Source organism: Danio aesculapii, chromosome 7 (genome assembly GCF_903798145.1).
Source record: "Danio aesculapii chromosome 7, fDanAes4.1, whole genome shotgun sequence".
NCBI lineage: Eukaryota > Metazoa > Chordata > Actinopteri > Cypriniformes > Danionidae > Danio > Danio aesculapii.
The window spans coordinates 3,813,438-3,879,350 of record NC_079441.1 but is presented as its reverse complement, the minus strand read 5'-3'; the positions used below and the strand labels follow the sequence as shown (position 1 = coordinate 3,879,350).

Here is a 65,913-nt window from a genome sequence, read left to right as displayed (position 1 = left end):
AAAGCTCCGCGCTCCCTGAAACATCAGCCCCATCTCAACAACACCCAGCTCAGCCTGGAAGTCTGCCCGAGACTGAGGCTCCAGTAAGAGGCCAAAGGCCTAGCTACTCCAGACAGAGCACAATGTTTTATACAATCCTCATCTCCCGCTACTTCAAACCGCCACGTACCTTCTCCAGCGTCATCCTACGTCTCTCGTATCCAACAAACGACAGTCACAGAACTCCTCCAAATTCCTAGACGCCGGAACCACAAATTCCATACTGCTGCAATAAACCCGAAAAGACCTTACGAATCCACGTCTTCACTGACTCCGCCCCCCTAGGACATTACAACCACACGCTCCTGCTACGCCCCCTAAACACTACGTACTACAGCCTACAACACTGCGCCACCCCAGGCCACCAAAGAAAGCCCTAAAGCAATCTCGGAATCTCCCGGACAATAACGCAACTCTTCTAGCCTGCAGCTCCCCAATCCAGTGCAAACTCCAGCCCTCCTCTTCCAGCAATCCTTACCACTCTAAACCCTCTTCAACATTCTCTGCCAAATCTCCTACATTAACCAGCTAATAAGAATTTTCCACCCCAAGATCCACCGGCATCTTCCCTGCTAAAGACACCATCCCAGCTCTCCCTCTTCTCACTTCTACACACTTGCTACTACTGCGGCGACACGCACGCCGTCAGCCAAGTCTAAAGAAACAAATTACTTGTCAACATTTAAATCTTTATACTGATTTACGTTTGCACCCTGACCTAATTTTTCTGAATTTCTCATTCCAGGTCTGTATAATGGATCCAAGCCCGGTATCTTGGCGCTCCCTTCCCAGCCCTCCACCAACGCTGAACCAGAAATCACAGAGCTATTATAGATAAAGAGATCGACAATAAATTCATGTTCGATCCCCTCATTCTTGCTGCTTCAAGCACATTCACATTAGCCCTACTGAAATGGGCATTAGAACGTTTCTAAAAACGTCTAATAACGGATCTTTCATCTTCTCATAATTCCGCCTTTTTCAGCACTATTCACCACGCCGAACGAAGATGCCTTAATTACCACGCCATAAACCAAGAAATCTCTTTAATTAATCTAGTCTGCTGCAAGCTTGGCTCGCAGTCGACATCACCCCCGCCTTTTAAGTCATTCCTGATATCTGGTATCTCCGATTTCTGGCATTAATCAGACAATACAATTCTACTTCGCAGTCTGTCTAACATTCGGACGCAGAAGTAACCACATTTATACTTCAGAAACTATTTGCGGGATTCTCGCCAATAACTACGGCGTTCGCATGTAGTTCATCTACTAGATGTTTACACGTATCTCTTAGTGACAGAGATATAAGTTCTTAAGATATAATATATCTGAAGATATAAGAAAATGTTGTGACAAGTCTTTCTAATATTGGCATTTCCATCGTGGAAGAACCTCCGGCTCAAGCACTTCTATAAAATTCCTAAGCATCAATTTGGATTCGCAGAATTGCATACATGCATGCATACCTAAATAAATCGACTGAAATTTAGTTCTCTTATATAATCTTGAAGAGAAAAGATTGCGCTAAGCACAAACTGTCTATCTTAGGACATCAAAACTCACATGCGCATTATCCTGCAGAGACGCCTTTTCGTCACTCACCTCCTTCAACTCGCAGCATCAGTCCCCGGATTAGATGAGAATATATCTCTATCCGATCTCGGCCATAACACTCGGCCCGAAGGGCGTCGCGCACCGGAGGCACCGCTCAGAGCGGCGACGGGGTGCGCACATGACAAGGGAAAAGAGTCCTGAATTGTGACTAGGCGCTGCGGACAGCCCCCGACGCGCACCCTGATAGAACATATGTTCAGAATCCTAAATGCATGGCGCAACACAGCACGTCACCGAACAGCGCTTAGGCGTGCGACCGGCTTATGCTTTCCTTCCTAAGCGCTGGAATTGCTGCCCACTCATTCATAAACGATCCAATTTCATCCTCAGTTCATATCTTTAATACACAGACGCCGCCCCCGCCGTAGGCTTAGAGGGATGTTATCAGGACTGCCGACGCGATACCAACGGACCATATCGCGGAGAAATTAAGTCCGCCTCCAAAATTCTCAATTACTGTTACAATGAAGCCGCTGTCCACTGCACTAACAAAGGCGTTATCATTATCATTATCACAACTGTTGTACATGTTCCTAATTATATAAGGAAATTGCTGATTCCCTTTCTTGCTTTTGTTTCTAGAAACTGGTACCAGAAGCAGAGCACCTGACCTCATCCCTCCTTTGAAGATGACATTCCCACATACATGATTTGCATCAACACCCATAAATACATTTTAGGAAGTAACCCCAGAAAGGATACCTATCCTTGCATACAGATCACACTCTAGATGCAATGTTTATTCTTGTTTTTTTGAGTTTCTCAGATGTTGTGAAATTACAGTAACATCTAATTTGATCCCAACATCCACCCCACCATCACAGATCTAACTTTGATTGATGAGGAAACTATCAATCAAGATAAACAGATTAATCCAGAAAGGATAATGCATCTACATATTCTATATTCCCTCCCCCACAAGCCATTCCAAATACTCCTAGCATACATACATTATAAGAAATGCTAAGCTTAAGTCCCCCTGCCTCCCTTTTTCATAGATGGCGCACACCACCCAGTGACACGCTTTTGGTTCCAAAAACACCTCAAAGCAGTCCTCCACCATTCAGGCTTCCCACCAGGATCATACTCCAGTCACTCATTCAGAATAGGTGCCGCCACCACAGCTGCACACAAAGGGCTATCTCAACAACAAATACAAACACTAGGAAGGTGGTCTTCCGACTCCTTCAAATCCTACATTCGACTCAGCCACAGCCATCTAAAGGAAGCCCAAAGGACCCTCACCAGCAGACATCCTAAATCCAGCGGCCAAGGGCACGAGCCCAATCCAGGGATAAGCCTAGACACAGCCATCCCAGCTTCCAAAGGGCGGAGGAGCTCCTCAGCCACCCAAGGGCGCGGGCACGACCCAGCCACCTAACCCTCCTTTCTTCCTTCTGGCTCTGAGTCGCATTCAGCTTTCTCTCCCTATTCACGCACCTAACTCCAGCAGGAGTTTTTCCCGCCCAGGCACCCCCTGTGCCACCATTTTAACAATGACATATAATATTGCCTTTTATTTTTCTCTCTGTTTGATTTTATTTATATAAATTCATATCTATATGCACCCACGCATATAAATATTAATTTATATATAGCGCTGCCACCATCACGCTCTGTTCCCGCAGGAACACCCCCAGAGCACCAATTCTGCCCATCACCCTCCAGCAGGAGTCTTCACCTCCCCCTCATCTCTCCCGACTCCTACTGGAGCTGGCCAAAATAGCTCAACCAACCCCGAGCTGTGACACGAGCACGAGTCACGTCACCGACCCTCCCCGGCCCTAGCTTATTTTATTTTCTTATACATTTATTTTACACATTTACCTTTCATTTATTTTATTTCATTTATATATATGTATATATATATGCACCCACGCATATAAATATACATTTATATATAGTGCCGTCACCCTCAAGCTCTAACTCCCGCAGGAGTGGTCCCGAGCATCGACCCCCGCAGGGGTCATCGCCCAACTGCCATTCACCCTTCAGCTGGGGCTTTCACCTGCCCTTCCTCTTCCCGACTCCAGCTGGAGATGGCAAATACAGCTCTATCTCCCGCAGGAGTGGCCAGGAGCTTCGACTCCCGCAGGAGTCCAAAAAAAATCGCCCCCCCCAAGGCACTAGATTACCCCATTATATATTTATATATCTATATATTTTCATATATACATATATATTTATATATAGCGCTGCCACCTCCCAGCTATATCTCCGCAAGGAGTGTTCCTTGAGCAATCCACTCCTTTGGAGTCCCTGCCCCACCCCAGCCCCCTTCACCCCACTCTTATCCAGCTGAAGTCCTCAATTCCCCTTCCCCATTTTTAACTACCCCAGCTGGATTCCTGTCTATCCCATGGCTCTAACCCCCGCAGGGGTCTCCCCGAATCTACTCCCGCAGGAGTATTCATAGCCATGCCAACCCTGCTCGGGCTCCCGCAGGAGTCCGTATCATCCTTTGCTCCCACAGGAGCCCCCTTTTCCTTTCCTTCTGAAAAACCAATATATCCAGCAGCCGGATATAACCTTCCAAGCCTTTTGGGGAGTTTCTTCGAATACACGGCTGCTGTCCCGAGTCTCCTGCATTTGGGGAGCTCTCGAGAACCACCTGATCTTGTACTCCCCACATATGCTCTATGGACCAGGCGGGAGCCCTGGGCTCACCTATCTCCGAGCTCAGGGTTCTCTCCCGGGACAGCATGCCAAACCTGCTAACAGTTGTCAAACAATATCTAAGTGTGAACTCTTGAAGAAGTTTTTAAACTAATTTCGAGAGAAGCACGTGATATGATTGACTGCAGCTGGCCACTCATCTACATTCACTAGTTAGCCAATCAGATTAACCCCAACTCACTATAAGTAGCCTAGCTAGAACTACTCTCTTATCTTCGTTTTCCGAAGAAACCCCCCATCCACCCCACCTCCTCCTCCTTTCTACCTCTTACCACGGGGAGCTCTCGAGAACCACCTGATCTCGTACTCCCCGCATATGCTCTATGGACCAGGCGGGAGCCCTGGGCTCAACTATCTCCGAGCTCAGGGTTCTCTCCCGGGACAGCATGCCAAACCTGCTAACAGTTGTCAAACAATATCTAAGTGTGAACTCTCGAAAGTGGCTTTCACACCAGATGCAGAACATTCCTGTGAGCCGCCAGTTAGCAACAAAGCACAACTACACTGCAAAAAATGCCAAATATCGAAAAATTCTTAAATCAAGAAGCATTTTCTTGACAAGTGTAACGGATCTGCTTTCTACGTAATAACCCTGCTGAAAAATCCAGCTTAAACCAGCCTAGGCCACTTGGCCATTTTCAGGCTGGTTTCCAGCCATTTCCAGCCTGGTCTTAGCTGGTCAGGCTGGAAAATGACCAGCCAAATCCAGCTAAAACCAGCTTGACCAGCCTGGTTTAAGCTGGACATAGCTGGTTTTGGCTGGGCTCCTAGCCTGGCTAGGCTGGTCAAGCTGGTTTTAGCTGGTCATTTTCCAGCCCGACCAGCTAAGACCAGGCTGGAAATAACTGGAAACCACCCTGGAAATGGCCAAAACCCCTCTAAAACCAGGCTGGTCGACCAGCTAAAACCAGCCAACCAGCCTAGGCTAGTTTAAGCTGTTTTTTTCAGTAGGGAACACCGAGACGACACCAAGAGCTGCTTTCCTTGATTTTATTTAGTCCTGCAGAAGACAATTAAACACAAATAAGTTGTCTTCTGGCTGTAGTGCACATCCGACCCCCTCATCAATACACAGCAGCATTGTGTGGTCATATTTATTATTTTCTCAATAATATATGTAATGACATTTGATAAATTTTACAATTTATACAAAATTACTCACATAATCTCTTATAATTTGACACTTTTTTTTTTTGAAAGGATAGATTAAAATTCACAGGGAAAAAAAAAATTCTTTACAATTACAACAAAATGAACCTTTTTCTTTATCATTAGAAACCAAACTTTACATACAAAATTGTATGTGTAAAAAAATAACGTACAACAGAGCCACCTTTGGTCAACTAAAAATGTGCGTTTAGTTAAATAAAATGCAAACAAAAAGGACTGTAAAACGTACCTGCAAAAGACAATTAAACACAAATAAGTTGTCTTCTGGCTGTAGTGCACATCCGACCCCTATATATATATATATATATATATATATATATATATATATATATATATATATATATATATATATATATATATATACACAAAATAACAATTTTCGCACTGAGAAATAGAGTACAATGAAGACAAAATGGCGATTTGCCAATGTGCGGTTAGCACTTATGTTAATCATTAGAAAACTGCCACAAACTTAATTCAGCGATAAAACCAAACAGAAATAACATAATAAAGAAATATAGTTTGCATGAAATGACAACCACTTGCTTTAGAACGATAGAAATATGAAATACACTCAGGAGCAAAGCTCTGCACAACCTACCCTCATCAATACACAGCAGCATTATGAGGGGGGGAGGAGAAAAGACAAACTACGGCAACACAAGAGGTACAAAAAGGGGCGATGTGCAGGTTTATCATTGCCATGGAAAATAAATAAAAATGACTGCAAAATGTGTTCTCAAAATGATAAAATTCACAAACATGAAATAAAATCTTCAAATAAATAAAAAGCGCAATAGTAACTCTGTTACACAAGCAAAACATCTTGTATTGTTTTCAGAAATACTATGCCAATATTAAGTAAGTGGTCGACACGGTGGCATAGTAGGTAGTGCTGTGGCCTTACAGCAAGAAGGTCGCTGGTTTGAGCCTCAGCTGGGTCAGTTGGCATTTCTGTGTGGAGTTTGCATGTTCTCTCCGCGTTCGCTTGGGTTTCCTCCGAGGGCTCCGGTTTCCCCCACAGTCCAAACACATGCGCTCTAAGGGATTTGGGTAAGCTAAATTGACCGTAGTGTAAGTGTGTGATTGAGAGTGTATGGGTGTTTCCCAGGTGGAAGAGCATCCACTGTGTAAAACATATGCTGGATAAGTTGGCGGTTCATTTTGCTGTGGTGACCCCTGATTAATAAAGGGACTAAGCTGAGAAGAAAATGAATGAACTTCAGATCAGTTAAAACAGATCAGTTTAGAATAAATGTCACTGCTGAAGTTCAGTTTAGTTTAGCTCAGGGCTGCACTTCCAGGTAATCTTGTGTCTGAGTACACTATACCCAAATCCCTTATAGCGCATGGGTTTGGACTGTGGGGGAAACTGGCGCACCCGGAGGAAACCCAAGAGAACATGCAAACTCCACACAGAAATGTCAACTGACACAGCCGAGGCTTGAACTAGCGACCTTCTTGCTGTGAGGCGATTGTGCTACCCACTGTGCCACCCTGCTCTTCCACAGCTATGCTTTGTCGCAATTTACACTGTAATAGAAATAGAAAGATGAATATAGAAACAATAGAAATAAAGATGAATATTTCAAATCATTGTAATAGAAATAAAGTCCATTTGCTTTCTAAAAATGCATTAAAGTGTGCATGCATTCCCTTGGGGCTCATTTTTAGTGTCAGTGAAGCTTCTGGACTTTTTTTTTGCCTCATTAAAAAAAAGAAAAGAAACATGTAAACGCAGAGTCCTCTAAAAAAAATCACATGCATACAAAACTACTGAAACCAACTGCAAATGATGTAGTATCCATGCCAGACCAGTGTGTGGTGCTGTTATTCTTCCACAGAGATACACAAAAGTGACCTGAAGAGCATGAAGGTGGCCTTTCTTATCTATAATCATGTGTTACTCATCGTAGTAGCAAATGAGCAGAAGATTTTGCTTTAGTAAAGCTGTTAAGCTGAGCAGCCTCTGCCCCATGAACACATGCGTGTAGTCCACCATTGTTGGTTACATGATGTAGCGCAGTGGTTCCCAAAGTGAGGGCCGAGAGACAATAAGAGGTGGTCGCTTGGTGATTTCCAAAAATCTAATTTATTGTATTAAATTATTAGAATTGCCACATTTTACCATAGCATACAGAAAATAAAAATAGTATTTTATAGTTATTAATAAATAAATAACAATATGCAAATAAAAAGCCATCCCCCTTTAATTTTTTCCATTGGATTGCAACCCCTGGGGTAATTACGTTATATTAAAGACGCAGCAATAGCATCAGGTGCAGCAGATTGATTTGATGGTACCAAGTTAAACTTTCTGACACCTTTCAGCACTTGACATTTATACATTAAAAAGAGACCCCCACCCCCTCATGGTTGTGAAGCACTTTGCCATACACGATAAATATGATATATTATAAGTGTCCATCTATTAGTCCAATGTCAGAACTAACAGGATGGGTGAAGGTTAAATAAATGATTGTAAGACTTTTTAGTACGTGAAAAAAATATTTTTATTTGTTAAAATTTGTAACATTTGTTTCCAGCTCTGAATTTAATCTGACTCAACTTTATAATCATTAAAATTTACTTTCATCCAATTCAAGCTGATTACCTTATATATTATGATTTGGTCTAATTTAGATTGATTAACCTAATGAATCCTTATTTTCAGTTGATGGTTCATCGTTTACCTCTAAAGCCTGTTTCACACCGCAAGCGTTTTTGCCGCGCTGCTCTCGCTCAATTAAAGTGACAGTGCATTAATAATTACCAAAACACATTGAATGACAGTAAAACGTAGCAATTTTACCCAATAAATGCGGTAATAATATCCACTGATTTACATATATTGAATTAAATGAACTTAAACGATTAAAAGCGGCAACAAACATTTATTTAGGCCCCAAATATTTATTCACGGGAGTTGTAGTCCATAGCGAAGTGTATTGAGGGTAGTGTAGTTCGACACGCATGCTGGATGATGTGAGCTCGCCGTGTGCTGTGCTGCTGAAGCAGAGGTAGAAAGACTTATTCGGCTTTGTTTTATGTTCACTCAAGTTATTCCACCCGGGAGCTGTTTGCACTGTGAATCTGACAACACGAAAATAAGTAAAAGAAGGGCATGCATTGATTACTTTTGTCTGTCTCATCCTTTGCAGGAGCTGTTACTCTGCCGCTGGACATTACTGAAGCGGAGAAAGTAACACTAGTTTGATCATGTATAAATATCATTATAACTATATTGTATAAATATTATAACTAGGCCTAAAACAACCTGACAATCACAAACCAAATGACAGGATATCACAGGCGATTGTCTTCTGAGTGCACCAGACATGAATGACACTCCTCATAGAGCTTGAGAAGCACACAGTACTGTATAATCTATATCATTTGTAAAATAAAGACGTGCAGGTTAAAGAAACAACATAGGAAAAGGTTGCCACGAGCCTTGGTGCAGCTGAAAAGTTGTTTTTAAAGTGTATTTGTATGTAGAGAGAGATATGTAACTAGATAAAATAGACAGAGATAGATTGATCTCTGCAGCAGCTGCCGAAGAGCTGCGCGCTGCAGACGCAGCTGGTGTGAAAGGCAAACGCCTGCGTGCTGCTTCTGCTCTCCATACGTGCTGCTCACGTACTGCTTTCGCTTGCGGTGTGGAAACAGGCGTAAGTCTCTTAGAGTCAGTATGCTAGCCAGTTACATCTGCTCACGGACACATCCTCGCCAGTTCTGGTTCTTAGCTAGAGGATATAACTGTAAACTAATTTCCTTTAAGTAATAATAGGCTGCCCCATGCTTGCTTATACTTAAAGAAAGTTTGATTTAGCCACTAGATTATATCATACTAAGTCACTATGTGTGTGTGTGTGTGTGTGTGTGTGTGTGTGTGTGTGTGTGTGTGTGTGTGTTGGGACGACATTGTGTAAAACACATGCTTTCCACAGCACCAGGAATTTCTGTCCTTCATGGTAGAGAGGAAACGGAAGGGTCTTGAAAACAAAATTGTTATAGAGTGATATATAAAATCCGTTGCCTAGATACAGGGGGTGTCTCACATTACCCAATGTCTCACATTACCCCGTTCTTCCCTAAGAAATTTCCCAATGAGTATTTGATGCATTTGTTGTGGAGTTACATGCACACGCACACACCTGTTATGTTAATGTACAAAATAAACCTGGTTTAACATCCACAAACCGGGATTGAAACGTCTTCGGACTGCACTCCTACGTCACGTTGCGGTCTGCCTCAAAATGGGAGAGATTTGGATCCTATTTTAGTCTTTGTAAGGATGGCTAAGTCTTCATAATGTCAAACCCTGTTGTGAAAATTCTACGAGATGAGACCACGAGAATCGTCAGGCGCTAAAACAATAAACTTTCTGATCTGAAAAGATCAGGAAACCAGCTGTTTAAATCATCTTGAGCCTACCTTCCTGACTGTATGTCTCTTAGAATACCAGGGGGGAATGCGGGAATGCGAGAAAGCTCACTCTCCTTCTTTCACCCTGAACCCTCCATACCCCCCCCCCCCCCCCCCTTCCTTCCTGACCTTACTCCATCAGAGCAGATGACTCATATTTCTCATTTAATTAAATTCAATTCACCTTTATTTGTATAGTGCTTTTACAATGTAGATTGTGTCAAAGCAGCTTCATATAGTAATTGAAACAGTGTCAGTCCAGTTTTCAGAGTTGAAGTTTAGTTTAGTTCAGTGCGGTTTAATTTTCCCTGCTGAGAGTTCAGACACTGCAGATCAAATCCATTGATGCGCAGCTTCATGGGTCCTGAACTATGCAAGCCAGTGGCGACAGCAACAAGAAAAAAAACTTCACCAATTGGCGAAAGTGAAGAATTAAAAAACCTTGAGAGAAACTAAGCTCATTTGGGCATGACCATTTTTCCTATGGCCAAACGTCTTGTGCAGAGCTGCAGTCTAGGTGCCGGAGGCTGGAGAAGACATCCATCTTGGAGAAGCTGGAGGTGGGAGAGGTCACCGGCTGGTGTACAGGCTGGCCCTTCAGGATCAATGTGAGGACTCGTCTGTCAGTGGGGTCTTACAGGAATCAGTCTCATACTCTCCACTGCTCCATATCCACCACAGCAGCTGCTTAGGAAATGGCCTGGGCCAGGATACTGGAAACCTTCGGAATAATAAAAAAAAAGACTACGTGCAGATGCCATTCAAATTATAATGTCTTTAAGGAAGTGTTCCTGGCTCCGGTTGCCCTAAATAATGCAGACTAACAATCCTTTAGAGGATTTCAACAACATTTGTGTTTTATGTGTATGCTAATGCTAAGAGATGTGTCTTTAATCTAGGTTTAAACTGACAGAGTGTGCCTGCTTCCCGAACTGTGCTAGGAAGGCTGTTCCAGAGTTTAGGTGCCAGATATGAGAAAGATTTACCACCTACAGTTGATTTTGATATTCTGGGAATAATCAATTCTCCAGAATTAATTGAGCGGAGTGGACGTGAGGGGCTATAATGCACCAGGAGCTCCCTCAAATACTGGGGAGCTAAGGCTCAGGCACGGTTCAGTTGGGCGGCCCTGGCCCGGTTGGAAGAGGTGTGCCAGAGCGCAGTTCACTTGGGCTTTGACGTGGTACGCTTGTAGTGTGAGTGCAAAGCGCCCGAAACTGAAGACGAGACATGACTTTTACGGGACTGTTTCATATGTGTTTATTAATCATTCTTACTGTTCAATAAACACAAACTGCTGTAGGTTATTAATGATGCAACTGCATATCAAACGACTAAGACGATATAACTCAAGAAACACGTGCTGGTCGTGGATGGACAGCATGACTATGGTAGCGTATATGGCCTGCATTAGGGGTATGTGCGTCCGCCACATGCCTCAGCTTGCGCTCACCATCGGGTCCTTTGAAGTCACGTGGCTGAAATCGCTGCACGAACTTCATCTCTCAGGCGAACTCAACCCTGTAGCTGATACACTCTCACACCAGCTTTTGCTACCGGGAGAATGGAGACTCAACCTGGGCATGGTCTGTCTGATATGGGATCGCTTCGGGGAAGCCCAGGTCAGCCTGTTTGCTTTCCACAAAAATGCCCATTTACAGTTGTTTTATTCCCTGACATGGGATATGTGCCTGCGCAAATGTGTGTTTGCCCCAGTGAGCCTACTTGCTCAGACACTGTGGCCCCTCCCTGGCAAATTCCCCTAGGGAAGCACCTCCTGTCTCAGGAACTGGGCACCCTCTGGCACCTGCCTCTAGACCTCTGGAACCTTTACGTGTGGCGCTTAGATGGAGCGCGGAAGACCCTCTACGATGTATGCCTATGTCCGGAAGTGGAGTCTATTCACTGAGTGGTGTGCTTCTCGTTAATTCCAAACACTGAAGAGCAAGGAAAAAAAAAAAACTTCACTAACTGATGAAGAGAATGGAAAAAAACCTTGAGAGAAACCAGGCTCTGTTGGGCACGACCATTTTTGCATAAACCTACCAACATCCGTTGTCAATGACCTAATGCAAGAGAAATAAGTAGCAGCAAAACATTTAGTCTGAGATAGGAGATTTTAGCAGACTTGGTTTTATTCCTTTGTAGAAGTCCATCTAATAGCTCAAGAGACAAAACTAACAGCATGGTCAAAGGTTAAATGCATGTAAGCCTTTTCTAGTGCTTCTGAAAAGAATTGTGGTATTAATTAGAATTTTTTTATATTTGTTTTTCAGCTCCGAATTTAATCTGACTCCAATTTTAAGTGACCGTCAAATTTAGACTGTATTTATAATTCTAAGAACGGATCACATTCATCATTTATGACTTAATTTAAAATTTTAATTTATATCTGATCCCATACTCTTCAGTTATACATTCATTAGGGACCAAGCGCCGCACAGAGTTTCACACCCCGGGTTTTCGTGTCTTCTCACGGACAATATGTTGACACTCTGAAGTTAGTCAGAGGATGTAGGATTAGCTGATAAATAATTAGTCTAGTTGCCAATTGCTCACTCATCCTAAAAAGTAGTAAATTTAGCCACTTCCATACAACTTGCTAATTTCAGCGATTAGATGATTCAAGATTTCCATACTTTCGTGTCAAAATGGCTCCGTACAGTCAAATGTGTCTTAAGAATCGAAAATCTAATCATGTAAAATCATAAAGGTAGCACAGGCTCCACTTAATCTACTGGATATAAAAAGATTTCAGTATGAATTAAAACTTAACATTTTATTGGTCAGGTAAAATTGTATTCTGCCAATTACATAACAAAACAATCAGAAAGCCAATTCAGAGATGATACTGTAAAAATACAACATCCATTACTGAAGGATCAATCAAAGAGTTAGAGATGCATACCTGACCCGAGAAGTAGCTACGTTGCTGCATAGAAATCTCAGAGACTCACGTGCTGCAATGGAGTGTCTTGGCTACAAGATCCCAATGACCCATCTCACACCTTTTCCTTATATACTCAACTCAACTCAGAACTAACAGCTATAAATTCAAGACAATAAAAGCATCTTTTTAATTTTAATAAAAGCATTAAAATGAAACCAAACACGAATATTAGGCTACAAAATACACTATATTAAAAACCTGGACATTTCATGTAATATGTGAGTCATCTGCTCTGATGGAGAAAGGTAACATAAAGGTCAAGGGGGTTGGGGGGGCTTGGAGTGACAGAAGAAGGGTGAACTTTCTTGCATTCCCACCTGGGAAGGTGTAGCTTTGTGTTTTCAGCCTATGCTGGTATTGTCAACAGTGACTTGAATAGAACAGTTGAACAGCCAGTTTCCTGACCTTCTTTTCAGATCAGAAAGTTGGATTTATTGCATAGCAATTCTTGTGGCCTTGTCTCCTGAAATTCCATTCCAAACAGTTCTCAGGGTCTGATATTATGGAGAGTTTTAGCCATCCTTACACCTTGTAGATGTTAGGCCTGGGTGATATTGCAAAAAAATAAATAAATAAAATAACCATATAAATAATTATTGAATATTTTTTTTAACAATCCATTTATGTTTATTTTAACCAATTTATTTTAATTTACCAACATTATTAAGGCAAATTGTTTTAATAATCAAAAACAGAAATATTCATAATAAATAAACATAAGTGTTAAAGAGACTTTTAAACTTGATAAATAAAATGATGGTTTCCTTCACCATTCTAGGTCCTTGACCAGCTAGTTCATGTTTTTATGACTTCTAGGCTGGACTACTGTAATGCACTGTTTGCTGACTGCCCAGCATCCTCTATTAATAAACTTCAATTAGTACAAAATGCAGCTGCCAGAATTCTTACCAGGTCTAGAAAATATGATCACCTCACTTCAATTTTATCCTGCATGGTTCAGGACTTGTAGAGCTGCGCATCGATGGATTTGAAGTTCAGTGTTTCGACTCTCAGCAGTGAATATTAAACTACACTGAACTAAACTGAACTTAAACACTGAAAACTGAACTGACACTGTTTCAATACACTATAATCTTCTATGTGAAGCTGCTTTGACACAATCTACGTTGTAAAGGCGCTATAGAAATAAAGATGGATTGAATTGAACTGAATTTAGTCAAGGAGCAAAGATAATTTCTTTAATAGCGAAGACATTGCAATTGTGTACAGTCTGAGCACACACTCAGATGATGAAATGACTTGCAGTTCATTTGAAAAAGCTTGTTTAAGAGCTAGCATATTTGTTTTTGCAATTAACGTTCATGACTCCGCTCTCATGTTAAAATAAAGCCCTCGCAACATTTGCAGAAATGAGTAATTGCGCAATACCTGCATTCCTGAACCGTCATTCAGACTGTATTTAGAAGAGTGACAGAACAAAGGCGAATAAACTCGTTGTCGGAGAGAAGCGAGTGAAACGTGTGTGTAGATCGTTGAAATGGCAGCGCATGTCCGCGGTTTTATTACTCTTGCTAATAACATAGACATGTCTATAGTGAAAACATGCGAAAAGCATTATTTCAATAAAACATTTGTTTTTCAGTTGTTATTTTCTGTCACTCCAACACAGAAAGGCCTTTGTCCTGCCCTTATATTTCATGTAAAACTAGACACAGTCGACTGTGATTGGCCACTTTTCATATGAGTCAAATAACCACTTTGACGTCTGACAGATCGCACTATTATGTTTTCCTCTTCTTTTTCATTCATTTATAACAGATTTTATGCTTATTTATTTCATTTTTAAATTTTTTATTACTTGTTTTTTATTTCTCTTATACTTGTTTCTTTTATTCCTGTTTATGTAAAGCACTTTGAATTGCCACTGTGTATGAAATGTGCTGTATAAATAATCTTGCCTTGCCTTGAAATCAATTTGAAACCGATTTTTAGCAGCATATGACACAATGCAATAAAGAAAACACTAAGCACAGCACTGTGAACATATGTTTCAGGGAACAGCCAATGCTGATCCACATCTGTGTTATCGCACACGTTAAAGGATTAAAAATTTGTTCTTTTTTTTTTTCCTTTTTTCAGCGATTCCTCCACGTACCACTAGAAGGAAGCCCGTGTACCACTAGTGGTACGTGTACCACAGTTTGAGAACCACTGGATTATAACATATTGTTTCTTACCTTTTAAACTTTAAATAATCTAGCTCCTGTTTATTTAGCCAACCTTCTGTCTCACTACAATCCAATCTGCTCTTTAAGATCTCAAAACTCTGGTATTACCCAGAATAGCAAAGTCCACTAAAGGAGGTCAAGTGTTTTCATATGTGGCTCCTAAATTCTTGAATAGTATCCCTGATAATGTCAGAGTGTCAGACACACTTTCTCAATTTAGCTAGTTTAAAAACGTATCTTTTTTAGTGAAGCATACACACAATGTACAACACAACTGTAAGAAAGTAAATTAATCTCTTGCGTTTTGTTAATATCTCTTGTGGAAATAAATGATGAGCAGCTGCTACGCTAATTCTTTTCGCTGTCTCTATTTCTAGCTCAGGGAGAGCCACTAGATCAGATCAAAAGACCTGTGAAAAGATCACGCCAACCCTACAAGTGAAGCAGTGCGTTACATTTCTCTCGTAATACGTTTTCAATAACAAACTGTATTTAAAGCAGTTTAAGTATATGAGTGAATGGTTTTATTAAGTGAGTCTTAAGTATCAATTTTAGCGTCTAAACATTTACAAATAAAATTGAAAGCACAGTTTTTTTTTCACATACACAAATCTTGCACACACCTATTCCTGTTTAACCTGTTCTGGAAAAGGACAAAGAACAGGAGGAATGAGGAAGAGTAATAGAGTGAAGCTATGAAAGTGACCTGTCGGCTTGTTTTGAATGAGTTACACTTCATATTTTTTGATTATTATTATTTTGAGATCTGCAAATGGTTTAAATCTGAATGGAATGGCGTTTCTCTTCAGTTTAATTGAGTATTGCATCAAAACTGCAAAAAGTAGTTTATCTGTTTAGTGCATGGATTAAACGTTATGGGGAGCTTCGACACTACATCAAGACCCTCGATCAAGACTACAAGGTGGGTCCATGTTAATATGATACTAATGTATATTCGTAGTTTGCTTATCAGATTAAGTAGAATTGAAATCAGCATCACTTGAAAAACAAACATTTATACATTTACTACTATTCAAAACATTCTATTTATTCTAGTGCATGTTGCTTAATGCTGAACACTGATCTGTTTGTAATGTTTTACTAAAGAAGTATAGAAAACAAAGGAAAACAGGAATATGGATGTTCAAAAAGCATAATAGTTATTATAAGACTTAGTTTCTTTTGGCACTCACTGTCACTGATGGCAAATGTTAGAGCCTCTTATTGCTTCAGATATTATTGACGCGTCTCATCCAAGCTGTTTGATTGGTCTGCAGAGGTGGCAACCCGAGAATCTCATTTTCATAAAAGCAAAATTATTTTTACTTAAAACGTCGGTGTATTATTTTTGCATTATTGCACATTGAATATATACAGAAATGGAATTTAAAAAAAAAAAAAAAAAAAAGCTTATTTTATTATTATAGTTATATTTTGTTCATGGGTTAATTTGAGATTGGAATATTTTAGTTGTGTTAAATTATGAGAGAGGGAAGTATTCACACTGAGAAAATAAAGGATAAAGACCTGACAGAAAACTGACAGTATTTTATAACATGAATTTTATTTAAACTTTTTATTTATTAATTGATTTAGATTTTTTTTTACAATTGCCTGGGTTTATGTTTTATTTATTATTGCTTTTAATTATTTGAAAGACCAAATTTATCTGTGTATAGCATTTATTTATTTAGCAGGTACTTTATCATTAACATCAAATGAGCAACATGTGCTGAGAAAGTGTAGTGTTATGAAGTGTAGTGTATAATTTCTTATTATTTAAGGAACATAAGTATAGACCTAGAATATGAGCTGTAATACAAAAGTTTATATGTAGTCATTCGCCAAAGATTGTTTTGTAGCTCAGTGACAGTGTCTTGAATTTGAGGTGAGCAGAAATTAGAGCTCAGTGTAGGGTTGGGTATCGTTTGGGGTTATTTCGATATTGGTGCTAAATCGATACTTTTAAAATGATACCAGTGGCAAAACGGTGCCTGAACCGATACTTTTGAGCCACAAAATTATGGTGGATGACTCTAGAAAAGTCTCTTATTTGACAAAATCTTTTAAAAAATAATTTTAATGGAACAATATAATTAAAGTTTAAAGTAAACTTCAATTCATATTTTATATATTTGAGATACATTAATATATTTCCTTTGATCATTTGTTGGTTAGCGTGAATTTAAGATTTGCATTATTAAAAAATTGCAATAGCTTACTATTAACCTGTGGAAAGGCTGTCATCAAAATACTGAACTCCTTTTTTTCTAGGGTTTGGGGCTTGTGACTATGTTTACATGGATATCAGTAATCTAATGATTTGCCTTAATCTGAATAAGACAATAATATGATCAAGGTGTTTACATGAGTTGCTTTTTTGCCCGTCCAATCATTTAAAATAATGTTTCTGATCATTTTCAGTGTTTCCTAAAAAGATATTTATTCTAGAGTCATTATAAGTCATATTTCTTAAAGTTTATTTCGTGAATAAAAGCTGTTTTTTCTTTAAAAAAATTAAGATCAGTATTATTAGCCTCCTTTATATTTACTGTATATTTTTGATATGCACAACAAATCAGTTCCAAATAATTTGACTAATTATTTCAACTTTCCTAGTTAACTGATTAAGTCTTTAAATTACACTTTAATCTGAATAAAAGACTATAAAACACTTAAAGGGACTTTGTCTGAATACAACTGTCTTGCAAAATAACTAGTTAAATGTTATGCACTGACTGTCAGCATGGGGAAGATAAAGTAGATATTAGAAATGAGTTAGTTAAACTATTATGTTTAAAAATGTGCTGTAAATAAATCATGTGACGGAAGTAAAAAAAAAGGCGGAAATAAAAAAATGAATGAAGGCAAAACTAAACGAGTTGAATATGACTTACATGAGCGTGACTGAAAACTACATTTGATCAATGTTACATCTGTTCTTTGGTACTTGCCGACTGTTTGTAAATTCAAGGCTGCATTTCCTAACGTAAAACTATATACACTCGATTTCTGATTAATAATGGTATCTGCATAGCTGAGCACTTCCTATATTAAAAGTGTTAAAATCGCTATTACCTGTGTTAATTTGGGCATCAACCTCTGACGAATGCGGGGAACTAGGCTAATGCACACAGCACCGTAATGACAGAGAGAGCGAGTGCAAGTGTCACCTAGAGCGCACAGAGAGAGGCCTCAGTTGTATCTCCGCAGTTTGCCACCGATGGCTGATCTCGCTACTCTGTGGCGTTTTGACACAAAAATACGTGTCCAAGTTTATGGGGGCCAGAGGAGGGCTAAGCTTGTTGACACGGGGACTGGTGAAAGAGTGCTCTTTTAATGGAATTTGATACCGCACGTTAAATGGAAAGAAAAAAACCTCTGCATTTCGCGACGCAGGTGTCTGTGGTCCTTTAAAGGTTATCAAAAATCACTGTTTACATGGTAGTCTAGACTCTAAACCAGAGTATTGTCTTAATCATATTAAAATCGGAGCATTGGTGTCCATGTACGTACTCAAAGTGCCATATGTCCAAGACATTGCATTCCTCTGCCTTTGAGAAGCACTTTGACTCTGTGCATAATCAACTGATTGCAAGAGGAGGCTAGAATGAGCCAGTCATCAAGATAGTTGAGTGTGTGGATGCCTGCAAGCCGCAGTGGCGCTAGAGCACCCTCCGCGAGCTTGGTGAAAACCCGCGGAAACAGAGAGAGCCCAAAGGGGAGGACTTTGTACTGCCACACTCGTCCTTCGAACGCAACCGGAGAAAGGGGCGGTGGCGTGGAAGAATAGAGATGAAAATACGTGTCCTTCAGGTTTATGGACACCCTCGGCGAGGAGCAGCCGCAGCGGAAGGGGCAGCGGGAGGAGCAGTTTTCCGAGCCCGCTGATAGATGACCTCACCCATCGCCTTGGACTGCTCTTTCACCGCGGAGAATTCCTGGGTGAACTCCCCCACGTTGTCGCCGAACAGGCCAGCCTGAAATATGGGAGCGTTAAGAAAGCAAGCTTTGTCAACGTCTCTTATATCGGCCAAGCTCAGCCAGAGGTGGCGTTCCTGGACCACTAATGTGGCCATCGTCTTCCCCAGGGCATGAGCAGCCGATTTGGTAGTCATGAGAGTATAATTGGTTGCTGTGCGGAGCTCATGCAGCAAGCCCGGGGGAAAACCACCCTCCTGCATCTCGGCCAGCTTCTCGGCTTGGGAGCGTTGTGTAGTGCCTGGACCATCTAATATGTCCGGTACTCTAAGAATTAGCTCATTAATTCAAATTAATTCTCGGGGATTCGAATCAGAAGATTCAAATGACTGACTCACAGTCAGAAACAGGTTAACGCGTACACTTACGTCATCTATTGGTCCCTCTTTTTCCTTGTTGTCTCCGACAGGGAGGGGGAGACCCGTGACATAAAACTTCACTTACTGCTATCAAAACTCAATAAAGCTCTGTAATTAACTACTATTTGCAGATACAGTTTTATCATTTAAACCAATGTTCTCTTAAGCCTTATAGCTTTAGTTTGACATCAAACATCACGGCCTTTATCAAATACAGTTACGACGTTTCATTTACATGCACCCTATAGTGAACATACTTGCTTACATACGTAGTAAAACATACACAACTATTAGCAATAAAACATTAGAGCAAACACACTTTTAAACGTGAAATGTCCAAAAATCGTGCTGGCTTTTTGTACCGAAACAATACGAGTGTTATCTCCCTTTTACAGCAAGAGGGGAGGGGGAGGATCACGCGCCCAAAGAGACAAACGTGTGTCTTTCTTCTTTTGGGTGCAAGTTAATTAACATAGTCATGTAAGGGGCCAAATGGCCGGATTTTCCAGATGGGCCATCACTTATTAACCCATGGTTACAACCCGTCCTTTGTCTTATAAAGGTGGAAGGAGAGTATGTATTGGAATTAAGCTCTGGGTGATACTTAATTAAGAAGGAGACAAAGGGGGCGCAATGAGGCTTCCATGACTGCTGGTTTTAACCCCGCTTAGAATATGGCTGGGTTCCTACAGTTGATAGGTGGCCATAGCGTGCAGAGCGGAGGTGGCCTGGCCCGCAGCAGTGTAGGCTCTGGCCGTGAGAGACTCAGATAACCTGCACGCTTTTGAAGGGAATTTGGGCGAATCTCTCCGAGTGGAGTGGCTCTGTGGACAGAAATTGTCCGCGATAGCACGGGCACTGACGAGGAGCGAGGGCTCCGCGGGCCTGAAGGCAACGGAATAGCCCCCACTGTAACCCTCAGGCCTGCCCGAGTGCTAACCGCTTGGCGAGGAGCAGCAGGGGTGACTTGCCCTAAGAAAAGAGTTTGCCGCGACCTCAGATGCGCAACAGTCAAGCCATCGCAATGCGGGCAAGAACTGTCCGCGAGCACCGCATCAACGTGTTGATCCCCCAAGCATGTGAAGTAGTACTCATGCCTGTCATCCGGGGTGAGGAAACCACCGCATCCAGAAACGCACGGTCGAAATGACATCTTTAAAAAGACGTGCTACACAACCGTGTGCTCTCTTATGGAATTCTGCTCTTTGTAGAAATTCAATTCAATTCAATTCATCTTTATTTGTATAGCGCTTATACAATGTAGATTGTGTCAATACAGCTTCACATAAAAGGTCACAGTAAATAGGAACAGTGTAGTTCAGTTTGTAGTGTTTAAGTTCAGTTGAGCTCAGTTCAGTGTGGTTTAATAATCACTACTGAGAGTCCAAATACTGAAGAGCAAATCCAACGATGCGCAGCTCTACAGATCCCGAAACATGCAAGCCAGTGGCGACAGCGGAGAGGGAAAAAAAACTTCACTAAAGGTGGAAGTGAAGAAAAAAAACCTTGAGAGAAACCAGGCTCAGTTGGGCACGACCATTTTAATTTCTCCGCTGGCCAAAAGTCTTGTGCAGAGCTGTAATCTCAGTGGCGGAGGCTGGAAGCTGGCCTCAGCGAAGACTCGTCTGTCTCTGGACCGTCACAGGAATCAGTCTCATGTTCTCCACTCCTCCATGACCATCACAGTAGCTGCTCAGGATTCGGCCAGGTCCAGGATATAAAAACCTTGGGATCATCTCGTCGTTGGTCTTGGATCGAATCAGTGGCTCTGCATAGTCTGAGGGCCTCGGGAAGAGTATCCCCAGGTGGAAATGGAGAATAAAGAAAATAATTAGCGTAGCTGATGTTCACAGTGTATACCAACAAGATGCATAACCTGTGTGGAAGCCCCCAAGTGGTGCACTAAGTGTATGCTTTACTGAACAGATAGGTCTTTAATCTAGTTTTGAATTGGGAGAGTGTGTCTGAGCCTCGGACGTTATCAGGAAGGCTATTCCAGAGTTTAGGAGCTATAAATGAGAAGGCTCGACCTCCTTTACTCGACTTTGCTATTCTAGGTACTACCAGAAGCCCTGAGTTTTGAGACCTTAAAGAGCGAGTTGGATTGTAGCGAGACAGAAGATTGGTTAGATAAACAGGAGCTAAATTATTTAAAGCTTTATATGTAAGAAGCAATATTTTAAAATCAATACGAAACTTTACAGGCAGCCAGTGTAAGGAGGATAAAATTGGGGTGATGTGATCAAATTTTCTAGACGTGGTAAGAACTCTGGCAGCTGCATTTTGTACTAATTGAAGTTTGTTAATAGAGGATGCTGGGCAGCCAGCAAATAGAGCATTACAGTAGTCCAGCCTAGAAGTCATAAAAGCATGGACTAGCTTTTCTGCATCTGAGATGGATAGCATACTTCGTAACTTAGCGATATTTCTCAGATGAAAGAAAGCAGTTTTTGTGACATGGAATATATAATTTTTAAAAGTTAAATTACTGTCTAATATGACACCCAGATCTTTTATAGTAGAGCTAACGCTAACTTTGTATCCCTCTAATTGTAGGTCGAGTTGTGAGATCTGCTGTGTACAGGATTTTGGCCCAATAAGTAATAATTCTGTTTTGTCTGAGTTTAAGAGAAGATAATTGTTGGTCATCCAGTCTTTAACATCTTTAATACACTCAGTTAGCTTGGACAGTTTAGACGTCTCGTCAGGTTTAGTTGAAATATATAATTGAGTATCATCTGCATGGCAGTGAAAGCTGATCCCATGTCTTCTAATAATGTCTCCCAGGGGTAGCATGTATATTGTAAACAGCAAAGGGCCTAAAACTGATCCTTGAGGCACCCCGTATTTTACTGGGCTGATTTGTGAAGGCTGTCCATTAATATTCACAAACTGGTAACGGTCAGATAAGTATGACTTAAACCATTGTAGAGCCTGTCCCTGGACACCTGTAGACTTTAAGCGATTAATAAGGATACCATGGTCAATGGTGTCAAATGCCGCACTAAGATCGAGTAGAACTAATAGCGAGATGCACCCTTGGTCAGCAGCTAAGAGTAGATCGTTGGTTATTTTCACTAATGCAGTTTCTGTACTGTGATGAGCTCTGAAACCTGACTGAAACACTTCAAAAATATTGTTGGTCTGCAGAAAGGAGCATAATTGAGCAGAAACAACTTTTTCTAGTATTTTAGATATAAATGGAAGGTTTGAAATAGGCCTATAATTAGCTAAGTTGCTGGGTTCCAGTTGTGGTTTCTTAATAATAGGTTTAATAACAGCTAACTTGTAAGGATTTGGAACGTGGCCTAAAGATAAAGAAGAGTTGATAATGTTAAGAAGAGGTTCTCCTATAACAGGTAGCAATTCTTTCAGTAACTTTGTTGGAATTGGGTCCAATATACACGTAGCTGATTTAGAGCTATTTATATTTTTGTCTAGCTCTTCCTGTTTTATGATTTTAAAGCACTGTAGGTTATTTAGATTCAGTGGCGTGTTTACTGGATCTGAAGTATAAGGCGGTGCAGAAAGTTTAATGTCTCCTATTTTCTGTCTAAAGCCTTCTATTTTATCACTGAAAAAATTCATGAAGTCATCACTACTAATTTGCGGTGGAACGTTTTGTTCCAAAGATGACCGATTATTTGTTAATTTAGCAAAGGTGTTAAATAAGAATCTAGGATTGTTATGATTATTTTCTATCAGTTTGCGGAGGTGCTCAGCCCTGGCAGATTTTAAAGCCCTCCTATAGCTGGACATACTGTCTTTGTATGCAATTCTAAATACTTCTAAATTAGTTTTTTCCATTTACGTTCCAGGGCACGGGTTGCTGTTTTGAGAGCGCGGGTTTGACTATTATACCACGGTGTAGTTTTATTCTCTCTAGCCTTTTTTAGTTTGATGGGTGCCACAGTATTTAAAGTGCTAGTAAAGATGGCATCCATACTGCTGGTTACTACATCAAGGTCATTTGCGTTTGCGGGTGCATTTCGAAGTAGAGAAAGATCAGGTAAGTTATTTATAAATTCATCTTTAGTGGATGGAACAATAGTTCTACTAGGGCGATATATCGGAGCGGATCTGCTAATTTCAGGTAAACACAGCTTATATAGTAAGAGGTAGTGGTCTGTAATATTATCACTTTGTGGTATAATGTCTACATCAGTGACCTCAATTACATAAGACAGAATTAGATCTAGTGTATGCTTTAGGCAATGAGTTGGACCAATAACATTTTGCTTTATTCCTAGTGAGACCAGCAAGTCCATAAACGCGAGCCCTAATGTGTCGTTAGCGTCATCTATGTGGATGTTAAAGTCTCCTACAATTAGTATTTTATCAGTTTTAACTAGTAAGTCAGAGATAAAATCAGAAAACTCTTTTAGAAAATTGACATAGGGTCCTGGGGGTCTATATATGGTGATTAGAGCGAGAGATAACATAGGTTTTTGCATAGTGTTTGGAAGGACAACATTAAGCGCTAATACTTCAAAGAAGTTAAACATAAGTCCGTTTCTCTGATTAACATTAAGAATATCACTAAAGATTGACGCGACTCCACCACCACGACCAGTTTGACGAGCCTCATGTTTATATAAGAATCCTGGAGGAGTTGCCTCATTTAAACTAATATAGTCATTTTGTTTCAGCCAGGTTTCAGTGAGACAGAGTGCATTAAGAAACTGCTCTTTTAGATCACCAGCGAAACGCCAAGGGGACGAGAAACCCAGCTCGACCACCACTAAAACGTCTTCCCCCGCACTGGTGAAGGGAATGCTTCCTTCAGCGTTGGAAGTTAGCTCAGCAGAAGGGTTCTTCAGTCTCAGATCGGGTCTGAAGCAACAATTCTGATGAGCTGGCTCCAGCAGCCGACTGATAAAGCCCTAATTGGCTCATCAGTTTCAGCTGTGGAGCTAAGCTCCGCCAATTCAATTGGCATTTCATTGACCTGCTTTCTTATCTTCAGAAGTGATTGGTCATCTAAAGCACTCCCAAAGTCTGTTTATACAGACACACGTAGAAGTTCCCATATGAAGAGGAACAGGGAATGTTCCCATAACTTTCCCCAACGTTCCTTAAATCTTGTTGAGAAAAAACCTTTTAAAAATTATGCTGATGGAATGTCCTCATAATGTTATTACTATATAGTAAAAGTTTTTCTAATGTTGATTGTAAACATTACTAGTAAAACGTTTTTTCAGGTAGAATCAGGAGGAAAGAACATTCCGGGAACATTTTGCCAACCTTGCAAAAACGTTCAGGCAATGGCAAACAAACTGCAAATTTTCTGAAGACTTTACATTTACATTTAGTCATTTAGCAGACGCTTTTATCCAAAGCGACTTACAAATGAGGACAAGGAAGCAATTTACACAACTATAAGAGCAGCAGTGAATAAGTGCTATAGACAAGTTTCAGGTGTGTAAAGTCTAATAATGTCTTTAAATGTTTCTAATACCAAAAGAGAAAGTTAGGAAAACCTGATTGGATCATACATTGCTAGCTGGGACCTCTGTGCAATAGAAATTATTCATAAAAGGCAATGCAATCTGAATACACAATGTACTGTATAATGCGTAATCACAAGAGCTTTATATTTGCGCCTTAGTGACCAGTGTTGACAAAATGTATATTTCCTACAAAGTCCAGCAGCTTGATCAGTAATTTGATATTGCTTATGTTGTAAATTATTAACCAACTACTTGTCACATACAAAGTGAGTTCAACTAATAATCTTAGAGTTAGAGAGAGAGTTGAGACAAACAGGTATATGAAAAAAGAAAGATATGCACTAATATGAAAAATAAATAAGTAAATAAATACATGATCTAACATTAACTAATGAACCATTATATTAAAGTGTTTCTGAAGTAACGAAAGGAAAAATAAAACACCTAAATATGTAATTATCATTATGCCTAAACAGTCCAAAAACAGGGTATAATATTTTAGTATTAATATAAAGAAATAATAAAATGTAAATAATTCATTCAAAGTGACTGCGATCACAAATTGTTCACAAAAGTTAAAAAGAAAAAAACGTATCATGGGTCCAACATGAAAAAAACATTACCACGGTCATTATTATTTCATCTCATTACATTTTATGCTAACATTGTGGGTTACAAAAAATGCAGAAATTTTCTCCATTTATTAAAATACATTTCAATCCTTCCATGTAAGCTGTAGGAATGTTTTTCCAAAGCTGCCATGTGTCCTAACTTGGATCAAAGGTCTTCGGAGATTTCCTGTGTTTTACAATCATTCGTCTGCCTAACATGATACTGCTTTGTATTCACTGTAATTTAACTTTATTAAAGTGACTTTAGGGACAGGGACAGAAGTGTCGCTAGCCCCCATTTACTGGGACATGTGCCTAAGTAAATATGAGCTGTGCCCCAGTAAAATCTTTGAGTTACAATTAACTTTATTCTGGAATTACCACAATTAATTAATATACTTCCATACAAAGACGCTCATTTCCATGTAAAACTGAATCAATGCTTGAAATCAATGTAGTTTAATCAAAAACAAACTGATGCATGCACATAGAAAACATTCCCGTCCCACATGCTACACTCCTGCTCCTAGTCTGAATGCCAGTCGTTAACATGCATGTCAAAGAAATGTGTTGAGAAACCGGCATAATAGCCTTTAATGCAGTGAGTTTTGAAAGTCCACGCCAAACAAAACTAAAGTCAAAATAATATACAGTAATGATCTTATTTTGCCTAAATACAGTAAGTACATAAGTACAGTCTAACTAATTGGTTACTGCTTTAAAGTAAAATGTATACTTAGCTGAGTGACTGTGTGTCCAATTATGGCAGTAAGGAAAATCTGGTTTCAATGAAACATGAGTCAGTGTAATATTCAGTTTTTTTTTTTTTTTTTGAGGAATCTCTTTTGATCTTGGCATGATGGAATCTGTTCTGTGCAGTGTGTAAGGCAGATGCTAATCCATTTGTGCATACATCTGAACACTCCATGCATGCTCAAAGAACATAAAAAAAAAAACGCAAACCATAACATATGTATATTTCTAAATATTACATGGAATAATGTCTATTATAAGTATTTTGTATATTTTTGAACCTTTTAAATGAACAATGGATAAAAACATTTATCCACACAATGTATTTAAACATGAAATATGTCACTGCTAATAATAGTTCTGCTTATTAAATGTTTAAAAAATATTAGTAAAAATACTACATCTATTTGCATACACTTTTCTTTTCTTGATCATTTCATAAATGTCTTATTATTTAGAAAATTGTTATTGATAAAATTATAGAAATTATATAAATTTAAAGTTAGAATTATTAGCCCCCCTGTTTATTTTTTCCCCAATTTCTGTTTAACAGAGAGCAGATTTCTTCAACACATTTCTAATCATAATAGTTAATAACTCATCTCTAATAACTAATTTATTTTCTCTTTGTCATGATGACAGTAAATAATATCTGAATTTGAATCAATAAAGTTGAACACTAAAAACAAAATGCATATATTGTTTTAATGAATGAATTAATGTCTGTGTATTTGTTGTTTTGCAGATAAAGAATAATTTCTGAAGTCCTAGGTGGAAACATGGAAAAAGTCAAGGTAAGTTAAATATTTGACTTTGTAAATTAAATTACATTAAATCTGTTATTAACACTGTTTAACAGCGAGGATTTAATCAAAATTATTAACATTTTTAAAACCATGACTATTAATATTTTTATAACAACATAGGCTCATTCTGAAAATCGCAGTTATGTAGCCAGAGTTACGTATGGCTGCGCTTCGACTTTAAAACAAACACTACAGGCAGTATGACGCCGTTCCTTTTCACGCTTATCAGCTGACCGATTACCGCTAGTTAGATAAAAACAAAAGACAAAAAATTAAATATACAAGTAAACAGGGTGAGGATGTGGTAAAATCTGAAAACGTGTTAAAAATCAGGCAAAGGCTTTTCTTTTTCTGGATTGCTTTTCAAAACACTAAGGTTGGGTTTAAGGACATGGGTGGGCGGTGGTCAATTGGTGCTTTTGAAAACAATATTGGTTAGGTGTAGGGAAGGAGGAGGGTGGGTCAGTCACTCAATCAGTCGACAGCAGCTCTGGGATGCCTTTCTGAAAACCATCTTTAGCCAACTAAGGTCACAAGTTGTGTTGTTACAAACATAGCATTTCCCAAATCCATCGTTCCAACGAACATTCACAAACTGCATCGCAAACTTCTGACCTGCATCACAAACACCTCTGGAGATGTAGTTAGAAACACAGTTCCTGGCTGTGTTCTATTCCCCGTTATCCCCCTATGTGCCCTATTCATTTAGAACATTCTAACATTTAAACTTGGAATGATTTAAAAAAAACATTAAAGTGATCAAGTAGACTTTAAAAAATTTAAAATAAACAATATCCAACTTAATAATAAAAAATTATAAACATCATTACTACTATTAATATTATTATTAAAGTATTTTTAGTTAATTTCATTTCCTAATAAATAATAAATATTAAATTTCATGTCTCAATAAATCGCCTCATTATTTATTTATTTCTATGACTTATATATGATATTAGAATAGTGTTAGCTTTTGTAAGTGGTTTTATGTTTTAGAATAGGATATGTAATATTCTCAATAATATTTGTAAAGCAAACACAGGCTCTATATGTGCCGTTTACATATATTTCAGTTAATATGGAAAGCGAGTGCATGTTTTTTACTAAAACTAATATTGGATTTTATTTTAAATGCGTGTTAGTTTAAAAAATATAATTTGCACAAAGAAATGATGGGGTTCTTTTCTAAAGTAGTTCCTAAACCCTGTTTAGAGCATCATTATGGGCGTTTTACGTTACAACTAACGTGGTTCAAATGATGGATCTGTGACAGAGAAACTACAGGTTTTCGTCACTACATCGATCTTTTCCCAAACGATGCATCATACTATGATAGTTCAGCCGCGAGTTGCATCGTTGTTTGGGAAACGCACCCCTGGTGGATTTACGTGAGAACAGCAGGTGTGAATGGCACTCGGGAGAGAAATTTGAGATCTGAAAAAAATGTACACAGCGGCTTCTGGTGGATTCACAAAAACTGCAAAAAAACGGAGCTGCTGAGATGTATTTGGAGCTCTCCAGAAATGTATATAGAGGTACGTTTTCAGAATGAGCCTGGGTTGTTTTATAAAGTAGTCTGAGCAGCTAGTTTTTCAAACATTCAGTTAAAGAGTCTGTGTACTGTAAAACCAAATTGTATTTTGTGTTCAGCAAAAAAAAGTTTTTATAAAAATAATAATTTGATGGACATTGTGGGCATAATAAACAACATATGAATTTCCCAATATATAATGGATATGTAAAAGCAATAAAATGTTTTTCACAGATCGATCACCATCAAAGAAACTCCAGTGATGACAGCACTGCTTCACAGCGCAGTATTAATCCTCCTCCTTATTTAGACAGTGAGAATCTAAAATGTATTATTACACCACTATTTCTTATTATAACAAAACAAAATTTTATGTGATATTGCATTAAAATAATATTTTATTAATAGTTATAATTGTTGCTTACTGTGAAATACAGATGCTGTGAATCAAGATGTGGTGAAGCGGTAAGATTTTCATTCTTGATTTGTCTTAGTTAGCAAAACAATAATTGTCATGTGAACTTTACTGTCATTTTGCCGTATCTAGAGATATAAAAAGAATGAAGTGTCTCATTGAACCACTGTTTTACACTAAATAAAGATGGCCGTGGACACAAGATGTTTATTATGTATATTAGGGCTGTCAATTGATTAATAAAAATTAACTAATTAATCACACTTTTTTGTAATTAATCATGATTAATCACGAAAAGCCATATTTATTACAGAAATGAAAACACAGGCATGTAAGTGCCATTTGAATTTCAAAACAGTCAATGGAAATAACAAACAAAAATGATTTCCATGTTGAATTCTAAGGCTACGTTCACACTGCATGCAAATGTGGCTCGAATCTGATTTTCCCTAGCTCATGTGACTCAGGTGATAACAGTGTGAACAGCCTAAACCGCATGGAATCTGATCTTTTCAGGTCAGATCTGTGCCACTTTCATATGTAGTCTTAAATCAGACACAGATCTGATGATTTGCAATGTGACCGCAGTGAGAACGGTTATGTCGGATTTCATGTGACTTTTACAAAATCTTCGAGCGACATGCGTCATCATTCTGTGCTGCAGACATCCTCTACTCCTCAGCATCACAGTAGAATGGCACACATGGTGATTACCACAGAAAGTTGGTTGTTCATGTTGAAAAAGATTTTGGAGGCAAAACTGGTGCTTGTTAACGATTGGGGCACGGGTTGATTGCGAAGGTGAAGAGCGTCGTGGGTGTTGCGGATAGAAGATCCATGTGCAAAGGAGGGAGTACTGTCTCTCCGAGAGAGAAAAAAGGCAGGTGCTCGAGCACCCAAACCCCCCTTCTGTACGTGTCTGCTGTTTATAACGAAGTAAAATTAAATGCAAACAGAAATAAAATAACTCCGCCTTCACCATTCAGTCTGCGACCGCTCATTAACCCTTGATGAGTTCACTACACCGGTGGTCAAACAAATGAGCACCGGGGTTATCATAAATCATAAATAATCAGTGTTTTCAATCACAAGTGACTTATTTTAGATTTCAAATGGCAAAATACACATTAGTAGTAGCACAACAATTTACAGTTCATGAAATACACCACGGTTGTCTGTGAAAATGGCAATAATCATATAAGCATGATCTGACAACGTGCTTACTTCATACAGTATCCCGTGTGCATAATTAAACATTTTGTGCTGTCCGTAACTGTACTTTTGCACATGCGGATCAGTTAAGGAACAGGATTTGTTGAACGGCCATGCAAAAACATCAGATCTGAGAAAAAAATCTGATTTGAGCATTACGCCTGGCAATGTGAACATAGCCTAAGTGGACTACAAAAAAAAAAAAATCCAAAATACAAGCATTGCAAATACGGAAAATTGAAAATTATAATAATAATAAAGCATTGAATACAAACAATTGTACTCATTATAAAGTTGGTTTGCGAGTTGAGAACATTAATTATAAAGTAGAAACTATTTTGCTTAGTCCTCCTTTACATTTCACCAGTTGCTAAGACAGTCCAGTCTGTTGACATTATCAGGGGACAATGTGGCCAAGGGGTACATCAAAGACACGTGGTACAAGACTATAGACTTCTTACAGGGACTTTGGTCACACCATCTCTAAACATTTTATTCTAAACAGTTTTGAGGGAGACAGACACCGCAAAGACTATAGAACACATATAGAACGCCTTAAAGACACTTTGGACACCGTCAGCGATGTCAGGTGTTTGCTTTTGTTGCTAGAAAACGCACACATACACATACACACACGACGTGCGCAGTACAGCGCACCCGGTGAGCGACTCCCTTCATTTTCATCAACACGCACGATCGCGTCATCAAATTTGCTTAAACTAAGCGTTCTAAAGTATGGCTGTATTTTACAAGCAAGGATTCAGATACAGCAACGTGAAACTTTACAAAAGTTGCGTGTAGGGGGAAAACACGTCAAACTTTGAGGGCAGAAGAAATGGGCTGTCTTTGACAGCCTGCAACTTGATCTGGCACTTTCACGGAGTACATTTACATGGACACCAATACTCTTGATTTTAATATGATCAAGATAATACTCTGAAAATACTCTGATCAAGAGTCTAGAGATTTTTGATTACCTTAAAGGACCACCCAAGTCCCAAAATGCAGAGGTTTTTCTTTCCGTTCGCCATGCGGTCTCAAATCCCATTAAAACAACACTCTTCCAGCAGTCCTTACTTCATATTCTCATTCAATAATTGTCCCGGGGCATGATCATTATGTTGCTGAATGATTATGTTAACGCACTAATTTTGACAGCCCTAATATATTTTACATATAAGCTAAGCTTCCCAGTGCTGGGTTGCACCTGGAAGGGCATCCGCTGTGTAAAACATATGCTTTGTTGGTGGTTCATTCCGCTGTGGCGACCCCTACTGAATAAAGTTACTAAACCAAAAGAAAATAAATGACTATAAGTTAATCTAAGCAATTAAAACATATACATAGCTAATACACATATTTAAAATAAAACTTAGACAATATTGTTGACACATTGACAACATTTGCATCAACACGGTACATTAAATATGTCTACAGGCACTGCAGACTGATAAACTGATATGATGCTCACGAAAAGTCTAATCTGTTTTGCAGATCAGGTCATGATGCCAGACTTATTAATCTAGGTCCTCCAGCAGTTTACAAGCTGAACACTGAAAGAAAATACATTGATGGGACTGATAAAAAGGTCAGACAGTGGACATATGGACGAAGAGACAGAAACAAGCAGAATAAAGTCATACTGATGGTGGGAGAAACCGGCACCGGGAAAACAACAATCATCAACACCATGGTCAACCACTTACTGGGGGTGAAGTTTGAGGATCAAGAGTTTTATCAAATCACAGAGGAAGAAGAACAACAGGCAGATCAAACCCAATCCCAGACCTCTGAGATCACAGTTTATGAGGTGTTTGTTGAAGAAAACCCAATATCTCTGACCATCATCGACACTCCAGGTTATGGAGATACTCGAGGACACGAGAAAGATGCAGAGATTGCAGAATATCTGAGCAGATTATTTTCAGATGAGGATGGGGTTCATGATATTGATGCAGTGTGTTTTGTGATGAAGGCGTCTCAGAATCGACTCTCTGGAAAAGAGCTTTACATCTTTCACGCAGTTCTGTCTCTGTTTGGTAAAGATATCGAGAACAACATAGTGTTTCTGCTCAGTTATTCAGATGGAGGACCACCAGCAGATGCTCTCAATGCCATTGATAAAGCAGAGATACCGTGCAGAAGAGACAGCAGAGGAAAACCTGTTCACTTCTTATTCAACAACCGACAGAAAGAGAAAAGGGAAGAGGAGTATGAGCATATGATCAGATCAGCCTGGGAAATGGGGGAGAGAAGCATCAACAAGTTCTTCACAATCATGGAAGAGAAGAACAGAAAAAGTGTTCAGATGACGTTAGATGTGATGAAGGAGCGAACAAGACTTGATGCTTGTGTCTGTAATCTGAAGGATCGAATCATTGAGAAGGAGCAAAAAAATGATGAACTGACTCAGATTCAGAAAGCTCTTAAAGAGAACAGAGACAAGATTGTAAAAAATGAAAACTTTCAGTTTAAAGTCAATAAAGTTGTCAAAGAAAAAGTCCCCATTGTGAATGAATGGTGGTGGAACAGCAACGCAACCTGCTGCTCCGTCTGTAAGGAAAACTGCCATGAATGGAACTGCTCTTGGGTCTCTTCTAATAATCTCTCATGGTGTCATGTTATGAGTAACAACCACTGCACTGTGTGTTCAGGAAAGTGTCATTACACCAAACACGTCAAAGAGAACAAAAAGTATGTGACTAAGACAGAGGAGGTCATTATGACATTTAATGAGCTTCAACAGCAATATGAAGACCGAGAACAACAGCCTGAAATCAGCTTTGACAAGAAAAAATATGAAAATACTAAAAAGAAACACGAAGAAATCATGAAAGGAACAGAGATAGAAGATGAATTGATCAAGGATCTGAAGAAAAATAAATCTGAAAAGTCTAAACTGCTGCAGGAAGCTTATATGAGCATCATGAGACTTTCTTACATTGCTCTAAAAGCAGACAGCGCTTTCACTCTTCAGCATCTGGATTTCCTGATTCCCAGACTGAAGGAGGAAGAGGGAAAAGAGGAATGGGTGAAGAAGCTGGAGGAGCTGAAGAAAGCTGAAGAAAAGCAGAACAACAAAGGAGCTTTACGTCATTTGGTGGATTACAGCAAGCAAACATGGAACCAGTTTTTCAGTCGTTTTACTGGTAAAAATGAATAAATGAGCAACAAATATGAAAGTACAAGATGAAAAAGCAGAGCAGATGCTGATCTATAAGAGAAATATCAAATAATAAATTCATAATAACTATTTCAAGAGTAAAATAGAACAATAATACTTGTTTAATAACAGCATTCTGTAAAAACCGACAAGTGATTTTAACAAAGTACTTAATTTTGCATATTGCTATATTTTATTTTATTGTATAAGTTTAATAAGAAACTTCTAAGTTGGGGTTTACTAACAGATTTACTTTAAAAATGTATATAAATGAAGATATTTTATCCTCCTTTATTTTGGCTCAAAATCTGAAGAGTAAATTGTCATAGTTTTTTTTTTTTTTTCTGGAGCTGAAATGCAAATGTCAGTGATAACAGAAAAAGTAAACTAATTACTATAAAATATACATTAAAAGTCAAATGTAAGGATTGGACATTTAAATCACAATAAGTATTTGTAGAAATTAAAGGTGCTGTGTGTAAGTGTTTGACTCTTCTAAAGCATAAAAAATACCATAATACCAAACCCGGGTTGCCTTGATGGAAAACCGTGTATTTCATTCATTCAGGAAGGCTCTGAAAGCATGCGTCTGTGACCGAAATGCGACCTCCAGTGAACAGTAGCAGACTCCAACGTGATACGCAGATTCAGTTCCACATGAAGTTATTAATTAGTAAATGCTATAAATATTACGAGCGTAAACATTAGGTGAGCAGGTTACATTGTAACCGCGTGTCCTTACAACACGCTTCGTGACGAGATACACAGTGATGAGCAATTGGGCTGTTTGCACCAGACGAAACACGACAGAACATTAAATAGAGCCATTCAGAAGCAAAGAAAATGCACTCAGTCATGAAATGGTATTGTTTATAACATATTTAATCCATATTAACCCTCTTTAACATCATTAACTGTACATGCTGAATCACTGATATGTGTTTAGTTCTGAAGTTTAATTTCAAATGGTTTATTTTATTTTCCAGACCTGCTGCTGCTTTCAGTATACGTCAATACATGCAATGTGAAATAGCATGCAAACTCACATTGTTAGCAGAATATTAGAAATAGAATCCATCTCTAATATATAAATTTAAGGTGTTGTTAGGACAAAAATCCTTTTAATATGGAGATTATTCCTTCTATTGCATGTCGTTGATTTTATTTATAACACGGTTTAAATCACTAAATCATCCTGTCCTCAAAGCAATTTGCATGCAATTTATCATGTGTTGAACTGACACACTACAGGTAAATTATATTATATTTTGCAGGTTCCTTTTGTACTGGTAATTTAAAGGCCAAATCAACCATTGTATCAGATATTAACTTTAAATCCTTTTAAACTTAACTTTGTTGTGAAAAGTGTTCAGTTTGGCAAGGTGCTGCATCTTTGTTTTGTGGAAGAAAAGACTATTAACTAATAAGAAAGAGAAAAATATGATTGACCAACCAAATGATTAATTTAAAAGATAATTCAAGTTCACTGATAAAGATTGAGTCTCTTCATGATAATGATGATTTCAGATCCTGATCCCACTCGCTCCTGTCCTCAATCTGGAAACCTGCGCTTGCGTTTGTTTTGATCCAGGAGTGCAATACCTAATTCAACCACTGGATGTCAAACTTACATACTGCACCTTTAAAAGAGCAAATCAATAATGTTTTCATTATCTTATTCTCGAGTGTCTAGCAAAGTCTACTCTAGTTATAATACTCCTATTAAAAGGTTTTCGTTTTACCATTACCAATATAGGCTAAATCAGGGGTGTCCTCACTCGGTCCTGGAGGGGCGGAGTCCTGGAGAGTTTAGCTCCAACCCTAATCAAACACACCTAAACAAGCTAAACAAGCTCTTACTAGGTATACTAGAAACTTCCAGGCAGGTGTTAAAGCAAATTGAAGCTAAGATCAGCAGGATACCGGCCCTTCAGGACCGACTTTGGACATTCCTGCACTAAATGCTTTGTTTGTTATTGATTGATATTTTTTGTGTTATTTTCTCTTTACACACAATCTGAAATTTAGCTACGCTATTTTGCGATAATGAATATGCATGGTATTGTTATCATGTGCACTTCAAAATACAGTAATCCATTGTTTAGTTACACTCAGGGGCGTCGCTAGACCCAATTCACTGGGGCACGTGCCCCAGTAAAAATCTCCAGTGCCCCAGTAAATGCATTGAGATATGATTTACTTCATATGCAAGTGTATTTATTAAGAGTGGTAATTTCGAAATAAAGACGTTATTCTCTATGTACAACCGAACCAACGCTGGTGAAAGCAATGTGTTTAATCAAAAAGCAAACTGACGCATCTCTGCGTGTGCGCAGAGAACCCACGCGCCTCTGGCACGCTGCTCTTGCACACACTGCTCCTCTGCCGGTGCGAGTCCCGGTAGTTAACATGCGCGCCAAAAAAGAAGGCTACCTGCTTGTTACGCGCCGCTCATGCGTTGTAAAACCAGCGTAACAGCCTTTTTTATTTTGCAAATCGACATAACTAAAGTTTAAACAATATGATGGTGATCTTATAAGCGTGCCTCCTGATAGATGTATTTGTATGAAGCAAAAAGGAGGGATGACAAGTCAGGGAGGTAAGACTTTATAAACTAATTAGCTGCCATGTGTCAAGTCTGCAACAGATAATCCTATAACACATCTTTTTTGTATTTTATTGAATTGTCTATAGAATTTGATTCAAATAAAATTAATATTTACGCAAAAGTAATTTCTTAAATGATCTTAGCATCACTCCAGTTGTCTTAACACTGTGTTCCAGTTACATTTAAGATTATTTAGAAGAATAATTGTATAATAATAAGAATACTTTTATTTATAATAAATATTATATATATATATATATATATATATATATATATATATATATATATATATATATATATATATATATATATATATATATATATATATTTATATACATATATATATATATATGTTTATTATTATTATTATGTTTATTATTATTATTATTATTTTGAGGGGGAAGGAGGTATGTGCCCCAGTAGAGCTTTATGTCTAGCAACGCCCCTGGTTACACTTATAGGATATATATTAAATAATTATATTAACACTCTACATAAGGCTTTGTTAAAATTTTTACTAAATTTTACTAAACTGACTATGACAACTATTGCAAAGCATTTATCAATCTTAGCTAATGTTTAACGACTCTGTGAAATCAAAAGCTGTTTAATGGACCTGATAACGTTCAGTTGATTTATTATCATATGACACACTTAATGAGTAAACATAAACAGACAAATTGTTATAAATTGTACTTTATAATTAATTAGCAATTGTATTAGTTTGAAACACATATTTACTCTGGATGTTTATTTACTATTAAACAATACTCAAATGTGTAGTTGTGCTTGTGATTATACTTGTAATAATTTATTCAGCTTATGCCAATATTGTGATAATACCATATATCATGTTAAAAGTTTCAGCAATTACACTGAAAACTTCATATGTCTACTTTCCATTAAGCTGTTGCTGATTACAGTAATGAGCATGTAATGTGTAATCAGAGTTCATGCATGTGGACGTAGATGCAAACTGAATGTCTTTTTGCTTTAATCAATAAACAATGCTTGTGTCATTCAACAGTGCTTGAATTCACTTATACACTGAAAACCATGAAACTACTATGTCTTTTATTCAAAGTACTTTTTTAAGTCAAGTTAAATGAAAAATTATTTAAAATTATATATTATACATACATATACATATATATATGTATCTTTTTTTGGGGGGTTATTTTGATACATCAGCACATACAAATACAGTCTCTGTCATACTGTGGGGAAGTAAAAAAAAATAATAATAAAAGGGGGAAATATACAAACAAGTAAACATGGTAATACAGTCAAGCTAGAAGCAAAACATATATACCATAGAGTAGTAAAATCAGGAGAAATTATTGATGTAATGCCAAAAAGGTATCCATAGCTGCCAGAAGTCATCTGACTTTTGATGTATATCATAGGTGAGTTTCTCAATTGGAAATAACGCACACACTTGAAACAACCACATTTTAAAGGAGGGTACCTCAGGAGACGGCCACAATAAAAGTATACATTTCTCTGGCAGATAGACCAAAATTAAAAACAAATGTTTGGTGTGGGAGTCCAACACATTCTCTACTCCGCTATACAACAAATACAATTCAAGAGAGAAACTGAACTTCATCTTAAAGAGTCCTTGTAGAAAATGATGTCTTTTCTTCCAAAACCAGATAAAGAGAAACAGTGAAGAAATGTTTCTTTGCCTTTTTTGCAGTTAAAACAAAGATCAGAGGAGTTTCTATAAATCTTTTTCAGATGCAAGGGTGTAAGATAAACTCTGTCAATGAATTTAGAATTGAGCTCATGAACACCCAATGAAGTACATTAAGAATACAAATTGTTACCTATTTCAGACCAATCTGTATCTTCAATTCATTGACCTAAATCTTTTTCCCACACACACTTCAAACTCTCAAAGGAAGAAGTACACGAGTTAGACAGAGCTTTATATATATTTGGATATTAGTCCCTTGGAAAAACAGTTTGTTACAATTGGTTCTATGGCTACAAGTTCAAATCTCAGTTTAGCCTTATCGGACAAAGATTTAATGAAATGAAATTGTGGTATACCATATTGATTTGAAATTTCTTGGGAATATTTAAGCGTACGGTCTGTGAAGAGGCACAATAGTTTTTGAATCCCTGATTTGGACCAATTTGAAAAATGTATATTTTGGAAAGATATTGGGAAATCAGGGTTAAAAGCAATAGGCGAGAATATATTAGCTGGAACTTTAAAATGCTTTTAATGTCTCCCCATGTTAGAAGAGTATTTGAGACAATGAAATTTGTTCAAACACATACAAGTTTTTTAACACTTATAATAAAAGGCAGGGACTTTATTGGGAGACGAGCACAGGCTGTTACCTCCATGTTAAGCCATCTAGAGTCAGTTCTTTCATTGTACCAGCTGACCATATGCTTCACTTGTGCCAACTAAAAGTAAAGACGTAAGTTTGGAAAAGCGACTCCTTCCCTATCTTTTGGTTTCATTCATTTGTTAAGGCTAATTCTGGGCATTTTGTGATTCCAGATAAATTTAGAAAGGTGCTTATTAATGTCTTTAAAATGTATTGGGTAAGTGACAGGGAAGGGATTGAAATAAATATAAAAATTTAGGAAGAATGTTCATTCTGATTACATTAATCCTACCCAAAAAAGAAACACCTCGACAGACCAGGGAATTATGCAAGGATCTTGTTTGTGGACTTCAGTTCTACCTTTAACACCATCATGCCTGACCTTCTCTCTGACAAACTAACCCTGCTCTCTGTACCCTCCTCCACCTGTTTCTGACAGACAGACAGACAGACAGACAGACAGACAGACAGACAGACAGACAGACAGACAGACAGACAGACAGACAGCAGCTACACTGTCAAATCCAGTTAGTAAACCTTACTTTAAAAAAATTATGCAAACCAATTACCTTGGAAACAAAACAAGTAAGGTAAAATAGGACGTAGAATGTAGTACTTACATGTGCCTGTCTATTGTTGCACATTTACTAGAGAGTTCCAGTACCTTAAAACAAATTTGTATGTTTGAGCATTTACTTCAGATGTACTTGTCTTAGTGTAGGCTGCTCTGCATGAGTATTTTGAACCACGAAACTGTTTTGAGTTAAATACACCTTGCGATTATTCCTCACTACTCATATATGAAAGTTGTGTTTAGGTGACGTTTTCTTAATTCAACTTAGAATCCTGGATAAAAACCTTCTCTAGAGTGTTTAGGACCTCAGACTTGGCCAAAGATTTACCTTCCAACAAAACAATTACCCTAAGTACACAGCTAAAATAATAAAGGAGTGGCTTCACAAAAACTCTGTGACTGTTCTTGAATGGCCCAGCCAGAGCCCTGACTTAAACCCAGTTTACTTTACTTCAAAAAGTAATCCAGTTTACTTGTTTAAACCATGCTAATCGATTCCCCTAAAAAGAGTGGGACACTTACATTGACTCTGTTGTGAAAAAGACCCAGCAGAGTATTTCCTCCACCGGCCACAGGAGCTGCTGAAACACTTCTACTCTGCTGTCATTGAGTCTGTCCTGTGCTCTTCTAGAACTGTTTGGTTTGTTTCAGGCACCAAACTATCAGTAGACTACAGCAGACAGTCAGGACTGCAGAGAGGATTATTGGTATCCCCTGCCCACCTTCCAAGATTTCTACATCTCCAGCGTGTGGGCTCAGAAACTCACTGTGGACTGCTCACACCCAGGGGTCCGTTCTTCGTACCTCACTTAAATGATCTAAGATGATTTGGCAGATCCTGGATCTGTTAATCTTGATAACTGATCTCCGGCTAATTTGGTTTTTAAACAAGTTTGTGAATCAGATTAAATGTCTGGATGAACTGATCTGAGATCGCTGTGTGTGTTGTGAAGGACAGATCTATCAATCCTCGAAATCATGATCAGCAATGCAGCGATTGGCTGAGGGCACAGCAGCGTAATGACATCATCTGATTAATATTCAATTATCCATGTGAGCAAAATTACATCAAATTAGCAGTAAACAGTTTGTTAAATATGAAACGCAATAACTTTCCACATTTGTTGTTGCTGCAGGCTTTACACTTTCATGTGTTGAGAGTATTCATCATGTATTTCAGTGCATATCAATGTATTTAGTTCTACATTTAGAGAAGATTTTCTTTATTATAGTAGCCTATAGCCCTACTCAAGTTTTTTTTTTAAATCGACGTAAGGAATAACTGCATGAATTAATTTTGCATTAAAAAAGCATTTTGATATCAGTAAAGGTGTCTGCAACTTTTGCGAAGCATCAAATGACTGGTATATTAGCGATAAAAACATGTGCATAACAGCAGAAATTATTATCCTTTTTAAAAAAGTTGAATATAGTGCATGTATGCGTTTGTATCTAAAAATTTCATATCAATACATTTTCTCTTTGAATCACCAGGTGGCAGTCTTTATACTTTTATTTCAGAGTGCAGATTGCATTAGTTATATATATATATATATATATATATATATATATATATATATATATATATATATATATATATATAATTAAAAAAATATTTATTTACTATTTTCCAGAGTGTATATAACTACTGTAGGAAAATATCAGCATTTGGTAAATACTTTCAGTATTATATTTGGTTGAACTGACCCAATCTAATCCTGATTATATGAAATAAGCCACTGCTTTGAGCTACCAGAATTAATGCTATAACAACAAGTCTCAGATGAGTTTTGAAGAACTAATCGATCCGGGATCATGTCAAATCGTCAATAACCAAATCCAGTTAACTGATTAATCCACGTACGAAGAACAGACCCCCAGGACACTTTCTCTGGGAACTGCTGGCCGGCACTACAGAGCACTGTGCACAAAAACAGATACAGGAACAGTTTCACCCCAGGCCATTTCCCACCTTTAATTACCTCATATTCAAACTAAACCCAATATACATGATGGTTATATTTGTCTTTATATTTTTTAAATGCTATTGTTTATTCTTTTTTTCTATTTATGTCTCCATGATGTTTGTAATTTTGTGCTGTCTGTACTGGAAGCTCCTTTCACCAAGAAACGTTCCTTGTGAGAAAATGCACACTTGGCAATAAAACTCTTTCTGATTCTGATTTCATTCTGTACCTGTACAATGACTGAACAACAATACAGAGTTAACAATACTGGCCACGGCAGTTTTATGTTCAGTAATATTCTTCAAATGAGATACTAGTCAGTCTACATTAGTTTTTCAGTACATTTTTCACAAACATTTTTTTTTCTAAAACTAAACTGAACTTGACAAGCGAGGTATAATATGCATACAGCTGAAGTCAGAATTATTAGCCCCCATTTGATTTTTTTCTTTTTTAATTATTTCCCAAATGATGTTTAACAGAGCAAGGAAATGTTCACAGTATGTCTGATAATATTTTTTTTTCTGGAGAAAGTCTTATTTGTTTTATTTCAGCTAGAATAAAAGCAGTTTTTAATTTTTTAAACTCCATTTTAAGGTCAACATTATTAACCCCTTTAAGCTATATTTGTTTTAGATAGTCTCCAGAACAAACCATCATTATACAATAACTTGCCTAATTACCCTAACCTGCCTAGTTAACCTAATTAACCTAGTTAAGCCTTTAAATGTCACTTTAAGCTGTTTAGAAGTGTCTTGAAGAATATCTAGTCTAATATTATTTACTGTCATCATGACAAAGAGAAAATAAATCAGTTATTAGAAATGAGTTATTAAAACTATTATGTGTTGAAAAAATCTGCTCTCCGTTAAACAGAAATTGGGGAAAAAATAAACAGGGGGCTAATAATTCTGACTTCAACTGTAAAAAACCTATAATGTTCATGTGTCTATTCCAACTGTGGGGTGACATTTAAGGGGTTAAATTACAATATTTGACCAAACATTAGATTAAGACAAACCAGCATTATTTAGAATGTAATGTCAGCAGCTGCAACACAAGTAATGTGCAGAAAATGCAATACATAAACCTACTGTTGAAGTCAGAATTATTAGCCCCCCCTGTTTATTTTTCCCCAACTTCTGTTTAACATAGAGATTTTCTCAAAACATTTTATAACATAAGTTTTAATATCTCATTTCTAATAAATAATATTAGACTAGATATTCTTCAAGACACTTCTATACAGCTTAAAGTGACATTTTAAGGCATTAAACAGACATTAAAGACATAAAAAGACATTAAATTAGTTTAACTAGGCAGGTTAGAGTAATTAGGCAAGTTATTGTATAATGATTGTTTGTTCTGTAGACTATCGAGAAAACAAATATAGCTTAAAGGGGCTAATAATATTGACCTTAAAATGGTTGTTAAAAAATTAAAAACAGCTTTTAATCTTGCCGAAATAAAACAAATAAGACTTTCTCCAGAAGAAAAAATATTATCAGACATACTGTGAACATTTCCTTGCTCTGTTAAACATCATTTGAGAAATATTTAAAAAGCAAAAAACTATTCAAAGGGGGGCTAATAATTCTGACTTCAACTGTATACAGCTGTAAGCACCAAATAGCATTAACCTAACAGAACTAGCAATATTAACATTAACAGAATCATCAGAATGAATGTGTTCTGACATCTGCCAGAGAGAATAAAACATTTACAGGACTGTTAACACTAAACACACTGCAGCCTGAGAATGTGTTTGCCAAAGTGTCTCTAGAAACCAAGTCAAACTTCCCGATTGCAAGGGGAACTAGTTTGTGCTGTTCAATTTTAGTTTCAGTTCTGTTTTGAATGAAGCTGCTGACTTTAGAGAAACTAAGGAGCTTTACTTCATCTGATGGATTTTAGCAAGCAAAAATAAAACCAGTTTTTCTGGATGTGTAACTGTAAAAATGAAGAACTGCAATATGGGAAACAATTTACAATAACAGTACATGAATAATGATGTATTAATATGTCAACTAAACATTACTTTATTATGAGCTATTGATGGGTAAATGCATGTGCTAATCATGAACTAATTTTAACCACATGAGCCACATGAGTTCATGTGTGAATAACGGCTATCTTAACATTTATGTGCAATAAAGCAAAATATGAAGATAGACTTATTTTAGTTATACCTGTAACCCTTTCTCAGTTTATGTCAGTGTTGCGATAATACCATATATTGTGTTAAAAGCTTCAGCATTTATTACAAGAAACTTGTGTGACATCATATGTCTACTTTCCATTAAGCTGTTGCTGATTACAGTAATGAGCATTTAATGTGTAAGCAGAGTGCATGTATGTGGATGTAAATGCTAATTGGATGTCTTTATGTTGTAATGAATAAACAATGCCTCCAGGATTGAATTCACTTCCTTTTGTGTTTATAAACCTGCACATGTATGATTTTTCAACAATTTCACCCTCCAGCAACTGCCAACAATCCACATATAAAACCTTCACTACATCCATTCCTGTAAAGTAATGAATTACAAACACTCAGATGACAGTAATTGAGTAGTTTTTCCTCAGGAAATGTACTTTGAGGTACTTGGCTTAGTAGTGTACTTTTAATTTTTCTTCAGCACATTTTTAGTGCTGTATTGGTACTTTTACAGCACTATTTTTCAGCCAGCTGCTGGACACTAGCTTGTTAGTCAGGGGTCAAAGATCATAACCTGAGCATTAATATGCTGGCAACACTATATAATTGGTCTCTTAGGTTACACTTAATTTACTCTAATTGATTTGTATTTTTCCAATGAACACACTGAAGCAGACTTGTAATATCATTTTTCATTTGAGGAGAGTTCTGCATCAGTCTCAGCCTCTATACTAACTAAACACACAATCATTCATCATGATGCATATCTACTGTTGTCAAACCGAACACTGAGCACATGCCAGGGGGAAAACATTCATTGAATGTAAGAACAAATAGAGGATAAGAAGAAATATAGTATAAAGAGGGATCATAAAAGAATTGTAAACATAAAATAAAATTATTAATTTAGATAATTATCGATTAATTAGATAAAAAGACACACATTTTGAATTTGTACACAAGCCTTTCTTGAAGAAAGGTTTAGAAAAATCTACAAACTTCTTCATAAAAATCAAGACTTCAAACTCAGATTACAGGATAGGGTGTTTTCCCACCATTCACAGCTACCAACAAGAAGGAGATCTTAGTCAGAAATTATAATTTCAGACAGCAGACATTCAGCCAAACATCGCCTGCATTGTCTACAAAAAAAAAACATAACCTTCATTAAAAATGAAACAAATCATATTAACCCAGGCTCATTCCAAAAACGTAGTCCAGAGGACGTTTCTGGAGACCGCGAATTATGTAGCCGGAGGTACGTATGGCTGAATTTAGTTTTTTAAGCGAACGCTGCGGGGCGGTATAACGCCGTTCCTTTTAGCGCTCGCCGGCTGACCGCTTACCTTCGTGTGGAGGGCTTTCCCACCGCAACCAGTTTGTCCGGTTAGCTCGTCCTGTGCGTAGGCAGACTCAAGATGCAGAGAGGAGCTGACCATGACGGCGACGTTCGAGTCCGGGGAAGAGCGGTTCTAGAAATCAGGTAAGACTAAAACAGAATCCAAGAAATAAAGCGAAGAGGTTCATAACAGGGTGAGAATGTGGTAAAATCTGAAAACGTGTTAAAAAAAAAAAAAATCAAACGAGAGCTTTTCTTTTTCCAGACAGCTTTTGTAAATCGTTGGTTGGGTTTAGGGCGGGCAGGTCGATCGGTAAAATTGGTTGGGTTCGGGGAAGGAGGAGGTGTCAATTATTCAGCCAGTCGGACAGACAGACGTTCGTTCGACAGCGGCCTCTGGTGGGTTCACGCGAGAACAGTGCGGGCGCGAACGGCACTCCCTGAAGATGTCCGAGAAGCCAAAAAGGCACACACAGCGACCTCTCGTGGATTCGCGAAAACCAAAAACTGCAAAAATACGTACCTCCCGGGACATATTTCGCGGTCTCCAGAAACGTCCTCGGGACTACGTTTTCGGAATGAGCCTGGGTTGAATCATATAGCACAGGTCTACAGTGAGCAAATAATAGTTTTTGATGCAGTTTTTGCAGAGCCTGCAAAACGAAGAATAAAGCATAAAGCAGAATAAAACATTGCTTTTTTTAATTGTCCTAAAAATTGATCATCAAACAAACAAAAAAAATAACAATCACAAAAAAAAAAAAAAAAAAAAAATCAGGCTCATTTCACTTAGTGAAGAGCTAGTTATAAATAATACAGAAATCAAAAATCAACAAGTTGCTCTTCGTTAAATTGAACACATATTTATTATTAAAGCTACCAAAACGATTCAGTAAAATGCAGTTTCAGTTTAACCTTGTATGTGTTATACTATTTGCAAATGAAATTGTTCTGTTGGTCTTTGGTTTGTGCTGAAGTTGTACGTTGTTTCCTATTTTATAACAGTCATGTGATTTCCCCAAAATAACAAGAGCTATAAGAAATGTCTCTCCATTATTAGCCTTACATGTGCGAGGTGTAACTTGTTTCTGTTTCTGTCACGATTCCCAAAGTGTCTCTAGATACCAGGTCATACTGTTGTTCCCAATCGGAAGGGGAACTAGTTTGTGCTGTTCAATTTTAGTTTCAGTTCTGTTTTGAATGAAGCTGCTGAACCGGACACTAAATAATCTATCCTCTATCTATAGCTGCAAGATAAAATCTCAGAAACCCTTTGAAAATACACAGAATTCTGCAATAAATGTTCATAAAATATAGTCTATAGTAAGTTGGATTATATATATATGATCTGATGTATTTTAGCAAGCAAAGATGAAACCAGTTTTCTGGATGTGAACTGAACTGTTAAAAAAGAAGAACTGCAACAAATATGAAAGCACAAGATGAAAAAGCAGAACAGATGTGTAATAAGAAAGAGATAAAGTACATGCAGCCAGTTGTTATTGCATAATAAATCCTGACAGGTTTATCAGCAGCTGTTGTATAAGACTGAAGGGTTTATCCTGCAATAACAACCGGCGGCATGTAATTTATCCCATTTATTACATAATACGTAACATCTAGACCCAAAAAGAATGCTCTGAGCTATAAAAGTTTGTTAATTCTTCAATTAAAAGCAAAGCTGACAGAAACGAAAATGGCTGAATGACGCATATTTGAACCTACCTACTATTCAGTCACCAGATGGCGCCAAACTTTTAAAAACAGCAGCATTACTGACAAGCAAATAAAGATGGATGTGAATAAGTGATGCTCTGATCGATTGGCATTGGCCGATAATCACATGTAATGACTCCATCTGTACTCGCCAATCCGGCCAATCTCATAAACCGATCGCATGTGTGTGCTTACAAGCAGATGAAGACGTATGTGCACACCCGTATTATCCATCAGCAGCTACAACATGTGAGGAGGTAAATGATGTCTCAGCAATTGCTGCACTTGCATCACAAAAGCTCAAATATATACAGATGCACTCGCACAAGTGATGGAAGTTGCAAGTGCAGCCAATGTTTATCCAGTGTTTTGAGCTGCTGTGATACGAGTGGAACGATCGCCCCTATCTAGTGTCTCATCTAAACATGTGACCTCTTTTGGAAACTGCGAATCTCCTGCATATTCATAGTGACTACGTGACCCCCACAAATTACATAAAATACCCCTTAAATCATGGTGACAAGAATGAATGAGCAAGAGAACAGATCGCGAGAGGCACCGTGGTCTTAAAAGCGTTACAGTTGGTAGGTTAAATGAAAAGAGCAGTAAAGATATCTTCAGTGCAAATTTCCCTGTCTCTCATCAACAATAAAGGTGCTTGTAGCATGACTAGGGGTCAGAGATCAGGTAGTTCTCGAAAGCTCCCCCTGGCAAATGAGGAGAGGGTGAGATGGTGTAGATGGGGGGATTCTTCAAAACGAAGATAAGAAAGGTAGAATGAATGGGTTTATTTATTGGAGGCTAGAATTCATCTGATTGGTCAAGCAATGATTATTGATGCGAGACTAGCCGCGATCAATCACATCACGTGCTCTTTTCGAATTAGTTTATAAAACTTCATTTCAAGAGTTCACACTGTTTAACTATTACCATAGTTAATTTGTTTATATTTTTCAAAAGTTCACACTGAGCTGATGATTGATTAGAAAGCTTGTTTGGCATGCTGTCCTGGGAGAGAGCGCTGAGCTCATAAAATCCTCGAGCCCGGGGCTCCCTCCTGTTGCGGGGCAAGAGGGGAGTTTGAGCTCAGGTAGATCTCGAAACTCCCCTGCTGTTCAAGCTAATTAACAAATGGGGATTGCAATGAAGAGATAACTACTTACCAAGAGCATGTCTATGATGCCAATTTGGATTTGGATGCTAACTTAAGTTCCACGTTTTTGGATGGTTAGAGGAAATCAGGGGACCTGGGGGAAACCCACACAAGCATGGGAAGAACTTGTTAACTCTGCACAGGAACGTCGGCTGGCTTGGTAAGGACTAGAACCAGTGACTTTCTTGCTGTGAGGCAACATTGCTAACCACCGAACACCCGTGCCAGCCATCTAGGAAAGAAGGAGGAGTAGGGGTAGAAGGGGGGATTCTTCAAAATGAAGATGGCTGTGATATGGAACTGAGGGTATTTATAGTGGCTTAGGAATCGTCTGATTGGTGAATCATGAATTGGCTAATGCATGACCAGCTGTGTTCAATCATAAGCACGTGATCCTCTCGAAATTAGTTTATAAATAAACTTCTCTTAGTCATGCATATGAACAAGGCACCTTACCACACACACTTACAAAGGCCTCCATCTCTTTAATTATAAAAAAGGGTAAAGACTCATTAAACTGTGCATCAAACTGCCCCAATAGCCCTGCTCCCTGCTGATGTTAAAATTTGTGCAAGCATATTAGCTCAGAGATTAGAATCTATTATGACACAGACCATCTGTGAATATCTGGCAAGGTTCTGGCAAGAGGAAAACATTCTTATTTCAATATATGACAACTTCTAGATGTCATCTTCCTGATATCCCAGAGGTTGTTATAACCCTTGATGCGGAAAAGGCCTGGAGTGGCCTATCTTTTCTTTTCCCTGACAGTTAGTTTTTGTGCTTTAGTCTGCACTATTCCCACTCTTCCGGGCTACGTGCCTACCCTCCTCTTTATTATTTGCACTTGCAATTGAACCTTTATCAGCTGCTTTAAAAAAAGAAATAGGGCTCAATGGGATTTTGAGATGGGGAGAGGAGCATAGAGTCTCCTTATATGCAGATGACTTACTTTTATATGCAAGAGATCTCCTAGTAAGTTGGGAGACTTGTATATTGAAGATCTGTTTGCAAGCTTCAACCAGCTGATTTCTGCATTTAATTTACAAAGGTCAGACTTTTTTTCGATAGTTCCGACTATGTGACATTGCAAGAACACACACAACTTCATTCCCACATATCTCAACACGCAGCGGGATAGATTTGATCATCAAAGCTAAAACCTTGTCAAGAGGCCGTATGTCATATTTATATAATTTACTCTCCCCATCTGATGAATCTATCCTAAATAAGATTAAGATGGACTGGGAATCAGAACTTCAATTGAACTTCTCTGATGCTTTCTGGTAGAAGGTCACAGCCGCAACTGCAACCGCAAAAATATCTTCCTTTGTGTTATGCAGAACAAAAACATATTTTGCAGAACTGAAACAACCTTCTGCCCTGAGAACTCAGAAATTCAGTAAACATAAAAATTAATTATAGCATGCTGCCTTTTATACTGCCAACTTTTTGTCTTTTTTTCAAGCATGCATTGTATTGTATTTATGTTAACTGAACAGCCTTGAATGAAACCTGTGTGAGTTTACAGGTGGTTGAGCTGAGATATGAGGCAGATCATGTTAAAGTAATTAGACCGCTCAATCAATGGCCTCCAATGATTAGGAAAAAGAATCAGAATCAGTTTTATTGCCAAGTGTGCTTCACACACACAAGGAATTTGTTATGGCTACAGAAGCTTCCAGTGTACATAAAGTGACATGTGACAACACAAAATAAATCTGAAAAAATAAAATAATAATAATAAAAAAAGATGAACATTAAACAGATGCGGTTAGTGAAGAAACCTGGATGTTGAGTTGTATGTACAGATTGTTATAAATATACAGGTTATAAGGTGCTGTGTACAAGTGCGAATGTAGAAAGTATTACATTGTATATTGATATAAGGTGCTGTGTACATGCGTATGAGAAAGTATTGCACATATTTATTGCACAGTAGGGGGAATATTTAACTGTTCATAAGGTAGATCGCCTGAGGAAAGAAACTTTTCCTGTGTCTGGCTGTTTTTGTGCTTGGTGCTCTGAAGCGCCGACCAGACGGTAACAGTTAGAACAGGTAGTGTGCTGGGTGTGAGGGGTCCAGAGTGATTTTGTGAGCCCTTTTACTCACTCTGGAAGAGTACAGTTCTTGAAGTGTAGGAAGGGTTGTGCCAGTGATTCGTTCAGCAGTCCGGACTATTCACTGTAGTCTACGGAGGTCGGTTTTGGCAGCTGATCCGAACCAGACGGTGATTGAAGTGCAGAGGATGGATTGGACGACAGCTGAGTAGAACTGTACGAGTAGCTCCTGTGGCAGGTTGAACTTCCTCAGCTGACGAAGGAAGTACAGTCTCTGCTGGGCTTTCTTCACAATAGAGTCTATATGAATGTCCCACTTCAGATCCTGAGAGATGGTGGTGCCTAGGAACCTGAATGACTCTACTGCAGCCACAGTGCTGTTCATGATGGTGAGTGGGGGGAGTGCAGGGGGATTTCTCCTGAAGTCCACTATCATCTCCACTGTTTTTAGCGTGTTCAGCTTCAGGTTGTTGTATCTGCACCATAACGCCAAATCTGAAAAGCATTGATCAAAACGATTATTGCATCAAATCCCACCCTCTTTAAGCAGTCCACATTCATTTCTCCACTAAGCTCAGTTTCCAACACAATCTCACGGCAATTCATAACTTTTTGATTTAGTGGCTAATTCGTATGAATTCGTACGATCTAATTCATACAATTTAGTACGATTTGCTCATCTCCCAATGACGGTTGGGTTTAGGGGTGGGGTTAGGTGCCACGCCTCCTTTTTAAAATCGTACAATTTCATACGAATGAACTCGTACGAATTCGTACGAATTAGCCACTAAACTGACAAAACGTAAAATACTTACGTTTTCTCGTGAGATCAGGCTGCAGTTTCACATGAAAAGTATTGAAAGTGTTTAACGTGACTTGATCAGCATGAGACATGCTTCATTTAATGCAGTGCATTAGATTCATGTTTTTAAAAGCACGAAAGGCTTCGTTCACACTGTGAGGCTTAGTGCTCAAATCTGATTTTTTTTTCTCAGATTTTTGTGCATGGCTGTTCACGCTGTTGTTATAAATGTTGTTATAAACAGATCATGTTCCTAAACTAACCCGCATGTGCAAAAGTACAGTTACAGAGCTTAATGAGTTAATGAGCAGCCGCAGACTGAACGGTGAAGGTGGAGTTGGTTTATCTCTGTTTGCAGAGTTATTTTATTTTACTTTGTTATAAACAACAGGCATGTGCAGAAGGGGGGTGCTCGAGCACCTGCCCTTTTTTTCTTCCTTAGGATGCTTTCACATCTGGTTTGGTTCATTTGGTCCCGGACCAAGGGCAACAAATTGAACATTGTAGCATTTTTTCTGCCGTTTTGGGTCCTTTTCACACCACACTGATTGCTTTGGTCCGAACCAGTTAAAAATACCCAAAATGCAGTCATGTGACAAAACCCACATCACTCACTGGCCAGATGTTGTTGAACGTATTTCCTAAACCGATTTTCAAACGGTCAGAATGTCAATGGAACTCCCGCAAGTACACAAACCGGCAGACACAAAATGTCGCTGCACTGACTTATTGTATCCCTGGTCATAGTGTACTATATAATTTGTACATCACTTTAGACAAGCAGTACATTTCAAGAATGAAGCATGGCTGCGGCTACACTATTGCATAGCAATTAATTTAGCTAAGCTGCGACATGGTCAACTTCCGGAAATATTACCAACGATCCATCAGCTAATGTTTTTCCTTCTCTCGGTTTAAAACTGTTGGTAAAGCGCTGCCAACAAATATTTTTCCTCCAAACCCCAAAAGAGGAAACAGAACAGCAGACTACGTCAGCTTGACTTGTCCAAAAAGACCCAGTACTTTTTGTGGTTGGGTCTGTTTTAGTTCTGATCATGTTCTCACCACAAACAAACTGCTCCAGCGTTCGTTTGAAAGCGTGCCAAGACCACCTCTTCAAGGAGGTCTCAGTATGCTTTTTTTGATCTGCTTTTGATGTGCACTCGAGTACGATTGATACATTCACACCTGCCCAAACAAACTGCACCAAGAGGGAAAACCAAGTCTAGTGCGATTCAACCAAACAAAAGGCAGGTGTGAAAACACCCTTAAAGTTCATCCTTATAATTAAAGTTCCCCCTCTTTTGCACATGGATTCTCTATCTACAACACCCCCCGACACTCTTAAGCTTTGTGATCAAACCGTGCTTCAGTCGTTAACCAGATTGGTTAAGAAGCACCAGTTTTGCCTTCAAAATGTTCTTCAAAATGAACAACCAACTTTCTGTGGTGAAGTAATCGGCCTGTGTGCTTTTCTACTGCTGCTGAGGAGAAGATGATGTTTGCAGCACAGAATGATGACGCACGTAAAAGTCACAAGAAATCCTACTTACCTGTTCACACTGCAGTCGCATTGCAAAACATCAAATCTGTCTTTGATTTAATACTACATGTGAAAGTGGCACAAATCTGAAATGGAAAAATCAGATTCCATGTTTGGGCTGTTCACACTGTCAAGACAAAAACATATTTGAGTCACATGTGGGCAAAAAAAAAAAATAATCGGATTCGGGCCACATTTGCCTGCAGTGTGAGCGTACGTAGCCAAAGAGAACTCGTGCTGCTCAGTGAATGGGCTCTGCCTTAGAGACCAGCAGAAAGGTTATCTTAAGGTGAAAGTCTAAATGGCCAATACATGCAAAAACATGTCAAAATACAGCGCTTAGTGATTATTCACATGAACTTTCATTTTTTATGAAGTATTATCTGAACATTACATTTACATTTAGTCATTTGGCAGACGCTTTTGTCCAAAGTGAAGGAGCCATTGAGCAATTCAAATAGAAGAGGCAATACACATTGAAATTGCTGGTTATACAAAGGAACTCTTAGTGCCCAGAGAATTAAGTCAGAGTAAGGTGGAGTGTTTTTCATAGAGCTAGAAGAGTGTTTCTACAGGTGGTTTGTCAAGCCCAATCCCCTCTATGAAGTACACTTTATAAATGCATAGTGGAATTGGAATTTTCTTTTCAAAGCTTGGATAAAGTATCAGAGAGATGAAAGAGTGTGTTTTCTACAGGTGGTTTGTCGAGCCCATACACCTATGTGAGACACTCTGGTGGTAGTCGTGTGGTGAGGAGGGAGAGAGAAGAGGAGTTTGGGTGATCGTGGCAGAGATGGGATTTTACTTGCCATTTGAGTGATACTAGTGAATCTGCAGTCTGTGTGGGAATGGAAAGATCATTCCACCAGCGTGGATTATTGAATGAAAAGGTTTTGGATACTTATAGCAATGCTTACTTTGTGGTAGATTGAGCATTGCTATAAGTCACTTTCCAAAACCTTTTCATTTAATGATCCACGCTGGTGGAATGATCTTTCCATTCCCACACACCTTCATAGATCCGAGCTTCGACCAGTAACCAATGCAGAGAGATAAAAAGATAGAGTGTTACATGGGCTCTCTTAGCCTCACTGTAGACAAGACGAGCTGCAGTGTTCTGGGTCATCTGTAGAGGCTTAAGGATGGGAGTCCAGCTAGAAGAGCATTACACTAGTCCAGCCTTGAAATGACAAGAGATTGGACTAAAAGTTGTACAGCATGTTCTATTAGCAAAGCTTTGATTTTTCTGATGTTGAAAAGCTCAAACCTGCATGATCTAGCTGTGTTAGCAATATGCTCTTTAAAGGACAGCCCAAGATTCCTTACTAAACTACATGGGTTAATAGTAGATCGTGCCAGTTGGATTGAGAAATTGTGTTCAATGTGTGGAGTTGCAGGGAAGTTTAGTTTTTGCCAGGTTAAGCTGTAGATGATGAGCTTTTATCCAAGCTGAGATATCTTCCAGGCAGTGTGAGATCCTTGCAGCAGCCGTGGGGTCATCAGGATGAAATGAAAGATAGAGCTGTGTGTCATTGACATAAAGATAAGAGAAATGTGAATGGATGATGGTTCCCAGTGATGTGGTATACCATAATGTGAAATTGAAACCATAAACGGAACTGCATGGCTCATAATGTCTAATTCACACTACAGGATTTTGGCACAACTTGCAAGTTATCAGGGGAAGTCTGTTAGTGCTTGGCACTTAGCGTGAACTACTGAACAATGCATAAAAGAGGCTTGCTGACTCGTTGCACGCAACTCACAGATAATATCTAGCATGCCAAATATTCCAGAGCAGTCTGAGCAGAGCAATTGACCCGACATGGGGTCAGATGTAGTGACGAGCTGCAGCCAATGAGAGAGCAAGTCATCATAAGCTTATTGGACATTGTGTTCAGGAGCTTAACATAAATATCTGTGATTGGCCAGAATGGTCATCGTTGCACTCGCTTTACCTTGCATTTACACGTGAGAATGATAAAGCCACATCTATCCACTGAGCCGATCAGATATACAAGCGATGGATCCGCGGACACATCAGATTGACGATGATTTCAAATGCTCTCTTGAGAGATATCAAGTGTGTCAGTGATGTCATCATCACACATGCAGCCATTAGTGTTTAGCTTTTACTGACGGCTTCGCCATCAACATTTCATTGGCTGTGATTTGGGGACTGAACGGAGCTTTTGGGTGACAGTTGCTGTCAATTTTTGTCATGTATTGTGTGACCCCCCTCTTGTGTATCATTTATATTTTGTCATTTAATGTGAACACCAGTGATTTAAAGACACAAATCAAGTCATGTAGCCTTAACAGCACATTAGTTTGGATTTGTTTAGTCATGTCATGTGAGCTATGGTTAAAGCAACAGTGAATTGTATTCCTGCTGCTAAAGGTTTAATCATCATAATTAAAAATAAAGACAAGGAAAAAAATCTGTTGTTAATGTAAATAAAACAAAAATGCTTTTATATAGGTTGAACCTAGGATCCAGGAGGAACAATGCGGTTTTCGTTCGGGCCGTGGTACACTGGACCAGCTTCTGTGGTGGGTGCTCGGGGAGTATGGGGTCAGAGGCGATCTGTTGAGGGCCGTCTCGTCCCTGTATGAACAGAGTAGGAGTCTGGTTCGCATTGTCGGCAATAAGTCAGATTTGTTTCCAGTGCATGTTGGACTCCAGCAGGGCTGCCCCTTGTCACCAATTCTGTTCATAATTTTTATGGACAGAATTTCAAGGAGCAGCCTTGGGCTGGAGGGTGTCCGGTTTGGGGACCACAAGATTTAATCTCTGTTATTCGCAGATGATGTTGTTCGGATGGCTTTATCGAACATGGACCTTCAGCATGCACTGGGGCGGTTTGCTTCCGAGTGTGACGCGGCTGGGATGTGAATCAGCACCTCCAAGTCTGAGGCCATGGTGCTCCACCGGAAAAAGGTGGTTTGCCATCTCCAGGTTGGAGGAAAGTCCTTACCCCAGGTGGAGGAGTTTAAGTATCTCGGGGTTTTGTTCACGAGTGAGGGAACAATGGAACGTGAGATTGACAGGCGGATTGGTGCAGCGGCAGCAGTAATGGGGTCGATGTACCGGTCCATTGTGGTGAAGAAGGAGCTGAGCCGAAAGGCAAAGCTCTCGATTTACCGGTCAATCTACGTTCCTACTCTCACCTATGGTCATGAGCTTTGGGTCATGACTGAAAGGACAAGATCTTAGATACAAGCAGCCGAAATGAGTTTCCTTCGAAGGGTAGCAGGGTGCACTCTTATGTATAGGGTGAGGAGCTCTGACACCCGGGAGGATTTCGGAGTAGAGTCGCTGCTCCTCCACATCAAGAGAAGTCAGTCTGTTTCGGATGCCTCCTGGACGCCTACCTAGGGAGGTGTTCCAGGCATGTCCCACCAGGAGGAGGCCTCGGGGAAGACCCAGGACACGCTGGAGGGACTATGTCTCTCGGCTGGCCTGGGAACGCCTTGGGATCCCCCCGGAGGAGCTGAAGGAAGTGTCTGGGGAGAGGGAAGTCTGGGGTTCTCTCATAAGACTGCTGCCCCCGCGACCCGGCCCCGGTAAAGCGGCAGAAAATGAATGAATGATGAATGCTTTTATATTAATTTTAGCAGTGACGGCACCTTTCAGTCATTTTGAGTTTTTCAGTTAGGGTTATTTTTATTAAAGTAATTAAAAAAAGTTTTGTTGGACACTGCACAATCACACTGTACTCTAGAGTATAATTATTATTTTTATTTATTATATACTGTATTAGAACCCTTATGAATATTACACGAATAAACACACAATTTGCAGCTTATTCCAATTGAAGAGTCTGAATGTTTTCGTTCTCTGCTGCAGCCGATCTCTAGAAGCATTTTTAACTTTTATCACATTTTCACATAACTGACATTTTCGCATTCACAAAATGAACACAAAATTGTTCATGCTGAGTGGCTAACCAAAATCTGTAGGCATCATTTTAGTTCCACAAAAACTATTAGATAGTGTAGTGTACATTTCCCTAAAGATCCTTTTGTTTTGACGCCTGAGGACCTAGAAAACTAAGAGGAAAATCTCAGTCTGACTGTAGATGAGTTAAACACAAACAGTACCTAATCATAACTATTGTCACTCCAGCAACATCATTCATGGCAAGTAAAATTGACAAGTGCATGGCTAGTGAAAAGAGAAGAGACCCACAAACAGTTCCATCTATTTCACACACACACACACACGCACGCACGCACGCCCTGCCATGCATAAGATCCTCTCATACATGCACTCTCTGCACACACACACAAAACTTTCTTCCTTAAATGATACGACACGCAAACCTGAAGTATCTATGCACACACTGGCTCACTGGAAATCCAAGATTGCGGAGATATGCAATTAGCCTATTGACTTTATTCTCTATGTACGAGTTGGTGCATCTTTTTGGGTTGAGACTTCCAGTCTCATTCAGTACCATTGATTTTAAGACTTTATAAGGCACCATATATTTTCATGCTCTTTTTCATGCATTTTCATATTTTTACAGACACCTAAAGTCTTCCAGAAGCTCCAGGAGTCTCCTGCATATTGATAGAAACTCCCGGATGCCCACAAATGAAATACAATGTCCCAGAAATGGAGCCTACTGCTTTGGCCAGCTTGCAATGTATGTTCCTTAGCCATTTGACAGTTCATCAGCACTTCACAATAAGCTTGTATGAGTTCATATGAGTTCATGTAGATACTAACATAATTACATTTATTACAGTATTTGTCATCTTTGTAACATTAGTTCATTGAAATACAGTTTATTGTTTGTTCATGTTAACTGACAGTTCATTAATTAATGTTAACAGGCATGATTTTGGATTTTCATAATGTGTTAGTAAATGTTAAACTACAGTATGATGAATAAATGCTGTGCAAGTGTTCATTCTTAGTTGTGAAACCTTATTAATAAGTTAACACTATGGAATTCTCTATTAAAAGTATGGCAATGATATAACCAAAGGGTTTTATTTGTACTTGTTTACATAGCTGTTGTGTTTATTTTTCTTACATTGGCTTGCTACATGATATTTTTTAGTAAGGACAAATCGAATTACACAATCCCAAGCCAGTGAAGTCACACAATGTGCACATTTCTCCACACAAGTGTGCTCTTCCTAAAAAAATATTTTCAAAGGAGACTAATCAGATCACACATTGAAGAGGCTTTTTGTAGGGAGGGACTTCAGCCAGATAGGCTTCTTTAACCAGTATATATAGCAAATCTGACTGCACAGACAGACACACTAGAGAGTGAAGCTGAAGTTCATCTCAGAATCAACATTTACCAGCAGTTTCAGGTGAGTTGTGTTCATTACATGAGGATAAATGATTCACTTTATAAAAGCAAACTTAATGTAATGAACCGCAGTGGTTATGTTGCTAATCCATTTATTCACTCATGGTTACTACACAAATAACATAGGATTAGATAACTTTAGCATCAATTATTCTATAAATTAGGGATGAGAGATTAAATGTATTTGTGACAATATTGTGATTTTATTTAAACCATGAAGACTTCAATTACAGTGGATGTGAAAGAGTAGTCAAAGAGAAAGCACAAGCATGCAAGTCGTACTTTAACCTGTCCTACAATTTAAACAACCTACAGCCTACACTTAGGTAGCACCAACTACAGCAGTAAGCCAACAGTATATTAATGTAAGGATTCATCCATTAGCCGAATGGTGATTTCAAATGGAATGGGTGAAGTTTAAATGTGTGTAAGCCGTTTCTTGCTCTTCTGAAAATGTTGTTACAATTTATTTGTCGTTTTTTGTTTCTAATTCTGTTCAAGCTACGAGTTTACTCTGACTCCAATTTTAAGTGCTCATTAAATTAAGACTGCGTTTCTAATTACCAGCAGATCACATTCATCAAAAATGAATACATTTGGATATTTGATTATTTTTAGATACACTATACTTTTAGTTATTTGTTCATTGCAGACCAGATGTTGTTTTGAAGTTGCCCACTTATTGCTTGCTCTTTGACAGAAAATGTAATCTTCACCATGCAACTTGCCAGATCAAAAATGGTTAGTAATCCAAATGCCTACGATGAAGTATCCTCATCGCTCCATTCACTCGTGATACTTGTACACCAAGGGTCAACAATAGTGTCCTCACAGTTTACTAATCATAATGATTTCAGTAGAATTTAAATGAAATCCAATATAACTCAAGTCCATTTTCACAAGCTTTACCTGTTCTTGATTAGCATGGTCTGTAGACGAGTTCGATTAAACAGGTTTTGCGAAAAATTCGAAATAGCGAAAAATGATGGAAAATGGCATCATAGGGTGCGTTTGAATGGGACAGAGCTGAGGACTCGGAGGAAAAAGGAATTTTGATTGTAGCCTATTCGGTTTAAAAGTTATAACAATAAACATGAGTGAAACTTTGGACAAGTGGTGGTGCTACAGAGTTTGAGTTAGAGACTTCAGGTTTGCTGTGGTTTATGATGACACTGTGGTTTATGATATCACTGTGCCAAATTATACAACTTTCTGGCATACGGTTGTATGGGCTGCTATTCAAAACTGGCAGAAGCGGAACAATAATAATAATAATAGGAACTCTAATGAAAACAATAGGTGCCTCCGCACCAGCGGTGCTTGGCCCCTAAAAGTAAATTAATTTAGCTACAAAATAGTTAAAACATGTTTGGTTAATTTTTATGTTTTTATGCAGCGGGCACAGTGTTCTACCTTTAAATGAATGATTTCCCTTTTTAGTGGATGGGGATGATTGGGAGGCCATGTTGGTTAAGGGCCAAGAGGGTATTTGGCCAGGAACCCGGGGTTACACCCATATTATTTACAAGTAGTACTATGAGATTTTTAATGACCACAGAGTCAGGTCTTCGGTTTATTGTCTCATCTGAAAGACGGCGCTCACTGACAGTATAGTCACTCACTTTTACTGGGGCATTAGAACTCACATAAACCACATGTTGAGCGCCCCCTGCTGGCCTCACTAACACCACTTCCAACAGCTACCTAGCTTTCCCATCCAGGTACTGACCAGGCTCAGCAATGCTTAGCTTCAGTGAGTAACCGAATTACCGAAGTATTTTTGTAAAATATATGTGTCCTAATAGTGTTTTTACAGCGTGGGACATACATATGGCTGTCAACATCTCAAACAATGTGTTTTGGTGTTTCGTGACCCTTAAAGAGAGTTTTTTGCCCCTCAGATGGATATCAGACAAAGACTTCTACCTTCATTTGGTAAGTATATTTCACAATGAATTTGACCAATATCATTATTATTTTTAAATTAAATTTTTTATAAAATTATGTAATAAAATTTTTTTTTACCACATTTACTGCATTTTTAGGGGTAAGAAAAACAATTCTACAGTGTATCATGAGTGTGCCTGCTTCTAATATCACACATACACAAACACACAACATACAGTAACACAACACGACAACATTAAATAAGCATATGAACTTACATTTTTACTGTCTACTAAGGGAGAATAAGATATTGCAATGCTATCTCACAGCAATTCGTAACTTTTTGATTTAGTGGCCAATTCGTAACAATTCGTACAATCTAATTAATACAATACAGTATGATTTGCTCATCACCCAATGACAGTTGGGTTTAGGGGTGGGGTTGGGTGCCAAGGCTCCTTTTTAAAATCGTATATTTTCGTATGACAGAACTCACTAAACTGGCAAAACGTAAAATACTTATGTTTTCATGTGAGATCAGGCTGGATATTTTACAGAAACAAGAAGCAATCTCTGTCTTGCTTTTACTCTCTTGTTTTCTCATTTGGTAAATGACTGAATGCCTGATTCTGTCATATTCTCTACTGTCACTTGCTGATTTGTATATTCATACTGATCACCGCTCCATTAGCAGCTGTTGTTTATTCTTGTTCTATATCGTCACTTTTTAGTATCATTGTTAAAAAAACATGGATACACAGTGAAGAAAGAATATGAACCAGGTGTGTCAGGAAAAGTGTTTCTGGTGAAGGATAGAGACGGAGATCTCTGTATACTGAAAGAGATTAACTGTAGAGATGTAAGTACTATCAGTAATATAATCACACAATTAATTATTAAGATGCTATTTTTTTCAAATGCTGTAATCTTACATTTAAGCTCTTTGGTTAAAATGTTCTTCATAGGCGAAGATCCTTCAAGAAGTCCAAAAGGAAGTTGAGATCTTGAAGACCCTAAAGCATGGATATATTGCTTCTTATGTGGAGTCATTTGAAGGTGTGTTTGCTTAAATGTTCAGAGGTTATTGGGAATGGTTATAACCCTTTACTGTATTATCTTTACTTTAGAGATTTGAAAACTGAATATTAGAATGTTTAAAATGATGGATACATGTTGTGAAGAAATCTTTTACATGTACAAATACATGAACTCTTATTTAATAGATTTTTTTCCTTCAGATAAAGAAGCTGGATTCTTTTATATTGTGGTGGAGTATTGTGCAGGAGGAGATCTTAGCCAGAGGATGAAAACACAGAAATGTTTTTTTGAAGAAGAACAGGTCAGTATCTTAAGTTGGCAAATGTGTTATACTTTTAGTACAGATACTTATAAATTAAATAAATATCACAGTTGGAACAAGCAAATTGGTCAAGTGCCTGTCATAAGGGCATGATATAGGAGGTACTAAAAATGAAAACGAGATAAAGTAATGAATGCTTAATATAAATGGCATTCAAACTTAGTCAGCTTGTACTTTTAATACACAAAAAGTCATTGTCATTGTCTCATGTCATTATTCATTCATTCTTTTTCTTTTCGGCTTAGTCCCTTTATTAATCTGGGGTCGCCAAAGCAGAATAAACCGCCAACTTATCCAGCATATGTTTTACACAGCGGATGCCCTTCCAGCTGCAACCCACCTCTGGGAAACATCCATACACACTCATTCACTACAGAAAATTTAGCCTACTCAATACACCTGTACCGCATGTCTTTGGACTGTGGGGAAAACCGGAGGACCCAGAGGAAATTCACGGCAACATGCAAACTCTACACATAAATGCTAACTGACTCAGCCGAGGTTCGAACCAGCAACCTTCTTGCTGTGAGGCGGCAGCACTACCTACTGCGCCACCGCGTCATCCATGTCATTATTATGCTTACTAATTTCAACTACCAAATAAGACACTTACAAATTAATACAATTTATGAGATGGAAAGTTTTCTTTAAAAGATAAACTTTTATAGGCAAACCCAATACTTGAAGCCCCTGAGACATTTACCAGCACCTAGATGACACACTTTTCTTAAGCCCCTGTATTCATCTCTGAAATAAACAAACTTCTAATTTTTTACCTATAATTAGAGTCACATCATCCATTGCGACCACTTCTACCCTTGATGGCCTTTTCTACATCTCCAGATAGGGCATTGTCTTAGAAATCGATGGGTCCTGACAAATCTCGTTGTGAGGGATTGCTGAAACTGGATCAAAGCTAGAGGTTGTTGCATCCTGGATGGATTGGATTGTTTGCATAGCCCTTAACTCAGTTGAACAGAGTGCTAACTGTCACGTGATCGAACGGTGTCCTGAACTCCATCTTTGTCGACAGTTTCAGCCTCAGAAAGCAGACTCCCATATTGCTTAGGTATGAGCCTATGAGCAATGGTTTGCGCGAATGGATCATGGCTTAAAGCATCAGCGACAGTGTTTTTACTTCCAGCAATATGCTTAAGGTCAAAAGTATAAGCAGCATAAGCAGCAAGCATACAGTAGATACCAGTGCTGTTCACAAGGATTGAGTTAAGCTTTCGTTAATATATAAGTGAGTGGGTTATTGTCATTCACACTGTGAATGTGTGGCCCTTTAACCAGTGACAGAATTTTTCACACACACTCCACTTTAAGGCTAAAAACTCGAGCTTGTGCATCGGGTATTTCCTTTGAGAGTTAGTTAAGGACTTGCTTGTTAATGCAATGGGCCGTGCTTTTTCTTTACCAGCTGATATCTATGACATGACAATGCCAAGTCCTTTCAAAGAAGCATCAATCAACAGAATTAGAAGAAGAGAGAAATTGTGATGCACTAAGACTATGCTCGGCAGCAAACTCTATTTCAACTTAAAGAGAGCATTACCACACTCTGGAGTTCAATCAACTGGCTTTAGTTTTCGATATGTGCCTGCCTTAGCATCAGTTTTTATTTTGTTCTTCTATTCTGCCCAGCTGTTAGGGAGAACAATGGTCTGGCTACTTAAGAACAATTTGTAATAAAATGCTGGTGGTAGAGGATCATTCCCAAAACAGACTTAATTCACTGCACAGATGAAGTACATCCATCCTCTTCAATGAGGTCATCTTTTGACAGCTTGGCTTTGACTTTGACCTTTGAAGGATCAACGGAAACCCCATTTCCATCAGTGATGTGTCCTAAGAATTTAACAGCTGCTTGCATCAGATGCCACTTTTTCGCACTTAATTTGATGTTGTGGCATCTCAATTGCTAGAACACTAGCTCTAACCGCTCCAATGCTGTGGTCTTGTTGGGTGCAAACACCAGCAAATCATCTGAGTAGTACAGCAAACTAATAAAATTCAGATTCCCAAAGATACTTAACATAATACGCATGAAAAATGCTGGGCTATTACACAAGCCTTGAGACATACTGTTGTACTCATGAAAACGTACTGGTGTTGCAAACGTGGTGTACTTGTTTATCTTTCTCAGCCATTGGGATGTTATAAAAGCCTGATGTTAAATCCATAGTGCTACAGAGGGTATTCTCACCAAGGGCAACCGGGCTGTCTGATTGATGTGGGAGTGGGTGCGTATCCTTAATAGTCCTAGTGTTTAGCCATCTGAAATTCGTACAGCTCCTTAAGCTGCCATCTCTCTTCTATACAAAAACCAAAGATGAGGCATATTTGCTTACTGATTTACATATTAGTCCTTGCCTTTCCACCTCTAGAGAACTTGCCATAATTTTTGATAGTGAGCGGGTAGTACTTTACTCATCGGTATGCGAGTCGGAATGGGTGATCGTGAGTTTAGCATACGCGATGAACAAAGCTTCTGACCTCCCTACTAGCTAGAGCATGCTTGGAGAATACAGCATTGTAACTCTCTAGCAATTGAACTAGCCTTTCCTTTGCTGTATCACTGGCAGAACAAGAGTTGATGTTAACGTCTCTGAGACAGCCTTCAGTCTCCGTTTCTGATCATCTGCAGTGAAATTTTATCAGGTGTGAGCAACTGGACTCCACTGAAATCTTGAAACAGCTTAAAATGTTCCACAGCAAGGCACGGTCACACGTCAGCCAACTTACAATTTCTTTTGAGGGTGACTGTTGGGAGATGTTGGTGACCTTTCAGGAGAAACCAATGATCTCTCCACAGAGGTGTAACAACATGACCTATAATAACATTCTGTGGCAACATTCTAGAAGAAGTGGCCTCCACTATTACAGTGTTTTCAATTCAATTCCCCTTTATTTGTATAGCGCTTATACAATGTAGATTGTGTCAAAGCAGCTTCACATAAAAGGTCACAGTAAATTGGAACAGTGTAGTTCAGTTTGTAGTGTTTAAGTTCAGTTGAGCTCAGTTCAGTGTGGTTTAATAATCACTACTGAGAGTCCAAACACTGAAGAGCAAATCCAACGATGCGCAGCTCTATAGATCCTGAACCATGCAAGCCAGTGGCGAGATGTTTCAAGGCGAGATAGCAGTGTCTCTTGGTAACTTTCCCCAGAAAAGGTGCTCTTGTTTGGCCAATAGAGTAAGTGACAGCCGAAGTTTGACAGACCCAACCTTATGTGGTGGAATTCCACCTCTGCAGTGGCAAGTATTTGCCATAACATCCAGGAATCGATTGCATGACGTGGGTGGCTCTAAGACACTGTTAGACAGAATCCTCCAGTAATCATCACTTATCTTCATTCTGTGCATGAGGAACTTAATAGCATTGGTACCAATGATCAAGTCCTCCTATACCTCTGGTACAACTAGAACACCAAGCATCTTTTACCGTACACCTTTAGCTCGACTTCATACATGCATTTTGATTTGGTTATTTTACCTCTGCATCCAATAAACATTATTTCTTGGCACAAGGGTGTGGACTTCGGCAACACATCTTCACTGAGCATCCTGCTTTCTATCGCTTCAATAAAAGTACATGTCATAGATCCTGAATCCAACATTTCCTTTATCTGAAATATATCATTCACATAGACAGGTGCATAAAACAATTCATTGAACACGTTTGAAGTTTGCATATTCTGTGCAATCACTCTGGCTTCAGCTGAAGCACTCTCATAGAGTTTTTAATGTCTGCATCTTCAAGGGTTTGTTCTACCCTACCCACACGTCTTCTCTCCAGGTGTGGGTCGACTGATTAAGGCCCAATCCCAATTCTACCCTTTAGCCCATCCCCTTACCCCTACCCCTCGTTTTGCGCGTGCCCGTGAAGGGGTAGTGGTGTCCCAATTCTCTTTAGCTTGAAGGCGTAGGGCTAAGGGCAAGTGGTATACACCCCTTCAAACAAAGATTTTTCAGGACCACACTCAAAACCAAGGGGTAAGAAAAATTTCCCAGAATACACAAGCCACAGGTGCACCCGGACGTAAGGAGATCCACAAATTAGTATTTTTGTCATTAGAAGAAGACAGACAAAAATAGAATTGGGATTGGGGCTTAAAGTCGGGGAACCCAGTGATTGCTGGTCTGCTGATCTGATTTAATGTGCACACCTAACCTCACCCCTAACCCTACGCCTAACAGTGATGTCACTTATTGTGTCTGACATTGCAAGTCTGATATATGCAGTCTCAGCTTCAAATTCAGGTATACATCCAGATATTATTAGACTGTGCAGTGCTAAGAATAATATGAGATGTAACGGGAACTCTAAACACCTAAGCATACATTGAACCCTCTCAGTCAAGAAAAACACCATTAGATGGTTACATTTAAACAAGATGCCAAGACGGTGGGGGAGAAAAACTGTATAAAGAGTACACAGAACAGACAGACTTCAGATTGCTCTGGGGTTTGCTCTGAATTTTCTCGGCTTTATTCTAAAATAAAGTCTTCTGGTATTTAAAACCTCCAGTCTGAGCATATTTAATTATGGAAAGCCAGGGAACTACGACAATCACTCATATTTTTGGTACTGTATCAGATGAAGTCTTTCATTTCTAATGATGTTTCTATGATTGTTTGATCAAAGGCCTGTGCCCAGTGCTTAATTTGAGCCAAAATTTCCTGTCCCGTAAAATGTCAGATTTTGGTATTTTGTGTTTCAATAATTGACTCGCAAGATGTTTTTCTCCTCTCTCGCATAGTGTTATTCTTGCCGTGTGGTGATAATTCTCCTCTATTCACGTTTGCAAGTAACACTCATGTTATTAGGCTATGTATTTCTGTGTGAACCCAGTATTAGATGCACTAATAATGCGCTAATAATGTGTAGTTGGCATCAATTACAGCAGCGTTTTCCTTGCTAGTTTTGTTACGGACATTATTCATTTATAAATTAAGCACTGCCAGTGCCCTTGTACAGTGCGTGTTTTGAAAAAAAAGTCTATCTATATATGTGTCTGTGTAATGTGACACTAAATTAGAATTTAGAACGTGTCTCCTTGTTTCTTATATTTATGTAGATTCTTGACTGGCTGGTTCAGATTTGTCTGGCCCTGCAGTACATTCATGAGAAGAAGGTTCTTCACAGAGATATAAAACCTCAGGTGTGCACTTACAAATTTACACTTAATACATCACGACACAAAGCTTGACCTGTTGGTTTTATGATGTTTCTGTTGTTATTGTAGAATCTGTTCTTGACTGAAGAAGGCTACATCAACATAGGGGATTTTGGATGCTCAAAAGTTTTGGAGAGGTAAAAACTGAAACATGATCTAATGATGCACCAAAAGACAACTATTGGTGAAAACCAACACTTGTGGCAAAGTAGCTCCAACAAAAAAAAATATATCTCTATTAAATTCATCTTTATAACTATAGAGTTTTTACAATGTATATGGTGTCAAAGCAGCTTAACAAAGAGATGAAGAAAAGAGATTTAAAACCTCACACATGTGGCTCTTTTCCACTGCATAGTGTGTGATGTACCCACTAGACTCACTAGAGTGCACTTCAGCTGTATAAACACTTCACCAGCCGAACACCCAGGCTGCGTCAGAAATCATCTACTACTCAGTAGGTACTACATTTGAATGTACCACTCTACCGTTAAAAAAATATGTTCTATATAGTATGAATGTGAGCAGTTTCAG

The 65,913-nt window shown here is 38.6% G+C and overlaps 2 protein-coding genes across 3 annotated transcripts in view; both read left to right on the top strand.

Moving 5' to 3' along the window:
* The first annotated feature begins 15,737 nt into the window (after positions 1-15,737).
* Positions 15,738-33,578, top strand: LOC130231551 (uncharacterized). Of its 2 annotated transcripts, none has more exons than XM_056460900.1 (5): positions 15,738-15,990; positions 26,968-27,016; positions 28,794-28,872; positions 28,997-29,024; positions 31,681-33,578. In XM_056460900.1, exons 2-5 carry the CDS (start codon positions 27,002-27,004, stop codon positions 33,347-33,349), a joined length of 1,791 nt encoding a protein of 596 aa, XP_056316875.1. In that variant the 5' UTR covers positions 15,738-15,990; positions 26,968-27,001; the 3' UTR covers positions 33,350-33,578. The 2 variants fall into 2 exon arrangements, with proteins under 2 accessions (XP_056316875.1, XP_056316874.1); XM_056460899.1 differs by having other exon boundaries at positions 28,794-28,887.
* Positions 33,579-56,900: 23,322 nt separating this feature from the next.
* Positions 56,901-65,913, top strand: part of LOC130232679 (serine/threonine-protein kinase Nek4-like) — a 17,261-nt gene continuing 8,248 nt past the window's right edge. Inside the window, exons 1-7 of the mRNA XM_056462653.1 lie at positions 56,901-56,949; positions 58,850-58,883; positions 59,567-59,694; positions 59,801-59,891; positions 60,074-60,174; positions 65,281-65,364; positions 65,449-65,516. Of these exons, the coding sequence (XP_056318628.1) occupies positions 58,850-58,883; positions 59,567-59,694; positions 59,801-59,891; positions 60,074-60,174; positions 65,281-65,364; positions 65,449-65,516 (506 nt within the window). The 5' untranslated portion in view covers positions 56,901-56,949. The remainder of the gene's footprint in view (positions 56,950-58,849; positions 58,884-59,566; positions 59,695-59,800; positions 59,892-60,073; positions 60,175-65,280; positions 65,365-65,448; positions 65,517-65,913) is intronic.

Bases quoted from the DNA above. Each gene is read 5' to 3' on its own strand.
- LOC130231551 (XM_056460899.1), top strand. The intron at 28,888-28,996 runs GTATTATTACAC...TGTGAAATACAG, and splicing joins AGACAGTGAGAATCTAAAAT to ATGCTGTGAATCAAGATGTG. The intron at 29,025-31,680 runs GTAAGATTTTCA...TCTGTTTTGCAG, and splicing joins AATCAAGATGTGGTGAAGCG to ATCAGGTCATGATGCCAGAC.